Source organism: Bufo gargarizans, chromosome 4 (assembly GCF_014858855.1).
Source record: "Bufo gargarizans isolate SCDJY-AF-19 chromosome 4, ASM1485885v1, whole genome shotgun sequence".
In the NCBI taxonomy this organism is placed as follows: Eukaryota; Metazoa; Chordata; class Amphibia; order Anura; family Bufonidae; genus Bufo; species Bufo gargarizans.
In genome coordinates this window covers 500667730-500739818 of record NC_058083.1, presented here as the reverse complement: position 1 = coordinate 500739818, position 72089 = coordinate 500667730, and positions in this window count along the sequence as shown.

Genomic DNA, 72089 nt, shown 5'->3' with positions numbered 1-72089 from the left:
TTCCTCAGATACTGAGGTTAGGACTGTATCACTGATTGTATATTCTGCTCTTGGGTTTTTACGCCCCAGGTGCATTATCTTGCACTTATCAACATTAAATTTTCGTTGCCAGATTTTTGACCATTCCTCCTATTTTCCTAAATCCTTTTCCATTTGGTGTATCCCTCCAGGAACATCAACCCTGTTACAAATCTTTGTGTCATCAGCAAAAAGACACACCTTACCATCAAGACCATGGTCTGAATATACTCCATTGACTACAACCCTCTGTTGTCTGTCCCTCAACCACTGCCTAATCCATTCAACAATATGGGAGTCCATGCACAAAGACTGCAATTTATTGATAAGCCTTCTATGTAGGACAGTATCAAAAGCCTTACTAAAGTCTAGATAAGCGATGTCTACTGCACCTCCGCCATCTATTATTTTAGTCACCCAATCAAAAAAATCTATAAGATTAGTTTGACATGATCTCCCTGAATTAAACCCATGCTGTTTTTCATCTTTCAATCCATGGGATTTTAGATGTTCCACAATTCTCTCCTTAAGTATGGTTTCCATTAATTTCCCCACTATTGATGTCAGGCTTACTGGCCTATAGTTGCCCGATTCATCCCTACTACCTTTCTTGTGAATGGGCACAACATTTGCTAATTTCCAATCTTCTGGGATGACTCCTGTTGCCAGTGATTGGTTAAATAAATCTGTTAATGGTTTTGCTAGTTCACCACTGAGCTCTTTTAATAGCCCCTATGACTTATTTGTATTAATTTTAGACAGCTGACTTAGAACCTCTTCCTATGTAAAGACACATGCATCAAAAGATTCATTCGTCTTCTTTCCTAACTGAGGTCCTTTTCCTTGTGTCAAATGTGCTGTGACTGGCTGCACAGAACTCCAAATAAAATAAGTGTATGAGACAGCACATTCTGTTGTGTTACTTTATTCCAGATGCAATGGTTCGGGTGCTTGATAAAGACTATTTAACAATAACGTGGCACCTGGAATAAAGTGACACAACAGTATGTACTGTCTCCATCCACTCACTTTATTTGGAATATCCGTTTGTTGTGGAAGATTGAACCCCTGTGGAGATGAGTCTGGTCAATGAGTAATACTAGAGCTGCTGATTGTGAGATCCTGTTGGGTGGTAAAACGCTACCCTGTCATCTTTACTAGCACCAGGCTATGGCTTTGCTTGGAACTGCTGCATCTGAGAAGAGCCTTTAATCCGAGGTGTCCCTGTGGACTGAGGAAGATGCCAAAGTTAATAATGTTGTGGTAGACAAAGACTGAGAAAGAAGGTCAACCCAAGGTGCCCCGCTAAGTTCAGTTAATATATGCTGCTCTAGAAGCCTCTGTAGATGGCAACCAAATGCTGTGTTTCCTAATGGAGAGACTTTAACCAATACGCTGGAGACCCTGTTCTGTTGCTACTGGTAACCACCAAGCTCTGTGCCTTCAATAGACTTTGTAACCACCAAGCCCTGTACTTATTCTGACTGTAACCATCAGGCCTGTACCCCCTGTGAGAGTAACATTAAATACAAATTCATTGCCACGTGTCTACCTCTTTGCTGCATCTTCCACAGCATCAAAGTCTTTCTGCCATAAACATGCACAATACCTTGCTGTCTGAGTCCAATGTACGGCCTTGTGGGTTCTAGACCTAAGATGTCTAGTCTCTTTCCTTTAGGGGTACTTTAATAATGAAATTGCTTCTCTGTAAGATATAGACTCAGAGAGAGAGGTTCTCTGAGCATGGGCCTAGTCCATACAGATGTTCTTAGCACACAATTCTCTCCAGTAGCTTCCTCTCAGACTACTAAACTCCAAATTGGGGGTGGAACCAGTCCATCACGTGGCTACCTAAACAGAGTGTGTCAAATTGTTAACCATTAGTTTGCCAATACATTGCTATTTAGTTCACATCAGCACAATAAATCACAGCATTTAACTTAAGAACATTGCACTTAACTCTTCACAGTAGTCTTCTGGGGTACAGCACCTCTCTACACAAGGCTTCTCTGCACACTACTTTTCTGTGCACAACTCACACTTGCTCTTTCAAGAACAGTTCTGCTCTCATACTCACTGACTGGAATAACTCTACACAACCAATGTTTGTTTAGGCAGAATTTCATACTCCGCCAGTTCTAACCAAGAATATGATGCCCGTTGCTGGAGACAGATGTTATAGCAGTATCTCTGTGTGTTATGTTACAATACTAAACAAAGAAAAAAATAACTACCATACAGCGCAGCAAAAAAATACTACTATATAGTGCTTACATAATATCAATATACAATGACCAAGTAAGCTGTATACCTAAAGTAATCTAATAACAGTGCTGTACAATGGCTACATTTTACTGCTGTATAGTTTTAAGGGGTTTTCTGAGACCCAGCAGGTCCTGAAAAGCTACCTTAAGTCTGTAATATGCATACGGTTCTGTAGCTGCATGGGGCATAAAAATTGGCTTCTTCATGGTGCATGCACAGATGAGGTGGATTCAGAAGTTTGCAGATGTGCCAGTTCTGGCCCCATCCAAAGCGGAATTGATATCCAGTCAATAGACTAGGCAGGAAGCCAGGTAAAACAAAAGACTTGTTGGAAACAGGATTTCCAGAAGAGGAGCATCACCTGACTGGGTTCCCAAAAGGCCAATCCATGCAACCTCAGAACTGAAAGTATATTAAAGGATAACTGTCACATTTAGACCCTAATTTAAATTCTTCAATTTTCATATATGTAGTTACTAATAACATGATATTCCAGAATCAGTTACTATTAGACTGACTTACCCCATATTTAATAAGATTCAGCCCTTAGCAACCAGTCTGCATAAAACTGCAATTTCACTATTCAGTTAAGATGGCCGCCTCTGCCCTCACCCTGAGGCTAATCCCGCCTGCCCTCACTAGCCAGTAACAATAGCCCCCCAAAAGTGTCAGTAACCAGAGCCCTCCCCCCTAAAGGGTTAACCTCCTGCAGCACAAAGGGGTCCTCTTACCACATGTTGCTTTCATTTATACACTGAGCAGACGGCAGATCTCCCTTCCCTGCTCTGCGCTGATTCGGCTCTGCATTCTCCAGCTCTGCTGAGTGAGGGAGCGTCTGCCAAGCGCAGGGACAGGGAGAAGTGCACACAGCCCAGGCACTGTTATCAGCTGCTGGGGAGGACCTGGCTTTAATCATTTACTTACAGTCCCTGGCTGTCTGTAATCTGACCTTGCAGGCTGCTTCTCTGTCCTTCAACACATAGACGGACCATGCCTAGCAACCCTATTTTAAGCACAGGAAAAAGTAGGCATGTGGCGAAACCAACCTCGCCACTGGGTTTTGGAGGGGCCTGGTTGCCAGCCTATTGCCTCAGGATTATGGCCCATACTAACTTTGACGGAGAAGATAGTCCGGCCGCACAGCTTAAATCTGTGGAACTGTTTTGGGCAGGAAAGCCATGCTTGCGGCTGGCCAAATGTGACTTCCATGGAATTCGGGAACCCCTGCTCGGATCTGGGTGATTTTTGGATATGTTGTTCACCCAGATCAGAGCTATCCATGGATGTATACATTATGAGGATATGTGGGGTTTTGAGGTGTGTGACAGAACCAGAACCATCTGTCTTTGGAATTGTATTGTATGTTATGTGAGGGTACCCAGATAGCTATGCCATGGAGCCTGTTCGTGAAATTAAAGACTTTGGCTCCATGTCGATTTTATTGTATTCGTGTAGTCTGAGTGCCATTCACCTAATAATATGCACTCAGACTTGAGCTATCTGGGGATATGTTAAATGTCTGTTTTTACTGTAAGGGTTGTGACATTGTGTGTTTAAATGGTGATTTATGTCCTGTTGTCCCCACATGTGTATTGGCGATTTCCCTTTGTCCTGAGAGATAATTGAATTGCTCCTCGGGTGTCTCCAGGGCAGAGAGGAGGAAACCATGATGCATTGTGGGGATGTATTGTGTCTGTGTATCCTGAATTGCTGCATATCTGTCCTGTGTCACAGTCTTCCTTCTGGTCCCCTAGGGGCGTGTCCACCAGATGGGGACCTGCATAAATACGGGCGGGTAGCCCCCAATAAAGAGTTGCTGTTTTACATTCAACATAGAGCCTCGTCTCATGTGTGTAGGGATTGCTATACGTGTATACTCCCCTGGCTATTACTCCTAGTTCTTGTAAGAGCTGTTCCTGTTCCTGGTTCCTGTGGTGGTATCGGTGTCGAGCGGAGTGCTTGGAGTCCTCGGGAGGCACTGGGAGCATCCATTAACGGAGGTACGCAGTCGGGGTGTCAGGAGATCCGTTACAAGGCAGTACAGGGAACAAAACTGTGGAATTAAGGGGTAATTGAATACACAGTGAAAAGTTGAAATAGGGCCACCAAGGAGATATTAATCACCACAATCCAATACTCAAAAAAATAAATAAATACGGCAGTTATCCTTTAAAGATTTTCTTCTACAGGAGTCTTATGTGTAATTAAGGTGGGTTTGTAGGACCTTTTCAATATTAACAATTGTGGTAGATACAAGCCTCTGGTACCAGGCCATCTGAGGGTCTACATCAGCAGAGACGACAACCCACTGACGCACACTCCTAAGGCTGGTCCTGTTGGCAGCCATATTGGTTATCGTCTAATTTTACAGTATGAACAAAACATGTACAATTAAAGCAGTTTACTCAATATTGGAACTAGTTCCTAAACTCCTGGCACCAAATGAAGTTTGTGAAACAATACTAACTCGTATGATTTCCATTTTATTTTATTCTCCTAATGGGTGCACGCATTCACTCTCCTGATTTCAGTGTGGTTGGAAACAAGACACGTGCATGACAAAGAAACCGATACCTGGAGGTAGATAGCCAGTAGCAATGGAAGGAAAAAAAAAGTACCCTGGGCAAGAGGTAACACATGAAAGAAGCAATATAGACAGCTATACTGTGTTGAAGATGTAATAATTTGTGCAGTCTCCAACCATCAAACCAATGAGTTAGTGGGAAAACCCCTTTAGGATTTTGGATGGGTACCTTCACCTTCTGCGAGGCACTAAACTTAGTACTCACCATCTGGTCGTGGGTGGCCATCTTCAGAGGCATCAATACAGATGTTTTTCTAATTTAAAACATCATTCAAATCATTAAAAATGAATTAAAATATTATGTAACAATTCGTTATTGCGGTGGAGGCAGATTTCCTAACCGCACAATTGCCTGGGAGAACAAAAAAATTGCATTTCTAAGCATTTATCTTTAATAGCTGCTGCCTCTTTCTCGTGTAACAGTATGCGATGCCTCTGCCATCAATTAAGTATTCATGTGTTTGGTTAAAAAGACACAGAACTCATGGTATGTGGACCAGAGAGTGGAAACATTCACGTAATACCCAAAGCAGTCATTTAACACTTTTTGTAACTCTAATTAGAAAACCCTATCATGAGAAGAAAGCGGGCCAGTACACAGTGGACCCTCTGCACTCGTTTGTTCCTCTTCCAAAACTCCACATTTTTTACATGGTGCTTTACCACAAACCTAAAACCTAAATTAACATAAAAGCAGAACTCTCCTGCAAAATGTGCAGCATCTTCCTTCCAATTACAGTATTCGTTTTTAATTGAATTATACCATGAAACATATTCTATTCAATGCATACAGGATTGCAAATGTACATTTATGTGCATTTTCCTCTCTGGTAGTGCCCCCTGCTGTTTATTCTTCTGGTCCACCTTTTCCTGCATTTAGCGTGGACTATTATGGGCAGTAGATTTCCTGCACACTTTCTCCCATCAGTACTGGCGTAGCAATTTCATAGTAAATCAGTCTAGACACCTTTCATTCATTCATCCCTACTTCTAAATTCATAGAAATAAATATAGACATATATATATATTGATGACCTATCCTCTGGATAGGTCATCACAGTACCTGATCGGTGGGAGTCTGACAACTGGGACCCACAACGATCAGCTGTTTGAGAAGGCACTGGCACACACAGTAGTGCCATGGCCTTCTTAAATAGCTGATCGTGGGGGTCCTGGCTGTCTGAGGATAGGTCATCAGTTAAAATATCTCGGAAAACCCCTTTAAAGGGTTTATAAAGGGTTTACCCCATGATTATTGTAAAAAATTAAAACTAGACATCATATAGTACATGAAAATCTCTTTCTAACAAATGTAGAACCAGTCCTGTACCTCACATGGATCCAGAGATCTCCACATTCATTGCTCTTCTAGATTTATATCAAGCTGACAGCTCAAGGGGAGTGTCTTGCCTGCTACAGCTCAGGGGGCGTGTCCATGCTCTCCCTATCACAGCTCAGTAGTCAGTTGAAGGATGGAAATGAGCATGTGCGACCATCTCAGTGAGCAGGTCAAAGAAATAAGGAAAAGATGTAGCCGAGCTAAAATTGACTCTGATAACACATGTCACAGTGTAATCTCGGTTATCTTTGTGACAAAAGCCATTGAAATCTTTTGAAAAGTCAGTTAATATTTTCTAGCCAGTATTTACTTAATGCGTTAACAATCAAGTTTAACTCGGCTGCATCCTTATGTGTCCATTAGCCTGCTTAAAGAGAATGTGTCATCAGAAAATGGCCAGTTATTTAAATCAAGCTTTTATGTTAATCATAATTTTAAAGATTTTTTACATATCTTATGGTCTGTACAGTTCATGTAACTGCATGTAACTGCAGTCATCTGCTTATCATTACAGGCACAATAAGAATTACAAATATCACCTATATATAACACAGAATCCCCAGAATAGGTGATATAAGAGCTTATCTACTCCCTCCTGACCTCTGAACTGGCCACACAGCATGCCTAGAAAACCCTCCTCCAGACTGATATGTCTGTGGCCCATGATGTATCGCCTCTCAATGTTACCCTTTTCAAGGCTTATTGCATATGTGTCATTCTTGTGCAACATATGCCACATATACGTACCCTGGTGCAGATCTATTGAGAAATGCAGTGACCACAACATTAGAATACAGGCTAACGATCAGAAAAAAATGCAGCAATCTGGCTTAAACATACGTACATTAGGTAGGCTATCAAGAAGTAGGAAAATTATGGAGGAGAGTATGACTGTAGGATATGACTACAAATGGTTTGTAGTCTGTAACCATGGAGACACTGATCTGTATAGGAGATGTCGATACAGATTGGCATGGGATTTTAAATTGTAGACTATCTGAAAAGTGGGGACATGCTGTGCCCTAAATACAAGTTCAGATTTTACAAGAACACCATAGTATTGTTTGGTCTTAAGTGGAGTTGAGTGGACACCTGGATGTTCGGGTTCGACGAGTTCGGCCGAACTTGAGAAAAAAGTTTGAGTTCGGGGCCAGAACTTGACCCCGAACCCTATTGAAGACAATGGGGACACAAACTTTTGAGCACTAAAATGGCTGTAAAAATGTCATGGAAAGGGCTAGAGGGCTGCAAATGGCATCAAAATGTGGTTAAGAGCATGTCAAGTGCTCTGCAAACAAATGTGGATAGGGAAATGACTTTAAATAACATAAAATACGTAAAAAAAATCAAATAAATCTTGATCTAGGAGGACGAGGTCCATATGGAGTAGGAGGTTGAGGAGGCGGTGGATGTGGCGATGTAGGTGGAAACGACGGTGGAGGAGGAGGAGGTAGCCTACACTGCTTTTTGGTTTTAAATTTCATTAAAAAATTAGGGTACACCCCAAAACATTGGGAAATATAACCTGTGATAACCCCCTCCAGTCATGCTAAACACACGTTCAGACAATACACTGGCTGAAGGGCAGGCCAACACCTCCAAGGGGTAAAGGGCAAGCTCAGGCCATGTGCCCAATTTGGAGACCCAGAAGTTGCAGTGGCTGACCCCTGTCAGCCAGTTCGTGTAGGCGTGTGCACACCTACTGCCCCACCATGTCGCACGTTCCCGCGATGTTCACGATTCAATTTGATATCTGCTCTATCAACTTTCGATGTTCTTTTATGCGCCTACCATGGTGATCACGGGTGGCGGGGAATCAGGAATCTAGGCCAGAGAGGGAGGGTGAGAAAGAGAGACCACATCCAAGGGAGGATTATTTTTTTCTAATTTAAAATTATAGAGTTGAAATATAGGAGAAATTATTAAAGCATAAAAGTGTGACAACTTTTCCAAGTTTGCTATACCTGTCTACTAGGTATAGCAGTGGTACATCACACCCAAAAATTTGTGAATTTCACCAGAATATATAACTGACAATTTATTTTTATTTTTTTATGGTCTACTTGGTAAAGCAGTGGTACTATACACACCAAAATTGGTGAATTTCACCCGAAAATGTATGTGGCAATTATTTTTTTTTTTTTTATAACCGGCCTACTAGGTATAGCAGTGGTACTATACACCCAAAAATGTGTTAATTTCACCAGAAAATGTAACTGACATTTTTTTTTTGTTTAACTTGTCTGCTAGGTATAGCAGTGGTAACTATACACCCAAAAATTAGTTAATTTCACCAGAAAATGTAAAGGACAGTTTATTTATTTTTTAACCGGCCTACTAGGTATAGCAGTGGTACTATACACCCAAAAATTGGTGAATTTCACCCGAAAATGTAAATGACAATTTATTAATTTTTAACCGGCATACTAGGTATAGCAGTGGTACATACACCCAAAAATTGGTGAATTTCACCCGAAAATGTAAATGACAATTATATTTTTTTTAACCGGCCTACTAGGTATAGCAGTGGTACTATATACCGAGATATTGCTGAATTTCACCCGAAAATGGAACTGACAAAGTAGTGAAATGATATAAAATAAAATACGTACAAATAAAATAAAAAAATTGATTTATGAGGTGGAGTTCCATATGGAGTAGGAGTTTAAGGAGACGGTGGACGTAGCGGTGTAGGTGGAAGCGGCGGTGGAGGAGGACGAGGTAGCCAACACAGGTTTTTGGTTTTAATTATTTTAATGACTCTAAAAGAGTGTGAAATATCCAAAATACAAGAATGAGCAATTGCGCTGCAGTATAACAATGGCTTGTTAGTGCCGGTATACATGTCTATTCTGCACAAGGTATGGACATGTCTTGTGGGATCCATGTCTGGTTCATTTTAATGAACGTGAGCTTGTCCACATTGGCTGTGGACAGGCGGCTGCGCTAGTTGTCTGTGATGACGCCCCCTGACGTGCTAAACACACGTTCAGATAATACACTGGCTGCAGGGCAGGCCAGCACCTCCAAGACGTAAAGGGCAAGCTCAGGCAATGTGTCCAATTTGGAGACCCAGAAGTTGAAGGGGGCAGACCCATCATTCAGTGTGTGTAGGCGTGTGCACACATACTGCTCCACCTTGTTGGTGAAATGCTGCCTCCTGCCAAGACGTTCCATATCAGCTGGTGGTGCTGGTTGTTGTGGCGTGCTGACAAAGCTTTTCCACATTTCGGCCATGCTAACCCTGCCTTCTCAGGTGCTGGCGGTGCCCCAGCTGTGTTGGCGACCTCTTCCTCGTCCTCTGCCTTCGCCTTGTGCTTCCACTGTGCCCCCGCTGTCAGGTGGATATGCCACCAGCAGCGCGTCTACCAGCGTGCATCTTACGATCACGCTCCAGTGACGGAATTAAGGACAGTACGTTGTCCTTGTAACGGGGATCCAGCAGCGTGGCCACCCAGTAATCAGCACAAGTTAGAATGTGGGCAACTCGGCGGTCATTGCGGAGACACTGCAGCATGTAATCGCTCATGTGTGCCAGGCAGAGGCAACGAAAAGCTGTCCTCTGTGGGAGGTGCAAAAACGCATGTGCAAAATGCATTAAATCGCATTGCACCCGCACGATAAAAACTGAACAACTGAACGCGATCGCAGACAAAACTGAATGAACTTGCTTGCAAAATCACTGTTTTCACTGAACACATTTTGCAACACATCGGGCTCATCTGCAAGGGACCTAAGGACTCCTGCACACAAACTTATTTTCTTTCCGTGTCCATTCCATTTTTTGCGGAACCATTTATTTCAATAGGTCCATAAAACAAACGGAAGTTACTCCGTGTGCATTCCATTTCCGTACATCCGTATGTCCGTTCTGCGAAAAAAATAGAACATGTCCTATTATTGTCCGCATTACGGACAAGGATAGTACTGTTCTAATAGGGGCCAGCTGTTCCATTCAGCAAAATACGGAATGCACACAAATGTCATCTATATTATTTGCGGTTCCGTTTTTTGCGGACCGCCAAATACATACGGTCGTGTGCATGAGCCCTTGGGGGGCCTCTATTACTTGTTTTGTATTGGGCCTGGAAGTTTCAAGCTACGACTCTCACTCTAATAAAAATAGATTCATACTTGGCCACTTTTCCACCAAAAATGGATACCTGGACCCCCACGTCTAGTTGATATAAAGTGTGTGGTGAGAAATCCCTCAGAGAAATTCTGGAAATGTTTACTGTAGACCTTATGTAATGGAATATGCTTGGATTTATTAGCATCGTATGTAGACGTAAATATTTGTTCCCTGGATTTTCAGCACTGCCCATTCTTTCCAGTTTTGCATCTCATTTGTCAAGGGACATACACTTTGACACTATATATATATATATATATATATATATATATATACAAATATATATATATTATATATACATATTATTAGAGCAGATTAGGTTCACAGCCCTGAAATATCTAATTAGAGCTTTTTTGCTCTAATTTGTTTATTTTCATGCAAATCTTCTATGAAAAGAATATTCGTTCCAGCAAAACTGCAAATTTCCTCTGAGAATACACTATAAAGAGACAATCTGTGTCTTATTATGTGTAGACTGTGATGTAATAATGATCAGAACTCAAAGCAGCGGAGGGGAAGAATATAGGCATGTAAATATGTAATGCTCCCTGGGGTTCTTCATTCCAGAATTATATAAAATGTTTACATTTGGCACACTTCTTGAGTAATCAAATTTTCATTAGCCTTGACTTTTGGACATGCGATGGTTCCGTCACTCCCATGAACAATTACCCAAAATGAAGAATCATGAAATACATGCACATTATATTTTCCTCTGGGTGTTAAATAGTAAAGGATTTGTGCTTAGAGAAAAACCTCCAACAGTAAGACATATGCAGCAACCTGGAGGGGAGGCGAAGCTGGAAGGATTGATAGTGGTGATGATAGTGGTAGTAGTACTCACAGTTCACAGTAGCTTGCTCAACCCTGGCCGTGCATTGACTGGAGGGTGCACCCTTTCTTCCCACAGAACACACCCTGGCATTGGGGCTCCTGTCTGATGGTAGTTGGGGTGACTGGTGCCCGGTGGTTGGTGACAGGGTGCAAGTCAGGAGAGCAGAGACAGATAATAGATAGTAGAGTCAATAAATTGAAGATGGGAGTAGTAGTAAATGCGGCACTAAAAGGCACAGTTCCAAAGCATATGTATAACACAGTGTAATCCTTACCCAGTAGCAGCGGATAGGCAGCAGCAATGATGGTAGTTGTGGCACTTCCTTGCTCTCTCTTTAAAGAAGACTTTTCAGTCTCTCAGTAGAACCATGGGCATGACTGAGGGGCGCAGATTCTCATTAAAGAAGGGCCAGTCCGTCTCAAAGTATGGTAGGTGCCAGAGGTAATAATCTTTTTTTTATAGCAGTAAAGACTCTTATGCCATAAATGAGCAAATACCTTACTTGTCAGCATGGCCTGCATAAATTTCTGGACCTCCTAAGTTGTCAGATCTTTTTCTCTCAGGGTACTCTAATAGTAGAGTTGCTTTTTTGGCAGATGAAGTCCCAGAGACTAAGGGTCTCTGCACTGAGACCTTGATAGCAGGAACTTTCACACACACACACACACACACACAGACTGGACTCCTCAACTAACCAGGGGGCAGACCTTGTCCATAATCCTGGTAACCTAAAGAGTGTGCCAATATGTTAACCATTTGGTTGCCTATATATTGCTACTAAGTACTTGATGCTCATGTCTGTAAAGCACTGTGGAATATAGCAGCGATATATACAGTAAGTGCAGAAAATAAATAAACAAAGCTAATAGATCACAACAGCTCACTCAATAACATTGCATTAACTCTAGTAATAATAATAATTAACCCTTTGTGGTAGTCTTTCTTGGGTAGAACACAAAAATGTTGTTCAATACAAGGGGCACTGACATTTTCCTTCTATCTATGAAGAACATGTAAGGTTGTCTTCTGGACATCTAGAGCCCATTGTGGTGGACTATTCCACTGAAGACATTCATCTAGTGAATGTCGTTCACATTTCTTTCATAACTCAGCCACCCTATTGCAGTGCCACAGAGCCACTATACTAAATCCATACCAAACCAAAGAGTTCCTGTATACTGTAATAAGAGGGCCAGTCGTAGAGCTGCAAAGCTTTTACTGGTCTCCCCAGTTAACGTTGTGCACTCTGTAGAGAAAAGACTCAATAAGGTCAACAGGAGCAGCAATGGCTTTAACTGTCTATAGGATGTGAGGTTCTTAACTCTGTTTTTTCAGAAGTGCACTATCCGGAGGGAACCGTGGTCACCATGTCCACTGCCAACTTCAGTGCTTCCACTACCAACCACAGAACCCTCATTTCATCCACAGTGCCACATTTACTGCCACAGAATATACATTGCTAGCCACAATGGTGCCCATTGCCAGTTAGAGTACCCTCTTTGCCATTGACTTCTGCAAATTCTGCAAGGAAATGTATAAAATTGCTATTAGGCAACAAGTAGGTGTCTATATACAATTTGGGATTTATGGCATTTTATTTTCAGTTAAGCTGCCTTTACTTTTCTCTGTCGTCGGTGCAATGCCAGTCCTGATGTGACTCAATGGGGTCATGCCGGATAGTTTGGTTATGATCAATAAACTGCCTGATAACCAATCTTTTCAACAGGGTTGTCAATCAGCAAAATCCTACCAACCAATCTCAGATTATGCATGTCTTTCTCTCGTGGCAGAATTTTCTTTAGGCCTCTTGCACACGACCGTATGGCTTTTTCAGTATTTTGTGGTCTGTATTAAATGGATCTATTTAAAGTTTTTTTGTTTCAGTAGTATCCTGCTTGGAGGACATGTCTGAGCCCGAGCACCGCGCCAAGGTTTCTCAAATAGCTCGGGAACCTAACGCTAAACCTACCTGGGCCGTATGGGCAATACCAGGAGCCAGTGGGCGAATTACAGGCGCGCAAGGTCTGACTCAAAGCAATCTCCCAGTAACCTCCAGCATGTGACCATGCATACAATGGGAGGAGGCAGAGAGCTCTGAGCCCCACCCTAGACTGGCTGATATAGCCCGGGCCTCACATGTGCACCAGAATGCTGCCTGTGGATGGAAATTAAGGCACATTCAGACTAGGAGTTTCTACACCTCCAAAAATTCAAAATACAAACTACAAATTGGAGTGGTATTAAAGAGCAGGAAGTTCTCAACCCCATATGCAGTGGTGCATCTATACTGGGGGGGGGGGGGGCAGATCCTGCACTTGTGGTCCGCTGCTAATGGCAATCCCCAGCAAAAATGCATACAATGGAGGATGCCTGCAATTTGTAGCTTGTATTTTGAATTTTTGGAGGTGTAGAAACTCCTAGTTTGAATGTGCCTTAATTTCCATCCACAGGCAGCATTCTGGTGCACATGTGAGGCCCGGGCTATATCAGCCAGTCTTGGGTGGGGCTCAGAGCTCTCTGCCTCCTCCCATTGTATGCATGGTCACATGCTGGAGGTTACTGGGAGATTGCTGTGAGTCAGACCTTGCTCTCCTGTAATTCGCCCACTGGCTCCTGGTATTGCCCATACGGCCCAGGTAGGTTTAGCGTTAGGTTCTCGAGCTACTTGAGAAACCTTGGCGCGGTGCTCGGGCTGAGACATGTCCTCCAAGCAGGATATGTTGGCTAATTCTCAATTTTACACCAGTTTGAGGGTTAGTAAGACCGCATAGTGCACCTGTCTTTGTTTTTGTTTTATTATCTTTACTGCTTATCACATCCACACATTTGCTATCCTGTGTAGGATGTCCATTGTGGTACTTGTGGTCCGCTGCAGGCATCCTCCATTGTATGCATTTTTGCTGGGTACTGCAATTAGCAACGGGCCACAAGTGCAGGATCTGCCCCCCCAGTATAGATGCACCACTGCATATGGGGTTGAGCACTTCCTGCTTTTTAATACCACGCCAATTTGTAGTTTGTATTTTGTTTCAGTAGTGTTTCCGCTTCCGTTCCGTTTTGCTGTTCCGTTTTTCTGTTTGGTTTCCATTTGTGATCTGTTTTTTGAGGATCGCAAATGGAAATGGAAGCATACAATAATGTTTAAACAGTAAGTGCATTAAACAATTGGGCTGGGCATAAAATTTTCAATAGATGGTTCCGCAAAAACGGACCGGAAACAAAAAACATTTGTGTGTAAGAGGCCTTAAACTGAGTAGAGCCGAAAGATTTAGTACTGAGCCGCATATTCCCTGTGCAGCACCAGATAGGCCCCTTAGGATACATGTACGATGAAGCATCCGGAACCTTTCTGATAGATTAAGGCCTCATGCACACAACAGTATTTTTTCACGGTCCGCAAAAACGGGGTCCGTAGGTCCGTGATCTGTGACCGTTTTTTCTTCCGTGGGTCTTCCTTGATTTTTGAAGGATCCACAAGCATGAAAAAAAAGTCGTTTTGGTGTCCGCCTGGTCATGCGGAGCCAAACGGATCCGTCCTGAATTACAATGTAAGTCAATGGGGACGGATCCGTTTGACGTTGACACAATATGGTGCAATTGCAAACGGATCCGTCCCCCATTGACTTTTAATGTAAAGTCAGGAGTCCCTTTATACCATTGGATCGGAGTTTTCTCCAATCCGATGGTATATTTTAACTTGAAGCGTCCCCATCACCATGGGAACGCCTCTATGTTAGAATATACTGTCGGATATGAGTTACATCGTGGAACTCAGATCCGACAGTATATTCTAACACAGAGGCGTTCCCATGGTGATGGGGACGCTTCAGGTTAGAATATACTAAAAAACTGTGTACATGACTGCCCCCTGCTGCCTGGCAGGTGCTGCCAGGCAGCAGGGGGCAAACCCCCCTCTCCCTGTTTTTAACTCATTAGTGGCCAGTGCGGCTGCCCCCCCCTGTAGTTAACTCATTGGTGACCAGTGGGCCCCCCCTCCCTCCCCTGTAGTTAACTCGTTGGTAGCCAGCCCCCCGCTCCCTCCGCTGTAGTTGACTCATTTGTAGCCAGTGGGCCCCCCTCCCTCCCCTGTAGTTAAATCGTTGGTGGCCAGCCCCCCTCCCTCCCCTGTAGTTAACGCATTGGTGGCCAGTGGGCCCCCCCCCCTCCCTCCCCTGTAGTTAACTCGTTGGTGGCCAGTGGGCCCTCTCCCCTCCCTCCCCCTCCTAATTAAAATCTCCCCCCCTATCATTGGTGGCAGTGGAGAGTACCGATCGGAGTCCCAGTTTAATCGCTGGGGCTCCGATCGGTAACCATGGCAACCGGGACGCTACTGCAGTCCCGGTTGCCATGGTTACTTAGCAATTTGTAGAAGCATTATATTTACCTGCGAGCTGCGATGTCTGTGTCCGGCCGGGAGCTCCTCCTACTGGTAAGTGACAGATCATTAGGCAATGCACCGCACAGACCTGTCACTTACCAGTAGGAGGAGCTCCTGGCCGGTCACAGACATCGCAGCTCGCAGGTAATTCTATCAAAATAGTTTTTTTTTCTGTAGTTCTCCAACCACTTCTTTTACTTTTCTATATATATATTTATTTTTATTTTTAATGTAGGGATTACACAAGACAGACACGGGAGAGGAGCTTTGTTAGGTCTGGTTTTGGCCTTGAAAATTCCATCTTCTATGCCTCTGTGCTCACAGCTAGAGATGAGCCAAATTTCCTTGTGCTTCGTGGTAGCGAATTGATTTAACCCGTAAAAAACTAAATAAATCATACTTGCCTCTTCTTTTTGCTCGCGACGGGCCGGCTGCCACCATCTTGATTGAAGATCTCAGCCAAAATCCCGTGCGTGGTGGTGTATGACATCGCCACGCTGGCCAGCAGGATGATGTCATCTTGGGCCACGCAAGATTTCGCCCCAGATCTTAAAGCAAGATTGCGGCGGCCAGCCAATGGAGGCAGTATGTATGAGTTAATTTTTTTTTCTGTTAATTTTACACTGTATTATTACTCTCAGATACTGCTCAGCATCTGAGGGGTACAATGATGGGGAGCGGTGCTATCACAGCTCCCTGTCATCGCACCCGCTACTTACAAAGGATGCATTTCGTGGTGAAGTAATTCATCACACAGTGAAATTTTTTGTAAAATTCGGCGAAGCAGTCGAATCAAATTTTCTAAAACTTCACTCATCTCTACTCACAGCTGTCACGGAATGTGTACAGGTAACAAGGCAAAGCAACATGTATAAACGACTCGCTGGATCCAAAAACTAAGGAACCAAGGGAGACCCCTGCAGAAGACCTGGCACTTTCCCTGGCTGCTCAGCCTATGCAAAGATCCGAATGGTGGAGGTTTGCATATCCACGAACCTTGACTATAAAGCCCTGAGCACCCTACAATAGTGAGGGGACACGACCACCGGCTCCCTACACAAGACACGGAGGGAGTCAGGGTCACCTGGGATCCAGCAAACAGATATTAACAGATAATGGTACACTTAGCTTTGAAGCAAACAGGAGGACAGATCAGCGTGCACACACACTCCAGGAAGTAATATAAGCCGCCCAGAAAAGCATTCTGGGGAGGCATTTAAAGGGAAGCAATTAACACATGACAGCTGAGAGAGGCTGACGAGAGGAGGAGCTGAATACCACAACACAGAAATTCAAGGAGGAGGTTCTGAAAGGCCTCTGTCAGAGCTTCTCAGCTGTCTGGTTGTGACAGTACCCCTCCCTCTACGAGTGGACTCCGGACACTCAGAACCCACCTTCTCAGGATGGGACCTATGGAAAGCCCTGATGAGACGAGAGGCCTTAATGTCCGTCACTGGGACCCACATCCTCTCCTCAGGACCATACCCCTCCCACTGAACAAGGTACTGAAGAGAACCGCGGACAAGACGAGAATCCACAATCCTAGATACCTGAAATTCAAGATTCCCATCAACCATAATCGGAGGAGGAGGCAAAGGCGAGGGTACAATGGGTTGAACATAAGGTTTCAATAAGGACTTATGAAAAACATTATGGATCTTCCAAGTCTGAGGAAGATCAAGACGGTATGCAACAGGATTGATGACAGACAGGATTTTGTAAGGCCCAATAAACCTAGGACCCAACTTCCAGGAGGGAACCTTCAATTTGATATTCTTGGTAGACAACCACACCAGATCACCAACATTCAGGTCCGGACCAAGCACACGTCTCTTATCAGCCACACGCTTATATCTCTCACTCATGCTCTTTAGATTATCTTGAATCTTTTGCCAAATAGATGACAAAGACGAGGAGAATCTGTCCTCATCAGGTAAACCAGAAGACCCCTCTCCCGAGAAAGTCCCAAACTGTGGATGAAACCCATATGCACCAAAAAATGGTGACTTATCAGAGGACTCCTGACGACGGTTATTTGAAGCAAACTCAGCAAGGGACAAAAAAGAACACCAATCATCTTGATTCTCCGCCACAAAACAACGCAGATATGTCTCCAGATTCTGATTGACGCGCTCTGTCTGGCCATTCGACTGCGGGTGGAAAGCAGAAGAGAATGACAACCGAACCCCCAAGCGAGAACAGAAAGCCTTCCAGAATCTGGAAACAAACTGCGTGCCCCTATCAGAGACTATGTCTGAAGGAATACCGTGCAATTTGACAATGTGATCAACAAATGCCTGCGCCAGCGTCTTAGCATTGGGCAAACCAGGAAAAGGGATGAAATGCACCATTTTGCTAAAACGGTCCACCACCACCAGAATCACAGTCTTCCCCGAGGAACGAGGCAGGTCCGTGATAAAGTCCATGGACAGATGTGTCCAAGGACGGGAAGGAATGGGTAAGGGAAGGAGAGGACCTGATGGCCGTGAATGAGGGACTTTGGCACGAGCGCAAGTCTCGCAGGCTGCCACAAAACCCTCAACCGACTTACGAAGCGCAGGCCACCAGAATCTCCGAGCGATGAGATCCAGTGTGGCTCTTACCCCCGGGTGCCCAGCAAGGACCGTATCGTGGTGTTCTTTAAAAATCTTGTGTCTTAAAGTGAGAGGCACAAACAACCTCCCAGGAGGACAAAGATCAGGAGCCTCTGACTGGGCTGCCTGCACCTCTGCCTCCAATTCAGGAAAAAGAGCAGAGACCACCACACCTTCAGCCAAAATGGGACCCGGGTCTTCAAAATTCCCGCCTCCCGGAAAACAACGTGACAGGGCATCTGCCTTCACATTCTTAACTCCAGGGCGGAACGTGACAACAAAATTAAACCTAGAAAAGAACAACGACCATCTGGCCTGTCTCGGGTTCAGACGCTTGGCTGACTCCAAGTAGGCCAGATTTTTATGGTCAGTAAATACGGTAATAGGGTGTCTGGCTCCCTCTAGCCAATGGCGCCATTCCTCAAAAGCCAACTTGATGGCCAACAATTCCCTATCTCCCACATCGTAATTTCTCTCTGCGGAGGAGAGTTTTCTTGAGAAAAAGGCACACGGTCGCCAATTGGCAGGAGAGGAACCCTGAGACAAGACCGCCCCCACACCCACCTCAGAAGCATCAACCTCAACTATGAAGGGTAACGAAACATCAGGTTGCACCAAGATGGGAGCGGAAGCAAAACTCTCCTTGATATCAGAAAAAGCCTTACGCGCCTCTACTGACCAAGAAGAAAAATCTACCCCCTTTCTGGTCATATCAGTGAGTGGTTTAACAATAGAAGAATAATTCAAAATGAACTTCCTGTAATAATTGGCAAAGCCCAAAAAACGCATCAGCGCCTTTTGATTCTCAGGAAGCTCCCACTCAAGCACAGCGCGGACCTTCTCGGGGTCCATGCGAAAACCAGAAGCGGAGAGAAGAAACCCCAGAAATTGAATTTCTGGAACCGCAAACACACATTTTTCCAGTTTCGCATATAATTTATTCTCCCGCAGGATGAGCAAGACCTGACGTAAATGTTCCTTATGAGTTTTGAAATCGGGAGAAAAAATCAAAATGTCATCCAAATACACCAATACAAATTTTCCCATCAAATTATAAAAAATGCTGTTCACGAAATGCTGAAAAACGGCTGGGGCATTCATCAAACCAAAAGGCATAACCAAATTCTCAAAATGGCCCTCAGGGGTATTGAAGGCCGTCTTCCATTCGTCCCCTTCTCTGACCCTGACCAGGTTGTATGCCCCTCTTAAATCTAATTTGGAAAAGACTTTAGCCCCAACAACCTGGTTAAATAGGTCCGGGATCAGAGGAAGCGGATAAGGGTCACGAATTGTGATATTGTTCAGCTCCCTGAAATCCAGACAAGGTCTTAAAGAACCATCTTTTTTCTTAACAAAGAAAAAACCAGCGGCAACAGGTGACTTTGAGGGTCGTATGTGTCCCTTTCTCAGACTCTCAGAGATATAAGTACGCATAGCGATCCTCTCAGGTTGGGAAAGATTGTATAAACGAGATTTAGGCAGCTTGGCGTCTGGGATGAGATTAATAGGGCAATCGTACTCCCTGTGCGGGGGCAAATCCTGAACTCCACTCTCAGAGAAGACATCCGAAAATTCAGAGAGAAAAGATGGTACAGTCTTAGTAGCAACCTCAGAAACAGATGTCGTGAGGCAATTCTCTCTGCAAAAGTCACTCCAACCATTTATTTGCCTTGCTTGCCAATCAATGGTGGGGTTATGTTTAGTGAGCCAGGGTAGCCCCAACACTAGAGGAGTCGGCAAACCGCTAAGGACGAAACATGACACATCCTCAACATGAGCATCACTCACAATTAAACGGATATTGTGAACTATGCCCTTTAATGACTTCTGAGAAAGTGGAGCGGAATCGATAGCAAACACAGGAATATCCTTTCTCAAAGCGCACACCTGGAAACCATGAGTTATCGCAAAGTGATTATCAATGAGATTGACCGCTGCTCCACTATCCACAAAAATCTCACAAAAAATGTTCTTGCTCTCTAGCGCCACCCTAGCCGGCAGGACAAAACGGGAACTACAAGCAAACGGAAAATCTTCAATCTCCGCCTCAATCCTGCCAATAGTAACAGACGGAACATTTTTCAAAGATTTTTTCCTCTTTGTTTCTTTATTATACCCAGAGAACTGCCTGAATCTCCTAGAGGGACAAATATTTGCCAAATGATTAATACCTCCACAACAAAAACAAACCCTCCCATGCGGGCTGAATCTTCTATTGTCAGAAGCAATCAACCCCAGCTGCATGGACTCCTGCTCAGAAGGGGCTGACAGCGACTGAGACCCCTGCGCAGAGAATGGGACCGCTGCACAGTCCTGGGACCGAGTATGACAGGAAGGAGAGATCTCTCCTCTCTCTCTAAGACGCCTGTCAATACGAACGGCCTGAGACATAGCAGAGTCCAAAGAAATAGGCCTTTCATGAAAGGCAAATGCATCTTTCAATCCCTCTGAAAGACCATGGCAAAATTGACTTCGGAGTGCAGCATCATTCCAACCAGTATCAGCTGCCCAACTCCGAAATTCTGAGCAGTATATTTCTGCGGATTGTTTACCCTGGCATAGGAGACGTAGTCTAGACTCCGCCAGAGCAATACGATCCGGATCATCATATATCTGACCCAGGGCTAAAAAGAATTCATCCACTGAACGGAGGGGCCGTGCCCCCTCCGGCAGCGAAAAGGCCCAGGACTGAGCGTTACCCCTGAGCAGCGATATAATGATCCCCACCCTCCGTTCCTCATCACCAGAAGAATGGGGAAGAAGGCGAAAATGGAGTTTGCAAGCCTCTCTAAAACGCACAAAATTCTCACTACCCCCGGAGAACGTATCCGGGAGCGAGATCTTAGGCTCAGAACAAGCTCCATGAACGCAAGCTGAACCGGTCACTTGAAGCTGAGAAAAAGTCTTACGGAGGTCAGCTACCTCCAATGAAAGACCCTGGAAGCGTTCAGCCAAAAGTAAAACCGGATCCATGCTTAAGACGGTTTTGGCGGCTTATAATGTCACGGAATGTGTACAGGTAACAAGGCAAAGCAACATGTATAAACGACTCGCTGGATCCAAAAACTAAGGAACCAAGGGAGACCCCTGCAGAAGACCTGGCACTTTCCCTGGCTGCTCAGCCTATGCAAAGATCCGAATGGTGGAGGTTTGCATATCCACGAACCTTGACTATAAAGCCCTGAGCACCCTACAATAGTGAGGGGACACGACCACCGGCTCCCTACACAAGATACGGAGGGGGTCAGGGTCACCTGGGATCCAGCAAACAGATATTAACAGATAAAGGTACACTTAGCTTTGAAGCAAACAGGAGGACAGATCAGTGTGCACACACACTCCAGGAAGAAATATAAGCCGCCCAGAAAAGCATTCTGGGGAGGCATTTAAAGGGAAGCAATTAACACATGACAGCTGAGAGAGGCTGACGAGAGGAGGAGCTGAATACCACAACACAGAAATTCAAGGAGGAGGTTCTGAAAGGCCTCTGTCAGAGCTTCTCAGCTGTCTGGTTGTGACAACAGCATTGTAACTGTATGGTGCTAGGTTCAAACCTCAGCTTCTTATGCTGTATATTTACAGAGAATAGTGCTAAGGGGGAAAAGACCTCCCTGATGGTGGCCATATTGGATTCTCATACAATTCTTTTCTGAATTGTCTACATAGCTCCATGCATTCCCCATGAAATAACAATTCTGGAGCATCTGTTCTTATGACTCCCTGTTGTGCCGTTCCTTTATTATTTTTACTAGAAGTCATGAATGAATTACTCGCAGTCTGCAATAACAGTCTTCCTGGGTGTTATCAGTTGGGGGGTCCCTGCACAGTCTGACACCGGCAACAACTTATTGCATAATATTAAACTTTGCAGGGACATACCTGTAGAGTCATAAGAATCGATGCTTCAGAATTGTTACTACATGGGGAGTTTAAGTAGTTACTAAAACAGACACGTCAGGGGAGGGGACAGCTCGTCTTTAATATCTTACCTTATCTAGACTTCCAGCAGTAAAACAGAGTTGTCTTTAAATCTTATGCTCTCTACTGACTCTGTCCTAGTCTATACAGTAAAGCAGAAAAAGAACAGAAAACAGGAAGTGTTAGCCTGTTGTGTGCTCTAGTAGACAGCTGCAATATTTCAGGGTCACACAAACAAATCAAAATCAGCACCAGTAAAGAAAATGGGGGAAATGTATTAAAGACTGGTGTTTCATGTACCAGTCGACAAAACAGGGGCATGCAAAAAATGGGTACTGCCCATGTGAGCTCCGCATAGCGGGTACGGAACCATTGACTTCAATCTGCAACATAACGCAAAATATAAGACTTGTCCTATCTTTTGCGGAGCAGAGGCAGGGGCACAGGGAACCCCAGAACATGTCCTATCTTTTACCATATGTTGCGTATCATGGACCGATTCAAGTCAATGGGTCCACAACGCAATGTGGAATTCACACAGCCAATGCCCGTGTTTTGCAAACCCACTGTTAGCAATCCACAACATTGGCACGGCGGACATGCAGTCATGTTAATGGGGCCCAAGGCTGGCGAGTGAAACACCCGATCTTTAGTAAGTGACCCCCACTGATTCAAACCTTCTTCTCTAAATAAGGCAACCATTCCAGTTCAATTATTTCAATGCAGTTCCTATTACCATTGTACGCTGCCGTCCGTGTGTTACTGATTACAGCCCTGTTTGGTTTACAAATAACAGCCCCAATCATATAATTAAATGCCAGCATGTAATATATAATCTGTAATTTTCCAAATATTACTGACTAGTTACATTGATTAAATTCCAGTCTTATACTAATAATCTGCGGGAGTCGCTGATTACGCTGACGACTGTTATTCCAAGTCGGAGCAGAGCGCACTTTTCATTTGGTGATCTTATTTTAATTTTTTCTGCGCAGACTAAACTGTCCGGACGGTAAACACAACAGTAACGCATTCATGTGGGACATTATCAATGGACGGTCTAAGAGTGGTCTGATTTTTATGCATAAGTGGCTTTTGGAAGGCAAAGGCTAGACATTGCATAATAATGCTTACTTTACCTAAAGTGAGTTCAGCCAACAGATGAGAGAAGGTATACAGCCCAGCAGGAAACCCACATCTCTGCAGAGAAGAAAGACAGAATTATCTCCAACTTGTTTACCTAAGCGGCTACAGCACAGCACTTTTCTCTACCAGAAGACCCAGGCTCAGTGCAAGTAAGGAAGCAAATGAGAAAGGGGGCAAAATATTGACCTTTGTAGAAATAGTAGATGTGTCTGCCCGCTTGGTTAAATCAGTGCGGCCTAAAAATATTCACTGGTAGGAAAATAAATCCTGATTTCTCAGTGTATGCACTCCAATGAAAGAGTTGTTTCGAAGCCTGCTACTTGTATAGTAGCGTGAGAAAATAGAACATATTGCTCAGTTATTCCTATGGGGATGATTCATCAAGAGCGCTGGAGTTTTTGTACGTATGTATATCAACCTTGGGTCAACTTTCTCAGGACTCTTCAAGGCTTTGGTCTTGGCGGAACAATGGGTCTAATCTAGAATAATAATTTGTAACACTACGTGGCCAAAAGAGGGAGCAGATCATCACATCCATGCAGTATGCACTTGATGAACATCTCCTTCCAAAGTGATGACCATTAATATGGAGTTCTTTACAGATTATAACAGCCTGCGGTCTTTCAAAAAGGCCTCTTAGTGGAGTTTGCCGCAGAGTTGCTGGGGTTTGCATCCACACCATCATTAGTGAGGATAGGAACTAATTTCTGAGCACAAGTCTTACAGTAGCTTGCAGCCAGGGTCAGATGAAGCTTAGTGGAGGCCCCTGGCAAAAACTGATGAGGGCCCCATATGATAAATTTTTTACTTAGCTCTTGGGTGGGGGGGGGGGGGTAGTGTCCCTGGGCTAAGTGACTGTCATAGTCTAGTGTAAATGCTACGATCAGTCCTTAGTCTAATGTAGATGCTGTGGTCACTCAGTCTTTAGTCTAGTGTAAATACTGCGGCCAGTCAGTGCATAGTCTAGTGTAACTGCTGCAGTCAGTCGATATAGTCTAGTGTAAATGCTGTTGTCAGTCAGTCTATAGTCTAGTGTAAATGCTGTGGTCATTCCTTAGTCTTGTGTTAATGCTGCGGTCAGTCAGTCCTTAGTCTAGTGTAACTGCTGCGGTCAGTCAGTCTATAGTCTAGGGTAACTGCTGAAGTCAGTCCATATAGTCTAGTGTAATGCTGTGGTCAGTCAGTCCTTAGTCTAGTGTAACTGCTGTAGTCAGTCCATATAGTCTAGTGCAAATGCTGTGGTCAGTCAGTCCTTAGTCTAGTGTAACTGCTGCAGTCACTCCTTATAGTCTAATGTAAACGCTATAGTTAGTCAGCCTGTAGTCTAGTGTAAATGCTGCGGTCAGTAAGTCCGCAGTCTAATGTAGACACTATGGTCTGTCAGTCCTTAGTCTAGTGTAAATGTTGCGGTCAGTCAGTCCTTAGTCTAGTGCAAATGCTGCAGTCAGTCCTTAGTCTAGTGTTAATGCTTCAGTCAGTCCATAGGCTAATGAAAATGCTGCGGTCAGTCAATCCATAGTCTAGTGTTGACACTGTAGTTTGTCAGTCCTTAGTCTAGTGTAAATGCTGCGGTCAGTAAGTCCGCAGTCTAATGTAGACACTATGGTCTGTCAGTCCTTAGTCTAGTGTAAATGTTGCGGTCAGTCAGTCCTTAGTCTAGTGCAAATGCTGCGGTCAGTCAGTCCTTAGTCTAGTGCAAATGCTGCGGTCAGTCAGTCCTTAGTCTAGTGTTAATGCTTCAGTCAGTCCATAGTCTAGTGAAAATGCTGCGGTCAGTCAATCCATAGTCTAGTGTTGACACTGTAGTTTGTCAGTCCTTAGTCTAGTGTAAATGTTGCGGTCAGTCAGTCCTTAGTCTAGTGCAAATGCTGCGGTCAGTCAGTCCTTAGTCTAGTGCAAATGCTGCGGTTAGTCAGTCCTTAGTCTAGTGCAAATGTTGCGGTCAGTCAGTCCTTAGTCTAGTGTTAATGCTTCAGTCAGTCCATAGTCTAATGAAAATGCTGCGGTCAGTCAATCCATAGTCTAGTGTTGACACTGTAGTTTGTCAGTCCTTAGTCTAGTGTAAATGCTGCGGTCAGTAAGTCCGCAGTCTAATGTAGACACTATGGTCTGTCAGTCCTTAGTCTAGTGTAAATGTTGCGGTCAGTCAGTCCTTAGTCTAGTGCAAATGCTGCGGTCAGTCAGTCCTTAGTCTAGTGCAAATGCTGCGGTCAGTCAGTCCTTAGTCTAGTGCAAATGCTGTGGTCAGTCAGTCCTTAGTCTAGTGTTAATGCTTCAGTCAGTCCATAGTCTAGTGAAAATGCTGCGGTCAGTCAATCCATAGTCTAGTGTTGACACTGTAGTTTGTCAGTCCTTAGTCTAGTGTAAATGTTGCGGTCAGTCAGTCCTTAGTCTAGTGTAAATGCTGCGTTCCGTCACTCCATGTTCTAGTGTAACTGCTGCAGTCCTTCCATATAGTCTAGTGTAAATGTTATAGTCAGTCCATAGTCTAGTGTAAATGCTGTAGTCAGTCAGTCCGTAGTCTAGTGTAAACGGTGAAGTCAATTAGTTATAGTCATGTGTAAATGCTGCAGTCAATCCAGTACTTTTTTTCCCCAGGGAGAATTTTCATATGCAAGGAGAATCCATACCTTCCAAAAGGAGTTATCTCAGAAGGAGAATCCCTATTAGAACACATGGACAACATAGAAGAATGCTGTTGCTCAGAAATACCTTCTTTCAGCCAGTATGGGAAGCGAATAACAAAAAGGGGTTCTCACACTTTCCGGGTTCTTTGCTGGTCTCTTTACTTTCTGACCCCTCTCAACACAGACATATGACACTGCAACCAATCAGTAGTCACAGTGGGGACTCACTACAGCCAGTGATTAGCTGCAATGGTCACATGTGAGCCCCACTGCTAGGAATGCCTCAACCCACCAGGAACCTATAGAACCTATACATGAGCCACACATACAGCCCAAATTTGCCAGGACTGTCTCTGAAAATGAGGTATAGTCCCTACACATTCTGGACTGTTATCAACTGCGGGAGTGGTGGGGGATCAGTAAGGTGAGTATTACTTTGTTACTTTAAAGCATTCTCTGCAGTATTTAAAAACAATTTTAAATTGTAGGACAACGTCTTCAAAAGGTTACATTTTGGAATTCATTTTTTAAAGTTTCTTAATTTTTCCTTTTTTTTTTTTTTTTTACTTTATTTTTACTTTTATTTACTTTATTTTTAACTTATATAATGTATATATTTGTTACTTAGAAATTTTACTGAAATCTCTTCAATTTCTAAATGCATGTTACCAGAAGTCACATCTTTCCAGAAACTTTTCCCTGACAAAAAGCTTCTTTCACATCAGTGAATCGGTCACAGACGACTTCACAGTTTGTACCTTTATCCACCTAAATATAGACTTTTATCTTTTATAAATAGCCAAATCTTGCTATTTTCAGGCCACGTCTTGGGAAACGTCTAAATTGTCAAAAACAATCTCCCCAGTCATGGTTCATGTACACAGTATACACTATGTATCATGTTTGTGAATGACTTAAGGGTCTGTAATCATTGCCTGTAAAAAAAACTAAAAGTTTTCATGAATTACATATAAAAGCTTAGCTTACAGGCAGCCACCAGGCCTATTAGAGCTAACTATGTCTTTACTTATAAGTAAATGACTCAGCAATCACATGATGTTTCGGTGCCAGAAGCTTGAAGCAAACTCATTGAGCGTATGTCATGAAACCTTGAGGAAGAATGTATGATTCATGGCCATTTCCTGTGACTTTTTGAGATTCAGGGAGAGAGAAAAAAGTAAGAGAAAATAAAAAAAACATTAGGCGAAATAAAAGAAAGATTTAGCAGCATGCGTCCAGCACTGTTGAGTAAAAAAAATATTTGAACAGGTCATTTGAGATGAGTTTCATATCCTGTGCATAGAAAAACATCAAGCAGATGGCTTGCAAACTTCATGGAACGTTCATTGCTTCGAGTGTATCCGATGCTAACGAGGGATACGTTCTATCAGGTTATGCTATAAATGCCATAAAACAAGCTACTACTAAAATAATTCTAAAACTAATTGTATTAATATAAGGATAGAATCAACAATACAACATTGAAGGGCTTGTTTCATGAAGACAACCCGTTTTGGAACCATGCCAACTAGTGTAAGCTGACTGTCACAAGCTTGTCTCCTTTTTAGGCTGAAAAAAACCAGACATGACATTTGAATGGCTGCAATGTAATGCACAGGCAGGCCACGTCCACTGAATCGGTAGCCTTCTGGCTCACAGAACAGAAATCCGAGTAGGGACCCCTTCTATGATGTCTATGTGCCCCAATAGGCCATTAGCACAGTGACTGTCTTTATGAGACATTTTTATATTTTACTATATGATCTGACCAAAAAAGCACAAAAAAACACCAAAAGGGCTAAAAATGTCAAACCAGTCTTAAAAGTCTATGCCACATTTTACAGTAGAGCTATCTTTCCTTTATACTCCTCTAATTAGGATTGACTTCCAGTTTTTGATTAAAAAAAGACAAAGAAGAAAAATTGCACATAAACCTAAAAGACTGTAAGGCCCCTTTCACACGGGCGAGATTTCCGCGCGGGTGCGATGCGTGAGTTGAACGCATTGCACCCGCACTGAATCCTGACCCATTCATTTCTATGGGGCTGTTCACATGAGCGGTGATTTTCACGCATCACTTATGCGTTGCGTGAAAATTGCAGCATGCTCCTCTTTGTGCGTTGCGGTGCGATAATCCACGCAATGCATAGAAGTGAATGGGGTTGCGTGAGAATCGCAAGCATCCGCAAGCAAGTGCGGATGCGGTGCGATTTTCACGCATGGGTTCTAGGTGACAGTCTATTCACTGTATTATTTTTCCTTATAACATGGTTATAAGGGAAAATAATAGCATTCTGAATACAGAATGCATAGTATAATAGTGCTGGAGGGGTTAAAAATAATAAAAAAGTTAACTCACCTTCTCCTCTTAATCGCGTAGTTCCCGGTCTGTTCTTTAGCTGTGGGCTAAAGGACCTGTGGTGATGTCAGATCACATGCTCCATCACCATGGTGATGGACCATGTGATTGGAGCATGTGATCTGACATCACCACAGGTCATTCAGCCCACAGCTAAAGAACAGACCGGGATCTACGCGATCAAGAGGAGAAGGTGAGTTAACTTTTTTATTATTTTTAACCCCTCCAGCACTATTATACTGTGCATTCTGTATTCAGAATGCTATTATTTTCCCTTATAACCATGTTATAAGGGAAAATAATACAATCTTCAGAACATCAATCCCAAGCCCGAACTTCTGTGAAGAAGTTCGGGTTTGGGTACCAAACATGCGCGATTTTTCTCACGCGAGTGCAAAACGCATGACAATGTTTTGCACTCGCGCAGAAAAATCGCGCATTTTCCCGCAACGCACACGCCTCTTATCCGGGCCAAAAATATGACGCCCGTGTGAAAGAGGCCTTAGGCCCCTTTCACACGGGCGTGAGGTGAACGCATTGCACCCGCACTAAATCCGGACCCATTCACTTTAATGGGGCTGTTCAGATGAGCGGTGATTTTCACGCATCACTTGTGCGTTGCGTGAAAATCGCAGCGTGTTCTATATTCTGCATTTTTCTCGCAACGCAGGCCCCATAGAAATGAATAGGGATGCGTGAAAATCGCAAACATCCGCAAGCAAGTGCAGATACAATGCGATTTTCACGCATAGTTGCTAAGGAGACGAGGGATAAGTTACCCGGGACCCCATTTACTTTATTATTTTCCATTATAACATAGTTATAATGGAAAATAATAGCATTCTTTAATTTAAAATGCTAAGTAAAAGGTCCATTGTAGGGTTAAAAAAAAAAGTAACTCACCTTATCCACTTGATCGCGCAGTCGGGCTCATCTTCTTTCTTCTTCTTCTTGCAGGACCTGGCTGGAAAAGGACCTTCTGTGTGAGCGCGGTGACGTCAGCGCAGGTCCTGCTGAATGAAGATCGTCACCAAAGGTCCTTTTGCAGGTCCTGAAAGAAGAAGCAAGAAGAGGATGCCGTCTGCGCGATCAATTGGAACAAGTAAGTTATATATATATATTTTTTTAACACCTCAATCTATATTTTACTAAGCATTCTGTATTCAGAAAGCTATTATTTTCCCTTATAACCATGTTATAAGGGAAAATGATAAAATATACAGAACCCAAACCTGAACTTCAGTGAAGAAGTCCGGGAACGGGTCTAGGTAACACAGTCAGTTTCTTTTATCATGCGCGTGCAAGACGCTTTGGACCCACGCAATAAAAATTAAACATCGGAACGCAATTGCAGTCAAAACTGACTGTAATTGCGTACCTACTCGCACGATTTTCCCTAATCGCAGATGCAATGCATCTGGACCTAATCCGGACACGCTCGTCTGCAAGGGGCCTTAGGCCCCTTTCACACGAGCGAGTTTTCCGCGCGGGTGCAATACGTGACGTGAATGACCCATTCATTTCCATGGGTCTGTGTACATGAGCCTTTTTTTTACGCATCAGTTCTGCATTGTGTGAAAAACGCAGCATGTTCTATATTCTGTGTTTTTCACGCAGCCCTGGCCCCATAGAAGTGCGGATGCGATGCGTTTTTCACTGATGGTTGCTAAGAGATGTTGTTTGTAAACCTTCAGTTTTTTATCACGCACGTGAAAAACGCATCAAAACACATTGCACCCGCGTGATAAAAACTGAACAACTGAATGCAATCGCAGACAAAACTGACTGAACTTGCTTGCAAAATGGTGCGAGTTTCACTGAACGCACCCTGAACGCATCCGGACCTAATCCATTACGCTCATGTGAAAGGGGCCTTAGGTATTAAAATTAATAAAACTAAACTTACCATATGTACCACATATATTCTGGACATTTTCATGTAATTTTTGCTTAGAAACTGTACACAGAGACACTACGTCTATATCACATAGGCTATACACCGTATGGATATAAAACATTTTCTACACTCTATAAACAGGAAGGACGTCTGACATGTCTTAAGGATCCCATAAATTCTGGGAAGCAAGGGACACAAGATCTCCAGTTATAGAGCATTTGGACAAGGGTTCTTCAGTTATTATGCAGTGGCCAGGTTTGCGATGGCCCCAACTCTACGCTGGGTCCCTCGGACAATGTTGAGGTGCTCCATGTGTTGTTGATCTCTGGAGGGGGATGGTAAGATGTAGTGCACCCCAATGGGAAATAAGTCAAGGTCTGAAAATGAGTGTGCTTCTTTACTGGAGGAAGTTAATTGCAAAACAATACAGGCAAGGCACTGAGTTGACTTATATAATCTCCTCCCGTGCAGAAGGTTCTATGCTGAGGAAAGGTCTGAGCCAGCTGTCCCACAGAAGGCTGATACTCTGGTCAAAGGCTGGTAGCCTAGGGTCTGTGGCCTAGTTGTCTGACTTAAGTTCTGGTCAATAGTCTGGTAAACTGGGTCCATGGGTCAGCATCACCATCTCAGCCGTCTGGCAGAGTCTCTCCTACTAAGCAATGGTCCCTATCTGCAGACTGGCAGAGTCTCTCTAAACACTGAAACCTATCTGCAGACAACTAGGAGCTCTGACTGCTCTCCCTGTTTACAGTTACTAGCTGAACTAGAACCTTCTAGTGGGAGGGGTGGAGTGGAGAATCACAGCCTAAACAGAAACATTGTTACAATTTATGTCTATCATATACCTTTATAGAGCTTCAATTCATGTCTATGGGAATGAATAAGCAGTTTTTCCCAGACATAAACAACAAAGCTAAACCATTTAGAAGGTCAGTGTGTCTGTTTTTTTTTGCTGAAATTTTTTTTATTGGTAGAAAGTAATAAAGTCTCACACTATTAGCTGGCTGTGCACTAATCTCTTCCACAGTGCAGTGCAGTGCAGCTACAGTGTAATAACAGTGCAAATAGGGTATCTTACAATACACATATAAAATGCAGTTCAACAATATGGAAGGTGCACACAACTTCATAAATCACACTGAAAGTTAACCCTTTAAAGTGCAATACAGTAGGGAGTTGATGGCTTTGCATAGTAGCATTAGGGGCAAATGTCCACACATATCCCAAAGTATCTTTGCTCTAGGGCACTACAATTTCCTCTACTTTAACTATAGCATTCCTGACTAGTGATGGAAGAACATCTGCCGGGACGGTTCGCAAACGCGATCGTGCGAACACGATCAAATGTTCGCGAACCGCAAGTTCGCGGTGGGTCCCAATCATTTTAATGGCAGGCGAACATGAAAAACCTTCAGCTCATATTTGCAGCTAAAAAATAAGTACTAGAAGTACACAAATAGTCCCACAACATGGACAGTGACATACCAGATGTATTATTCGAATTTGTGATCTCCATTCATTTTTTTTTTATGCGAAATATCGGCAATTCAATTTTCGCGTACACGCATGCGCAAATGCACTATAAAGAAAGTATATTAGTATATAACACCCCGCTTCAATCAGTTTTATGGGGGGGGGGGACTGTTATATCACACCAGTAGAAATTATTTGTTCCAATAACGCTTGTCCCTCTATATACCTGCAGTATCGCAGCAGAACCGCACACAACTGCCGCACAATACAAATGCACTATAATATACTTTCTATGTTAGAAAGTATATTATAACATTGTACAAGGAAGGCAATCCATTAGAATATACATGAAGATAAAACGTAACCTTTAATAATTTTACTATGAGGGTCCATTCACATGTCCGTAACTGTTTTGCGGACCCGCAAAACACGGACACCGGCAATGTGCATTCCGCAATTTGTGGACTGCACAACGCCGGCACTATAATAGAATGCGGACAAGAATAGGACATGTTCTATTTTTTGGCGGAAACGGAAGCACAGATGCGGAAGTGCAGATCCACAAATGCGGACAGCACATTCCGGCGCCATTGAAAATGAATGGGTCTGCAGCAAAATTGCGGAACGGACCCATTTTGCGGACGTGTGAATGGAAAATATATCCCTCAAAATGAAAATATATAAAATTATTAAAGTTAAGCAAAAAGCATAGATGTGGTAGGCAATAACAAGTGCTCGCGGCACTAAATCAGGTGCTCGGTGGCACCAAATCAGAAACCATATGTCCTACCACAATCCGGGGGGTTCCAGTGCACATCGATAAATCCAGGAGGGAAAGCAAAAAAACATCCATCCCTGGGCTAGATGATGGTGTGGTATTGAAGGACAGGTTGGGCAAAGAACTGTCCCTGATATTGCCCTACAGGGGGGTGCTATTCTGGCCCTAATAGCCTAATCACAGACCACCCGCCCTGATAAGAGCGACCCCGTCTGGAACCTTACCCTATATAAAAATGGCCCTAGTAAGCCCCTAGCCCCTAGCCCCCTGACTTCCAGGTGATCACTATATAGATCTATGTGTTTTTGACTCATTATAAAAGTACAAACCGGATTCCAAAAAAGTTGGGACACTATACAAATCATGAATAAAAACTGAATGCAATGATGTGGAGGTGCCAACTTCTCATATTTTATTCAGAATAGAACATAAATCACAGGACAAAAGTTTAAACTGAGAAAATGTACCATTTTAAGGGAAAAATATGTTGAATCAGAATTTCATGGTGTCAGGTCATGTGATATGTTTATAGACCCGGTCGATACGGAGGCGGCGACACTTATCATGTATACTTTTTTTTCCCTCCTTTTTTACCAATTTTTTTAACTTTATTTGGGGAAAATTACGTTTTTGTTTATTTTTACTTGAAACCTTTGATTTTTGGGGGGAAAACTTTATTTTTTAAACTTTTTTTTCACTTTATTTTTTGTCTTACTTTGGGACTTCAAATTTTGGGGGTCTAATCCCTTTACAATGCATTCCAATACTTCTTTAGGGGGTTGGATCTCACAGGCTCGTCACCGGAAAGCAGCGCAGATGCCTTCCATGCCATCGGGTCCCCCCTACAGCCGCATGGGGACCTGATGGTACGCCCGATCACCGCCGCAACCACATGTAAAAGCCGCAAACCACAGGTCTGAATTAACCTGCGGTTTGCGGCACAGGGTGGGTCACGGGACTCCCCCCGCACATTTAGCCAAGGTGCCTGCTCAATGATTTCATCATAGTTTTAAAAAATTTTATGGCGTTCACCGTGTGGGAAAAGTAACATGACCCTTTCAGACATCAGGTCATTACAGACGCGGTGAAATAAAACATGTGTAGTGTATTTAATTTTTTTAATTTTTAATTAGTGATAAATGTGCGGCTATAAGAAGAAATGCATTATTTATTTATTTTTGACCCAGAACCACTTGGTTCTTGTAGATCCAGTGGGTCTGATGCCTATATCATACCCTACAGTACACTATATAGTGTACTGTAGTGTATTGTGACTTTACACTAGCCTGATCAGGCTGCTGCCTTTAGCAGAAGCCTGGTCCGGCTTAGCTACCCCATGGCAAGTCGGAAGCCTGTGAAGGCGTCCGGTTGACATGGTAACCATCAGATGCTGCCACAACAGAGCAGCGGCTGATGAGGGAGGGATCCCAGTATCGGGTGGCTGCAATGGCACAGCAGCACCCAATGAGAGAGGAAGGGAGCTCCCTCCCTGTTAACCCCTTCCATACAGAGGTTCCTAAGGACCGCAGCATGGAAAGGGTTCAACGGATGATGTATGCTGACACTCTGCGAACCACTCTGCCACCCTGAAAATGGGGGAAGTGTGGGGGGGGGGGATTGCATGCCTGGCCATCCATATAGTGAGGAGGGTGCACATGGAGGGCTGCAGGGGGGAGGGGATATTATATATACTGTACATTGTAGAAGGTTCTGATTTCCGCGGTCACAGACTGCGGGATCAGAACCTGTCAGCCTGCATTAGGATCATCTTATTGGTAGGGGGGCAAGGGATAATCTAGGGGGGGCAATTGCCCCCCCTGTAGCGATGACTATGCCCCTGTGACATGCACATGCATAGCGATCGCTATGCTGTCACTCCTGCACAACGCTTACATCGTGCTGTGCAGAAGTCAGTACAAGCTTCACATAGAAGCCTGTACAATACAGAGAGCGGCCTAGTGCGCTGTGAAGACGGCCGCACTGAGCTTTTTTCAGCAGGAGGCGGTGACGTCTCCTGCTGGAGAAAGGAAGAGAAGACAGGAAGATAAGAAGACGGACTTCAGCCGAAAGCAAAGAAAAGCCATCTGCAGGAACCACGTGACCGGGAGGCAGATCTCAAAGAACGGCTACTATCTGGAAGGTAAGTATGTGACCAATAATCTTTCCTCCACGGGTTAGCATGTAATAGCAAAAAAAAGGTTAAGCCAGGAGAACCCCTTTAATCTCTTTTTCCAGATGTGCCTTTGTTTCAGCAATAGATGTTTTCTATCTTCTGAAAATCCAGTTTATTTGGTGTGCAAATGAGCCACTAAGGTGCCCAGAGGGGCGTCATTCTTCCAGGAAAGAACCCAGGCACGCCTCCTGCCACAATGTGTCCACCCACCTTTCCTACATCACATTCAAGCCATAACTCTGGGCACCTTACTGGCTCATTTGCATACTGTTGTGCCTTTTCAGAAGTGTAAAGTTCGGGTTCGTACCGAACTTTAGGATTTTTGGACCCCGTACCCGAACCCGAACATTTCCGTAATAGTTCGGGTTCGGTGTTCGGGTCTTTCTTGGCGCTTTTTAAAATGCTGCAGAGCAGCCAATCAACAAGCAGTTAACTGTTTGACCTTAGAAGCCATCACATGCCTACTAATGTCATGGCTGTGATTGGCCAGAGCAGCATGTGACCCAGCCTCTATATAAGCTTGAGTCACGTAGCGCTGCACGTCACTCTGCTGTTACAAGTGTATGGAGAGGATGCTGCTGGACTTGTGATTTCAGGGAGAGAATAGGAGATAATCTAACTCAGCGATCTGCATAGAAATAGTTGTGTGGGTGCAGGGCACAATCGTTTTACCCTGCCCTGAGCCCATTGACCAAAGAAAAATATACTTTTGTAATTCTGTTAGTTAGGTGGGCGGTGGCAGCGGTCATTTTATGCAAGCTCAGTGCACCAGCGCTGCATCTGTGCTTTTGGGACATTGCAAATCACAATTCTTTTGGCAAACTACAACATCTGGATTAGTCAGTGTGCAATTTAAGGTAGAAATACACCCATCATTTTCTGGGGTTTTAAAAACACATTTTTTGCCAAAAAACAGTATTTTCCTGATTTGCAAGTGTTAAATTCAAGTTTAATATATACAGCTTTTATATTCTGTTACCAAAAAAAACACTTTTTTGGCAATCTACAACATCTTGATTAGTCAGTGTGCAATTTAAGCTAGAAATACACACATCATTTTCTGGGGATTTAAAAACACACTTTTTTGACAAAAAACACTATTTTCAGGCCTTTGAAGCAGATGTCATTGTGAGATACACCCTTAATACATTTAGGTTACATTCAGAGATTTTAAATACATCCATTTGGTGCACCAATATTAAATTCAGGCCTGCACTGGTTCATGCCCTGTGAGATACCCCCTCTACATACAGGGGTTTGATTCAGGCATTTGAAATACAGCCATTTTGGGCAAAGAAATATCTAATTTAGGCCTACACTGGTTCATTCCCTGTGAGATACACCCTCTACATACAGGGGTTTGATTCAGGCATTTGAAATACAGCCATTTGAAATACAGCCATTTTGGGCAAAAAAATATTTCATTCAGGCCTACACTTGTTCAGACCGTGTGAGATACACCCTTTACATACAGGGGTTTGATTCAGGCATTTTAAATACAGCCTTGTTGGGCAAATAAATATTTAATTTAGGCCTACACTGGTTCGGGCCCTGTGAGATACCCCCTCTACATACAGGGGTTTGATTCAGGCATTTGAAATACAGCCATTTTGGGCAAAGAAATATTTAATTTAGGCCTACACTGGTTCATGCCCTGTGAGATACCCCCTCTACATACAGGGGTTTGATTCAGGCATTTGAAATACAGCCATTTGAAATACAGCCATTTTGGGCAAAGAAATATTTAATTTAGGCCTACACTGGTTCATGCCCTGTGAGATACCCCCTCTACATACAGGGGTTTGATTCAGGCATTTGAAATACAGCCATTTTGTGCACAGAAATATTTAATTTAGGCCTACATTGGTTCATGCCCTGTGAGATACTGTCACAACCAGACAGCTGAGAAGCTCTGACAGAGGCCTTTCAGAACCTCCTCTTTGAGTTTCTGTGTTGTGGCATTCAGCTCCTCCTCTCCTTAGCCTCTCTCAGCTGTCATGTGTTGGACTAATTGCTTCCCTTTAAATTCTTCCCCAGAAGGCTTTTCTGGGCGGCTTATATTTCTTCCTGGAGTATGTGTGCATGCCCATCTGGTTCTCCTCTCCTCTACAAAGTTAAGTGTTAACTGTTATCTGTTATTTTCTGTTTGCTGGATCCCAGGTGACCCTGACTCCCTCCGTGTCTGGTGTAGGGAGCCGGTGGTCGTGTCCCCTCACTATTGTAGGGTGCTCAGGGGTTATATAGTCAAGGTACGTGGATATGCATACCTCCACCATTCGGATCTATGCATAGGCTAAGCAGCCAGGGAAAGTGCCAGGTCTTCTACAGGGGTCTCCCTTTTGTTCCTTAGCTGTTGGATCCAGCGAGTCATTTATGCATGTTGTTTTGCCTTGTTACCTGTACACATTCCGTGACATTATAAGCCGCCAAAACCGTCTTAAGCATGGATCCGGTTTCACTTTTGGCTGAACGCTTCCAGGGTCTTTCATTGGAGGTAGCTGACCTCCGTAAGACTTTTTCTCAGCTTCAAGTGACCGGTTCAGCTTGCGTTCATGGAGCTTGTTCTGAGCCTAAGATCTCGCTCCCGGATACGTTCTCCGGGGGTAGTGAGAATTTTGTGCGTTTTAGAGAGGCTTGCAAACTCCATTTTCGCCTTCTTCCCCTTTCCTCTGGAGATGAGGAACGGAGGGTGGGGATCATTATATCGCTGCTCAGAGGTAACGCTCAGTCCTGGGCCTTTTCGCTGCCGGAGGGGGCACGGCCTCTCCGTTCAGTGGATGAATTCTTTTTAGCCCTGGGTCAGATATATGATGATCCGGATCGTATTGCTCTGGCGGAGTCTAGACTACGTCTCTTATGCCAGGGTAAACAATCCGCAGAAATATACTGCTCAGAATTTCGGAGATGGGCAGCTGATACTGGTTGGAATGATGCTGCACTCCGAAGTCAATTTTGCCATGGTCTTTCAGAGGGATTGAAAGATGCATTTGCCTTTCATGAAAGGCCTATTTCTTTGGACTCTGCTATGTCTCAGGCCGTTCGTATTGACAGGCGTCTTAGAGAGAGAGGAGAGATCTCTCCTTCATGTCATACTCGGTCCCAGGACTGTGCAGCGGTCCCATTCTGTGCGCAGGGGTCTCAGTCGCTGTCAGCCCCTTCTGAGCAGGAGCCCATGCAGCTGGGGTTGATTGCTTCTGACAATAGAAGATTCAGCCCGCATGGGACGGTTTGTTTTTGTTGTGGAGGTATTAATCATTTGGCAAATATTTGTCCCTCTAGGAGATTCAGGCAGTTCTCTGGGTATAATAAAGAAACAAAGAGGAAAAAATCTTTGAAAAATGTTCCGTCTGTTACTATTGGCAGGGTTGAGGCGGAAATTGAAGGTTTTCCGTTTGCTTGTAGTTCCCGTTTTGTCCTGCCGGCTAGGGTGGCGCTAGAGAGCAAGAACATTTTTTGTGAGATTTTTGTGGATAGTGGAGCAGCGGTCAATCTCATTGATAATCAATTTGCGATAACTCATGGTTTCCAGGTGTGCGCTTTGAGAAAGGATATTCCTGTTTTTGCTATCGATTCCGCTCCACTTTCTCAGAAATCATTAAAGGGCATAGTTCACAATATCCGTTTGATTGTGAGTGATGCTCATGTTGAGGATGTGTCATGTTTCGTCCTTAGCGGTTTGCCCACCCCTCTGGTGTTGGGGCTGCCCTGGCTCACTAAGCATAACCCCACCATTGATTGGCAAGCGAAGCAAATAAATGGTTGGAGTGACTTTTGCAGAGAGAATTGCCTCATGACATCTGTTTCTGAGGTTGCTACTAAGACTATACCATCTTTTCTCTCTGAATTTTCGGATGTCTTCTCTGAGAGTGGAGTTCAGGATTTGCCCCCGCACAGGGAGTACGATTGCCCTATTAATCTCATCCCAGATGCCAAGCTGCCTAAATCTCGTTTATACAATCTTTCCCAACCTGAGAGGATCGCTATGCGTGCTTATATCTCTGAGAGTCTGAGAAAGGGACACATACGACCCTCGAAGTCACCTGTTGCCGCTGGTTTTTTCTTTGTTAAGAAAAAAGATGGTTCTTTAAGACCTTGTCTGGATTTCAGGGAGCTGAACAATATCACAATTCGTGACCCTTATCCGCTTCCTCTGATCCCGGACCTATTTAACCAGGTTGTTGGGGCTAAAGTCTTTTCCAAATTAGATTTAAGAGGGGCATACAACCTGGTCAGGGTCAGAGAAGGGGACGAATGGAAGACGGCCTTCAATACCCCTGAGGGCCATTTTGAAAACTTGGTTATGCCTTTTGGTTTGATGAATGCCCCAGCCGTTTTTCAGCATTTCGTGAACAGCATTTTTTATCATTTGATGGGAAAATTTGTATTGGTGTATTTGGATGACATTTTGATTTTTTCTCCCGATTTCAAAACTCATAAGGAACATTTACGTCAGGTCTTGCTCATTCTGCGGGAGAATAAATTATATGCGAAACTGGAAAAATGTGTGTTTGCGGTTCCAGAAATTCAATTTCTGGGGTTTCTTCTCTCCGCTTCTGGTTTTCGCATGGACCCCGAGAAGGTCCGCGCTGTGCTTGAGTGGGAGCTTCCTGAGAATCAAAAGGCGCTGATGCGTTTTTTGGGCTTTGCCAATTATTACAGGAAGTTCATTTTGAATTATTCTTCTATTGTTAAACCACTCACTGATATGACCAGAAAGGGGGTAGATTTTTCTTCTTGGTCAGTAGAGGCGCGTAAGGCTTTTTCTGATATCAAGGAGAGTTTTGCTTCCGCTCCCATCTTGGTGCAACCTGATGTTTCGTTACCCTTCATAGTTGAGGTTGATGCTTCTGAGGTGGGTGTGGGGGCGGTCTTGTCTCAGGGTTCCTCTCCTGCCAATTGGCGACCGTGTGCCTTTTTCTCAAGAAAACTCTCCTCCGCAGAGAGAAATTACGATGTGGGAGATAGGGAATTGTTGGCCATCAAGTTGGCTTTTGAGGAATGGCGCCATTGGCTAGAGGGAGCCAGACACCCTATTACCGTATTTACTGACCATAAAAATCTGGCCTACTTGGAGTCAGCCAAGCGTCTGAACCCGAGACAGGCCAGATGGTCGTTGTTCTTTTCTAGGTTTAATTTTGTTGTCACGTTCCGCCCTGGAGTTAAGAATGTGAAGGCAGATGCCCTGTCACGTTGTTTTCCGGGAGGCGGGAATTTTGAAGACCCGGGTCCCATTTTGGCTGAAGGTGTGGTGGTCTCTGCTCTTTTTCCTGAATTGGAGGCAGAGGTGCAGGCAGCCCAGTCAGAGGCTCCTGATCTTTGTCCTCCTGGGAGGTTGTTTGTGCCTCTCGCTTTAAGACACAAGATTTTTAAAGAACACCACGATACGGTCCTTGCTGGGCACCCGGGGGTAAGAGCCACACTGGATCTCATCGCTCGGAGATTCTGGTGGCCTGCGCTTCGTAAGTCGGTTGAGGGTTTTGTGGCAGCCTGCGAGACTTGCGCTCGTGCCAAAGTCCCTCATTCACGGCCATCAGGTCCTCTCCTTCCCTTACCCATTCCTTCCCGTCCTTGGACACATCTGTCCATGGACTTCATAACGGACCTGCCTCGTTCCTCGGGGAAGACTGTGATTCTGGTGGTGGTGGACCGTTTTAGCAAAATGGTGCATTTCATCCCTTTTCCTGGTTTGCCCAATGCTAAGACGCTGGCGCAGGCATTTGTTGATCACATTGTCAAATTGCACGGTATTCCTTCAGACATAGTCTCTGATAGGGGCACGCAGTTTGTTTCCAGATTCTGGAAGGCTTTCTGTTCTCGCTTGGGGGTTCGGTTGTCATTCTCTTCTGCTTTCCACCCGCAGTCGAATGGTCAGACAGAGCGCGTCAATCAGAATCTGGAGACATATCTGCGTTGTTTTGTGGCGGAGAATCAAGAGGATTGGTGTTCTTTTTTGTCCCTTGCTGAGTTTGCTTTAAATAACCGTCGTCAGGAGTCCTCTGATAAGTCACCATTTTTTGGTGCATATGGGTTTCATCCACAGTTTGGAACTTTCTCGGGAGAGGGGTCTTCTGGTTTACCTGATGAGGACAGATTCTCCTCGTCTTTGTCATCTATTTGGCAAAAGATTCAAGATAATCTAAAGAGCATGAGTGAGAGATATAAGCGTGTGGCTGATAAGAGACGTGTGCTTGGTCCGGACCTGAATGTTGGTGATCTGGTGTGGTTGTCTACCAAGAATATCAAATTGAAGGTTCCCTCCTGGAAGTTGGGTCCTAGGTTTATTGGGCCTTACAAAATCCTGTCTGTCATCAATCCTGTTGCATACCGTCTTGATCTTCCTCAGACTTGGAAGATCCATAATGTTTTTCATAAGTCCTTATTGAAACCTTATGTTCAACCCATTGTACCCTCGCCTTTGCCTCCTCCTCCGATTATGGTTGATGGGAATCTTGAATTTCAGGTCTCTGGGATTGTGGATTCTCGTCTTGTCCGCGGTTCTCTTCAGTACCTTGTTCACTGGGAGGGGTATGGTCCTGAGGAGAGGATGTGGGTCCCAGTGACGGACATTAAAGCCTCTCGTCTCATCAGGGCTTTCCATAGGTCCCATCCTGAGAAGGTGGGTTCTGAGTGTCCGGAGTCCACTCGTAGAGGGAGGGGTACTGTCACAACCAGACAGCTGAGAAGCTCTGACAGAGGCCTTTCAGAACCTCCTCTTTGAGTTTCTGTGTTGTGGTATTCAGCTCCTCCTCTCCTTAGCCTCTCTCAGCTGTCATGTGTTGGACTAATTGCTTCCCTTTAAATTCTTCCCCAGAAGGCTTTTCTGGGCGGCTTATATTTCTTCCTGGAGTATGTGTGCATGCCCATCTGGTTCTCCTCTCCTCTACAAAGTTAAGTGTTAACTGTTATCTGTTATTTTCTGTTTGCTGGATCCCAGGTGACCCTGACTCCCTCCGTGTCTGGTGTAGGGAGCCGGTGGTCGTGTCCCCTCACTATTGTAGGGTGCTCAGGGGTTATATAGTCAAGGTACGTGGATATGCATACCTCCACCATTCGGATCTATGCATAGGCTAAGCAGCCAGGGAAAGTGCCAGGTCTTCTACAGGGGTCTCCCTTTTGTTCCTTAGCTGTTGGATCCAGCGAGTCATTTATGCATGTTGTTTTGCCTTGTTACCTGTACACATTCCGTGACAGATACCCTCTCTACATACAGGGGTTTGATTCAGGCATTTGAAATACAGCCATTTGAAATACATCCATTTTGTGCAAAGAAATATTTCATTCAGGCCTATAATGGTTCAGACCGTGTGAGATACACCCTCTACATACAGGGGTTTGATTCAGGCTTTTGAAATACATCCATTTGGTGCACCAATATTAAATTCAGGCCTGCATTGGTTCATGCCCTGTGAGATACCCCCTCTACATACAGGGGTTTGATTCAGGCATTTGAAATATAGCCATTTTGGGCAAAGAAATATTTAATTTAGGCCTACACTGGTTCATGCCCTATGAGATACCCCCTCTACATTCAGGGGTTTGATTCAGGCATTTGAAATACAGCCATTTGAAATACAGCCATTTTGGGCAAAGAAATATTTCATTCAGGCCTACACTTGTTCAGACCATGTGAGATACACCCTCTACATACAGGGGTTTGATTCAGGCATTTGAAATACAGCCTTGTTGGGCAAATAAAAATTTAATTTAGGCCTACACTGGTTCAGGACTTGTGAGATACCCCCTCTACATACAGGGGTTTGATTCAGGCATTTGAAATACAGCCATTTGAAATACATCCATTTTGTGCAAAGAAATATTTAATTTAGGCCTACACTGGTTCGGGCCCTGTGAGATACCCCCTCTACATACAGGGGTTTGATTCAGGCATTTGAAATACAGCCATTTTGGGCAAAGAAATATTTAATTTAGGCCTACATTGGTTCATGCCCTGTGAGATACGCCCTCTACATACAGGGGTTTGATTCAGGCATTTGAAATACAGCCATTTGAAATACAGCCATTTTGTGCAAAAAAATATTTCATTCAGGCCTACACTGGTTCAGACCGTTTGAGATACCCCCTCTACATACAGGGGTTTGATTCAGGCTTTTGAAATACAGCCATTTGGGGCAAATTAAACATATCATTCAGGCCTACACTGGTTCAGACCGTGTGAGATACCCCCTCTACATACAGGGGTTTGATTCAGGCATTTGAAATACAGCCATTTTGGGCAAATAAATATTTCATTCAGGCCTACACTGGTTCATGCCCTGTGAGATACCCCCCCTACATACAGGGGTTTGATTCAGACATTAGAAATACAACCGTTTGAAATACAGCCATTTTGTGCAAAGACATATTTCGTTCAGGCCTACACTGGTTCAGACCGTGTGAGATACTCCCTCTACATACAGGGGTTTGATTCAGGCATTTGAAATACAGCCATTTTGGGCAAAGAAATATTTCATTCAGGCCTACACTAGTTCAGGCCCTGTGACATACTTCCTCTACATACAGGGGTTTGATTCAGGCATTTGAAATACAGCCATTTGAAATACATTTATTTTGTGCAAATAAATATTTAATTTAGGCCTACACTGGTTCAGGCCCTGTGAGATACCCCCTCTACATACAGGGCTTTGATTCAGGCATTTGAAATACAGCCATTTAAAATACAGCAATTTTGTGAAAATAAATATTTAATTTAGACCTACACTGGTTCATGCCCTGGGAGATACCCCCTCTACATAGAGGGGTTTGATTCAGGCATTTGAAATACATCCATTTGAAATACATCCATGTTGTGCAAAAAAATATTTAATTTAGGCCTACACTGGTTCATGCCCTGGGAGATACCCCCTCTACATACAGGGGTTTGATTCAGGCATTTGAAATACAGCCATTTTGGGCAAAGAAATATTTAATTTAGGCCTTCACTGGTTGAAACCCTGTGAGATACCCCCTCTACATACAGGGGTTTGATTCAGGCATTTCAAATACAGCCATTTGAAATACAGCCATTTTGGGCAAAGAAATATTTAATTTAGGCCTACACTGGTTCATGCCTTGTGAGATATCCCCTCTACATACAGGGGTTTGATTCAGGCATTTGAAATACAGCCATTTGAAATACAGCCATTATGTGCAAAGAAATATTTAATTTAGGCCTACACTGATTTATGCCCTGTGAAATACCTCCTCTACATACAGAGGTTTGATTCAGGCATTTAAAATATAGCCATTTGAAATACAGCCATTTTGGGCCAAGAAATATTTCATTCAGGCCTACACTGTTTCAGACCGTGTGAGATACACCCTCTACATACAGGGGTTTGATTCAGGCATTTGAAATACAGCCATTTTGGGCAAATAAATATTTAATTTAGGCCTACACTGTTTCAGACCGTGCGAGATAAACCCTCTACATAGAGGGGTTTGATTCAGGCATTGAAATACAGCCATTTTGGGGAAATAAATCTTTAATTCAGGCCTACACTGGGTCAGGCCGTGTGAGATACATCCTTTACATACAGGGGTTTGATTCAGGCATTTGAAATATAGCCATTTGGTGCACCAACATTGAATTCAGGCCTACACTGGTTCAGGCCGTGTGAGATACACCCTTTACATACAGGGGTTTGATTTTGTCATTCGAAATAAAGCCATTTTGGGCAAAAAAATCTTTAATTGAGGCCTAGTCTGGTTCAGGCCGTGTGAGATACACCCTTTACATACTGTCGTTCTATTCTACTATTAATTAAACACCTATTTAAGGCAAGATCCTGAATTTGAAAAATATGAGGAGAGCGTCAAATAAGAAACGTGGCCCAGGTCGTGGTGCTGCTGGTGGAGCTCCTGTGTCATGGAGAGGAGGTGGTCGATTTGTGCCAGCTACACGCACAAGTGAAACCCCTTCCTCAGGTGTGAGTAGGCGACAAAACCTGCAGCGGTATTTGGTCGGGCCTAATGCTGCTCTACGAATAGTTAGGCCTGAACAAGTCCAGGCGATAGTAGATTGGGTTGCTGACAGTGGATCCAGTTCCTTCACATTGTCTCCCACCCAGTCTGCTGCTGAAAGACCACAGTTGGCACCTGCAGCCCATGTCCATCAGTCTTTCACCTCACCCCTTTGCAAATCAGCCAAGCAGTCTGAGCCCCAAGTCATGCAGCAGTCTCTTCTGCTTTTTGATCTCTCTGTTAGCAGGGTTTCTCAGGGCCATCCACCTAGCCCTGCCCCAGAAGTGGAAGAGATTGCACCGATGCCCAACCACTTATCTTTCAAGATAAGTACATGGGAGTACCATCGCAGCACGTCTCGGATGATGATGAAACACAGGGGCCAACTGCTGGGGCTTTCGAAAGTGTGCAGACCGACATGGAAGGCAGTGGTGAAGACTGGGTGGAAGATAATGTGGAGGACGATGAGGTCCTCGACACCACATGGAATCAAGGTCATGCGAGTTAACTATGTAATTCGGAGGAAGAGCCACCAGCACAGCAGAAGAGGAAGCAGGTTGCAAAAGCGGAGCGGCTGTCCTCTAGACAGTACGCCTTCTACTGCCCACCGCAGCAAGGGACCAAGCACACCAAAGCCAGCTCCAAGGAGTTCTTCAGACAATGTGCTGACGACAAGACACAAGTGGTTTGCACGCTGTGCAATCAGAGCCTGAAGCGAGGCATAAACGTTCTCAACCTGAACACAACTTGCATGAACAGGCATTTAAGTGCCAAGCACGAGCTGCAGTGGAGTAGACACCTCAAAAACCAAAAAAGGTCTCTGGCTCCTCCTGCTTTCTCTTCTGCTGCAGTCTCGGCCTCTTCATCCACCTCTGGAGTGACAGTGCCACCTGCCACCCTGAAAACAGAGGATCTGCCATCAACACCAAAACCTGAGTCACCAAGCATCTCCACAATGTCCCATGGAAGCGTTCAGCTCTCCATCTCCCAAATGCTGGAGAGGAAGAGGAAGTACCCCCCCTACCCAACCGCGATCCCTAGCCCTGAATGCCAGCATTTCTAAATTACTGGCCATTGAAATGCTGTCATTCCGTCTGGTGGAGACCGATAGTTTTAAAGGCCTAATGGCGGTGGCTGTCCCACAGTACGTCGTGCCCAGCCGCCACTACTTTTCAAGGTGAGCCATCCCTTCCCTGCACAACCAAGTAGGGGACAAAATCAGGTGTGCACTGTGCAACGCCATCTGTGGCAAGGTGCACCTGACTACGGATACGTGGACCAGTAAGCACGGTCAGAGACGTTATATCTCCATAACAGCACACTGGGTAAATGCAGTGGCAGCTGGGCCTGAGGCGGATAGCAGTTTGGCGCATGTCCTTCCACCACCGAGGATTGCAGGGCGCTTTAGTTTGCCTCCTGTTGCTTCCTCCTCCTACTCTCCTTCCTCATCCTCTACTAGCTCCTCATCCGGTCAGCGTACCACCTTCACCACCAACTTCAGCACAGCCAGGGGTTTAAACGACAGCAGGCAGTTTTAAAACGTATCTGTTTGGGGGACAAACCCCACACCGTGCAGGAGCTGTGGACGGGCCTTGAACAACAGACCAATGAGTGGTTTGTGCCAGTCAGCCTCAAGCCCGGCCTGGTGGTGTGCGATAATGGGCGATATCTCGTAGCAGCTCTGGGACCAGCCGGTTTGACGCACATCACTTGCCTGGCGCATGTGCTGAATTTGGTGGTGCAGAGATTCCTTAAAAATTACCCCGATATGTCAGAGCTGCTGCATAAAGTGCGGGCCGTCTGTGCGCGCTTTCGGCGTTCTCACCCCGCTGCTGCTTGCCTGTCAGCGCTGCAGCGTAACTTCGGCCTTCCCGCTTACCGCCTCATATGCGACGTGCCCACAAGGTGGAACTCCACCTTGCACATGCTGGCCAGAATGTGCGAGCATTAGCAGGCGATAGTGGAGTTTCAGCTGCAGCACGCACGGGTGAGTCGCTCGGCGGAACAGCACCACTTCACCACCAATGACTGGGCCTTCATGCGAGACCTGTGTTCCTTGTTGCGCTGTTTCGAGTACTCCACCAACATGGCCAGTGCTGATAATGCAGTTCTCAGCGTTACTATCCCACTTCTATGCCTCCTTGAAAAAACGCTCCTGGCGATGATGGAAGAGGATGTGGCACAGGAGGAGGAGGAGGAGGAAGAGGGATCATTTTGTAGGGTTTCTGGACAGTCATTCCCAAGTGGCTCCGAGGGTGGGTTCCTGCACCTACAAACCCAAGGTACACAATTGTCCAGCGAGGGCACAGTTCTGGAGGATGAGGAGGAGGAGGAACCATGTTCACAGCAGGGTGGCACCCAGACCAGCTCATGGCCATCACTGGTGCGTGGATGGGGGATACAGAGGACACAGACGATACACCTTCCACAGAGGACAGCTCTTCGTTGCCTCTGGGCAGCCTGGCACACATGAGCGATTACATGCTGCAGTGTCTCCGCAACGACCACCGAGTTGCCCACATTCTAAGGCTACTTTCACACTTGCGTTCAGAGCGGATCCGTCTGCATTATATTGTTAAAAAATTTCTAAGTGTCAAAGTAGCCTCAGACGGATCCGTCCAGACTTTACATTGAAAGTCAATGGGGGGCGGATCCGTTTGAAAATTGAGCCATAGTGTGTCATATTCAAACGGATCCGTCCCCATTGACTTACATTGTAAGTCTGGACGGATCCGCACGCCTCCGCACGGCCAGGCGGACACCCGAACGCTACAAGCAGCGTTCAGGTGTCCGCCTGCTGAGCAGAGCGGAGGCTGAACGCCGCCAGACTGATGCATTCTGAGCGGATCCGCGTCCACTCAGAATGCATTAGGGCTGGACGGATGCGTTCGGGGCCACTTGTGAGCCCCTTCAAACGGAGCTCACAAGCGGACACCCGAACGCTAGTGTGAAAGTAGCCTAACTTGTGCTGATTAATGGGTGGCCACGCTGCTGGATCCCCGTTACAAGGACAAGGTACCGTCCTTAATTCCCTCACTGGAGCGTGATCGTGAGATTCGCGAGTACAAGCGCACGCTGGTAGACGCACTGCTGGTGGCATTCCCACCTGACAGCGGGGCAGAAGAAGAAACTGAACCTTTTGGATGGCGCTGTCAGCATGAATCGGATAACAGGTAGGTATTGATAACACAATACTTTTTATTCTCAGTCTACGCGTTTCAGGGGCATTCAAATGAAGCGATTATTTAAACACAAAAATGGCACGTAAGAGACAACAGAGGTGGAGAATGGGGAGGGGGCGGGGGGTAGGCGTGAGTACCAGACAATGGAGAACACATCATCTGGTGTTTAATTCCTTACAGACCTATTTAGTAGTAAAATGTGTTACTTTTTTCTGTACAACAAATGTGTGGTTATATTCTAGTATACATTGGAATATGACGGGGCTAGAGTGGTCAGAATGACCGTATTGTCGGATGTTTGCGGGTGGATGGATCTCATACTACTGCTTTATTGCCAGGGACCGGCAGCGGGTAGTGTAAAGCATGGTGGTTTATTTTATTTTGTATTCAGAATAGTACAAGAGATTGAAAAGAGGAATATTAAATGATTAACAACTAGTATATAAGGGATAATAGATGATCAAAACAACTACTAAAATAGGGATAAAAATAATAATAATAATGATAATAATAGATAAGACTAAAAAATAGGGGGTAGGAGTGTATACATTTATACAGTGTAAAATTACTGTGTAGTATTTATATTAGGTGCGTTCCTTGCCTCATTGCACATCTGTGGGGTACACCAAAGTGACGGGTGCAGTGGGAGTTTGCAGATGTTATTTTATTCTATGTCATTTTATTTTATTTTATAGTTTCTCATATTGATAAGGGTTGAGGGTAGAGGAAAAACCAGGACAAATTTCCTCCTGAGATCCAAAGGTCGTGAATATCCATATAATGTGATGGTGTATTGTTAATTTATTGAAACTGTATCCATTATTATCATGGACACAGTTTCATGTGTGTAAACTGACAGAGATATTTGAGCAGTGTTGTCGACCTGCCAACATATGTTACATGAAGATAGTATTAGTACTTGCACAGTAGGACAAGGAGCAAGACAAAAAATATATATATATGAGTTGAATTTTCAAAGAAATTGTTCTAAATTATTATAAGATATTCCTATGTATAGGGTCATTGTGTGGAAAAAAGTTAAAAATTATTATTGATAAAATCCAATTTTGGTGAATGAATTAATTGCGTAAAAATTAAGTTATTGGTAGAATCCCATCTTTGTGGGGTATTTTTCAGTGTTGGTTGTTTTGGTAAAATCTTCCTTGGAAAGATATATTTTTGGGGGACAAAAGTTTCTCAAGAAAAAAAACAAAAAAAACAACAAAGGGGTTTAGCTAAAAATTGGTCTCATTTATTTCATTTAATCCTTGTGGCGCAAGGGTATCTAATTGGTACATCCAGTAGACTTCTCGTCGCTGCAGGGTACTAAACCGATTGTATGGGTTTTCTGGTATGTAGTCGATTGGTGTAATCTTGATTGGATGGGTTTTTTTTTTCACCTGACAGCGGGGGCACAGTGAAAGCACAGGGCGAAGGCAGAGGACGAGGAAGAGGTCGCCAAATCAGCTGGGGCACTGACAGCACCTCAGAAGGCAGGGTTAGCATGGCCGAAATGGGGAAAAGCTTTGTCAGCACGCCACAACAACCAGCACCACCAGCTGATATGGAACGTCTTGGCAGGAGGCAGCATTTCACCAACATGGTGGAGCAGTATATGTGCACACGCCTACACACACTGAATGACGGGTCTGCCCCCTTCAACTTCTGGGTCTCCAAATTGGGCACATGGCCTGAGCTTGACCTTTACGCCTTGGAGGTGCTGGCCTGCCCTGCAGCCAGTATATTATCTGAACGTGTGTTTAGCACGGCAGGGGGCGTCATAATAGACAAATGAATCCGCCTGTCCACAGCCAATGTGGACAAGCTCACGTTTATTAAAATGAACCAGGCATGGATCCCTCGGGACTTGTCCGTACCTTGTGCAGAATAGACATGTATACCGGCACTAAGCAGCCATTGTTATACTGCAGCGCAATTGCTCATATTTGTATTTTGGATATTTCACACTCTTTTGGAGTGTACCTTAATAAAAATAAAAATAAATGAAAACCAAAAACTTGTGTTGGCTATCTCGTCCCCCTCCACTGCCGCTTCCACCTACTCCGCTACGTCCATCGCCTCTTCAAACTCCTACTCCATATGGAACTCCAACTCATAAATCAAATTTTTTTTTTGTTTGTGTTTTATTTTATATCATCTCACTACTTTGTCATTTAAATTTTCGCGTGAAATTAACCAATTTTTTGGTGTTTAGTACCACTGCTATACATAGTAGGCCTTTAAAAAAAAAAGTGAAAAATTAAAATTTTCTGGTGAAATTAATCAATTTTTGGGTGTATAGTACCATTGCTATACTTAGTATGCCGGTTAAAAAAAAAAATTGTCTAACATTTTCTAGTGAAATTAACCAATTTTTGGGTGTATAGTACCACTGCTATACCTAGTAGGCCGGTTAAAAAATAAAAATAAAATTGTCATTACATTTTTAGGTGAAATTAACCAATTTTTGGGTGTATAGTACCACTGCTATACCTAGTAGGCTGGTTAACAAAAATAAAAAATAAATTTGTCAGTTACATTTTCTGTTAAAATTCAACAATTTTTGGGTGTGATGTACCACTGCTATACCTAGTAGACAGGTTAAACAATAAAACTATTTGTCTGTTACAATTTATGGGGAAATTCACCAATTTTTGGGTGTGATGTACCACTGCTATACCTAGTAGGCCGGTTAAAAAATAAAAATTGTCAGTTACATTTTCGGGTGAAATTCAGCAATTTTTGGGTGTGATGTACCACTGCTATACCTAGTAGACAGGTTAAACAATAAAACAATTTGTCTGTTACATTTTCTGGTACAATTCTGCAATTTTTTGGTGTGAAGTACCACTGCTATACCTAGTAGACCATTAAAAAAAAAAAAAAAAAAAAAATTGGCAGTTACATTTTCTGGTGAAATTCAGCAATTTTTTGGTGTGATGTACCACTGCTATACCTATTAGACCGGTAAAAAAAAAAAAAAAAAAACATTTGTCAGTTACATTTTATAGTTAAATTCACCAATTTTTAGGTGTAATATACCCCTTCTCTACCTAATTGACAGGTTAATTAATTTGTGTCATTTTTCTGTTACATTCTTGAGTTGACATTATACAATTTTAGACGTGAATAAACCCCTGCTCTGCATAGGTGACAGGTAATAATATTTCTGAAATGCTTCTTTAATTGATGCGTGCCACCTCCTTTGATTCAATGCTTAAACTTAAACAAGTTGTACCACATTCAAGCTTCAATACTTTGTCCCGCATTTCCGCTATACTCATTTGGCCAACATTTGCGCCTCAATAGCTTTTCCCACAATTCTGCTTGACTCTTTTGTCCCACATTTGGGCTTCTGGAATTTGTCCCACATTTGCGCCTCAATAGCTTTTCCCACATTTCTTCTCGATCCCAATTTTTTAAAATAAATTTATCTCCCTTAAAGGGAACCTGTCATGTGGATATTTGATTATAATCTAACTAATTATATACAATCATTAACTACTAAAAAGTACCTTAGATGTATTCACTTACTGGTGTGACAGATGGTTACCTCATAATATACACACAAAGATGCCGCATGCTAATGAGCTGATTGGAGTCCAGCGTGATGTCATTGAGTCCATCGTATATTTAATTCACAGCTATAGCCACTCCCCTGCCCACCTGCTGCTGATCCATATGGAAACAAACTGTCATTCAGCAGCAGGTGGGCGGGGAGAGTCAGGAGCTCATGAATATTCATGACTCATCATTTTCAGCTGGAGCTTTTCAATACAAGATGTTGGCAGATTGACTGGGTCAATTAAAGAAAGTGACCCAGCATTGTGCTAAGCGAATCAGTGACTTATTTATGTTGCCCTTAGTTAGGACACCATAAAACCGGTGACAGGTTCCCTTTAAATTTGGTCTCTTTTTCTCACGCTCCCTCTCCGGCCTGGAACCTTGATTCCCCGCCACCTGTAATCACCATGGTAGGCGCATAAAAGAACATCGAAAGTTGATAGAGCAGATATCAAATTGGATCGTGAACATCACAGGGACGTGCGACATGGTGGGGCAGTAAGTATGCACACGCCTACACGAACTAACTGACAGGGGTCAGCCTCTGCAACTTCTGGGTCTCCAAATTAGGCACATAAGCTGAGCTTGCACTTTACGCCTTGGAGGTGCTGGCCTGCCCTGCAGCCGGTGTATTGTCTGAACGTGTGTTTAGCACGACTGGAGGGTTATATTTCCCAATGTTTTGGGGTGTACCCTAATAAAAAAAAGAAAAAATTTAAAACAAAAAGCAGTGTAGGCTACCTCCTCCTCCTCCACCACTTACTTCCACCTACACCGCCACATCCACCGCCTCCTCAACCTCCTACTCCATATGGACCTGGTCCTCCTAGATCAAGATTATAATTTTTTATTTTTATGTATTTTATGTTATTTAAAGTCATTTCCCTATCCACATTTGTTTGCAGAGCACTTGCCATGCTCTTAACCACATTTTGACAACATTTGCAGCCCTCTAGCCCTTTCCATGACATTTTTACAGTCATTTTAGTGCTCAAAAGTTCGGGTCCCCATTGACTTCAATAAAGTTCGGGTTCGGGGTCAAGTTCGGGTCCCTAACTCGAACTTTTTTCCGAAGTTCGGCCGAACCCGAACATCCAGGTGTCCGCTCAACTCTAGTAAACAGTTATATCTACTTATTCTAGTTATGATGAAAAGTGTAAACAGTTATATCTTCCTATTCTAGTTATGATGAATAGTTTATAGTCACTAATTGTGGATGGACTTTTAGGAATGCGACTTTGTTCAGAGTTGTGTTTTTGTAACCAATAGTCAATCGTCATTTAGACCGTTAGAAGATACATGCCACCTGTGGTAGTAGAGGCTTCATTGTATTTATTACCTGAACATAAATTTCACAATGTGAGAAGTGTCAAGATGTTCCTCCAAGTCTATATTATAGTTGGTTCATGTATCAAAGTTTGCCCCACAGCTCTGAGGTAAGGCTTCTAGGTGTCAGGTATGTGTAGTGTTGAAGATGTCAGGCATGTATGAGTTAACCCTTAATGGTATAATGCTTATAGCTTATACAACAGTGCCACCTAGGTATTAGCAGGTAACACTACACCAGTAGCAAAAGTGCATTCTGGGTATTGTTATGACGTCACATTCCTTATCAATGTACACGCTTATCAGATAATGATTGGAGAGTTCCAAACTTGGAAATTGTGTTCATCTGATACGTTTTTGGTTAAGAAACCACATACCAAAAAAAAGAAAAAAGGAGGAAGAAAAAAGTAAGAAGAAGAGGAACAAAGAAAGAGAGCGGGAGAAGGATCTTGATTATCAGAAAAACTCTTGAGAGCTGACTTCCCCTAGACTCTGCCTATCACCTACCTTCTCAGGTAATGTATGATTTTATGTTGTGTAGTATTGATAAATTGATTTGCTTGATATGTAGCCAAAATCCCCATTTTGTGTGGATATAGTGTTAGTGCTACACCAGTATTGGCGGTGTTCAGTGAAGATGCATATCACTAAATACAATTTCTTATATTGATATCAAGAAAACATTTGTTGTTGGGAATATTTATATTCCCTAGTTTGATATCAAGCCGATATATTTAAAAGCTTTATTGCAATACTACTAATACAATCCGAGATTGGTCATAGTTTTGGCAGAGCAAGGGCTCGTATCTGTCATTTTCTTGATTGAATTTCTGTGCATAATCAGATGATAATATAACTCTCATAATTGTAAGCAGTATTGCATAAATTCTTGTGTTAGTTAAGAGAGCTGATAAATTTGTGTTCTGTACCCTCTGTTGGCACCATCTAGTGGCAAATTCTAGGTACTGCATATCACTGTGTATCATTGAACTTTACGTTGATTAATCTTTGTATTTTAAATTATTATATAATAAATCATTTATATTTTTGCATAGACGCTTGTACCCTGTTCTTACTGATTGCACAAAATAATTAGGTTCTCAATCTAACTCTTTTTGAGGTGTTTATATGTCCACCTTGTGAATCAATATAATTTAAATAATGTTTCTTTTGATCCATTCGTTTTTTTTTTTAATATATATAAAGCATTTGCTTTATATCCCCAGTAATACCAAATAAACTGGATTTTCAGAAGATAGAAAACATCTATTGCTGAAACAAGGGCACATCTAGAAATAAAGTACTAAGTCCTATTAGGCTATGGCTTTACTTCAATAGCAATTATCCTGGTGATAGATTTCCTTTAACCTTACTACACTTCATTTGAGGACCCTAAAATGGTCATAAATTAAGGTCTTAATATAACCCCTCACCGCATTCTTCTGTGTAGAGTCAGCATATCGTGTACACAAGATTCACTGACAGCAGCCTTTAATAAATTGCTCTGCATTGTAATGTCAAAGGTAAATCTTCTGGTTCTAGGTTTCCATTTACATATTTGCCATAAATCTGCCTCATATCAATTCCACGTGTTTCCTTTCTAATTATATTGTGTCCTATAAAACATTTTTAACATCTGACTAATCACTGACTCCTTCGCCCTGCAGAGGCTCTTCTTATTTATTGCCTGCTTCCTGAGCTCGTTGTGCCAAGCTGTGGTGGGCCAGAATCCAAGGGCTTAGATCTTTTCTCTAACCATGATAGACCCAAAGTCTATCATATATATTTCCATTCATTCTCTACCAAGCCCATGTTTATCTAGCAATATGTGTTCTTCAACATAATTCTCTTAGATTTAAGGGGTTTTACAGTACCAGCAAACCCACCTTACTTACACATAACTCACCTATAGAAGTACATTTGTAATATACATGTTCCAAAGTTGTGTCAATCTGCCAGTTGGAAAACTGATCATGTGATATTCCTCTTTTTGGCCTCATGCACACGACCGTTGTTTTGGTCGGCATACGAGCCACAGTTTTTGCAGCTTGGATGCGGACCTATTCACTTCAATGGGGGCTGCAAAAGATGCGGACAGCACTCCGTGTGCTGTCCGCATCCATTGCTCCGTTCTGTGGTCCGCAAAAAAAATATAACCTGTCCTATTCTTGTCCGACAAGAATAGGCAGTTGAATCAATGGCTGTCTCTGCCGTTCCACAAATTGCGGAACGCATACAAACGCCATCCGTGTTTTGCGGATCCACAATTTGCAGACTGCAAAACACAACAGTCGTGTGCATGAGGTCTTTCTCCTTCTTCTTTCCTTACCGGGTTTCCAGTCTGGGCTATGGATAGGATGTCACTTTCACAGTATGGCATCTGAGAGTGTTAAAAAACGGAAGCGCGGGCTTCCTTCTCAGACGTGCCTTCCCCCAGCGGAGATCAGGGAAAGCACCTTGTTCTTAAAATGAGCCGCAGCCTGTACTAGGCTTCCAGGCTCATTGTTAGTATATCCCAGTTCAGGGCACTAGGTGGCAGCACTAAACTGTGATATAGTGATTTCTATAGAGAATTAAGTTTCAATCTGATAAAAAGTAATTTAAAAAAGCAAAAAAACGTTTAAAAAAAAAAATGTAAAAAAATTAAAACATAAATCACCCCACTTTCCCCCAAAATTAACAAAAAAAGAATAAAATGAAGGGCATTGTCGCATGCGAAAACACCCATACTATTAAAATATTTTTAATAAAAAAGCCCATATGGTGAAGGATGTAACAGAAAAAAAATAAAAAAGGCTTATTTGCTGTTTTTTCATAACTTTATCTCCCAAGAAAATTGAATAAAAAGTGATCAAATCATGGTATTGTAAAAAAAAAGACAGATTCCCCTCAAATGAGCCCCTATACATCTCTGTAGACATAACTATAAAAAAAAGTTATGGGGGTCACCGGGGAGCAGGGGTTCTGTTAGGGTTGTCACCTTTCCCAACAAAAAATACTAGTTGCACAAATTAAAAAGGTTAGTGTTTCTATTTAGCCTCTATTTTTGAAATGATTATGCTGTGATTCAAACTTACAGCCTTCTACATTAAAGTCAAGAAGCTTAACCACTGAACTATAGAGCTTCATGTTAACCTGCTGTACATATATTATGGCTAAAAACCTTAGTAGTAGTTTCCCACATATTACGCATTCATATATATCAAAAGTATAAATATATATATATATATATATATATATATATATATTTGTAATAAAACATTTATTTTGTGCCATACATTTTTTTACAATTACAGAAAAAAAATTATAAACTTATACTTCTGCTGTATAGGAATATCTAATACATGAGAAACTACTATGAGGTAGCAGTTTAGCATTGAGCTTCATAGCTCAGTGGTTAAAGTTCTTGCCTCTAATGTTAAGGTTGTGAGTTCAAATCCCAGCAGAAACATTTCAGAAATAGAGACAAAATTGATGATGCTTGAGGATACCCCCTTCATGTTCATAGCACTGACTCCATATAAGCACAATAGCCATTTATGGAGTCAGAGCAGGGACTCCTAAGTAGGGAACTAGAGTCCTGACTGTTCAGTAGCAGTGGTGGATTTAGTATAGACCTGAGTGGCTCCGACGTTTGCCAGGTGCTGACGCCTGCCCTGAGTGTGAGATGGGGAAACAGCTCTCATTGTCTGAATACTGTTTGTATAAATTAAGTTAAATATCTGGACTGACATTCTGCTGTTTGGCCGCACGATGCTGCTGTTTCCTAAATACAGACTGCATCTTGTTCCATATTCATGAGAGGTGCAGTTACAACAGCCTGGAGAGGAAGAAAGGGAGCATCCATCTTAGAGGAAGCTGAGACTGAGGAACTGTGTGAGCAGAGGATTCATCGACATCCAGGTGTGGGGGCATCTCTCAGTGACCAGAGCTGCAGTTAAGTGAAGCTGATCCTGTCCAGAGGAACGAGGATTGCTTCCAGGAACCCTGATGAGAGCTGAGGAGCAAAGCAACATACACTGCGGTACCGCATGCTTGTTGGAGAGGCATTTGTTCGGTTCACAGTCACCAGCGGATGCAGAGCAGAACCGGGTCAATGCACACACCTCAGTTGGCCCCTAGAATCCTAGAGACTGAGACCAGGCCTGTAGTTAGTTAGAGAGGGTTACTGTTTGTGTCAGGCCACAAGTGTTGCTGGCTGTTCATTGCAAGGACTCCACAATTTAAAGTGACATTTCACACCAGAGAGCTGATAGACTTTCCCACAAACTCAAGCCAGGAAGGAATACTAAGGCACGAACAGATATGGGAGGGGGAATACTGTAGAGCATTGTGCTGCACCGCAGGCTAGCCCGTACCACACACGCATACAATTGTTCTTGATTTTTTTAGGGTAATAACAGGTAAGGCGTGGCTGTTTAGTTTTCCCTGCCAGTAGTTAAATTACCAGACTTTCCTCCTGCATCCATAAGAGGGCACCACGCTGTGCAGCACAAGGGTTTCAGCCTTCGGACTGGGTGTATGTAAACTTATTGTATGTTCCCAGCATTTGTGGTTTTGCTCATTAACATGTTTAAGAAAAATACTGTTTTGGCAAAAGCTGGTGTTTGAGTTGCTTTCCTCGTTCGTGACTTCACTGTATCCTGGGGAGCCCACCCCGGTACACGGCTTACACGAGAACTACCCAGAACATCTGTGTGGACCAGAGAGGAGAAAAGGGATGAGTTTACAAGTGTGTAAACTGTAGTCCAAGTATTTGTCAGTGTACCCTCTTCCTGTAAGCCTAGAAGGTAAATGCATAGTTTCCAACTGTCCTGAATTTTCAGAAAATGTCCTTGAAGTAAGGCCCATCCATTAGATGCCCTAAATTTAACAAGTAAAGTGTTGATAAGTATGTAAAAGTGATACCACGTAGACTTATATGACAAAGGTTGAGTTGTGAAAACACAATAGGGGAGCTTTTCTAGCATTGGCTTTACATACACCAGTCATAGTAAAAAGATTGCCGGAATAAGATTTGCTGAATTTGTTAAGAGGCACAATCATCCAGCAGCTTGTGGCATAAATTATAGTGAATCTAATTATAGTGAACCCTGCCCTCTCAGGTTAAGCCTCACCTGCAGCGGACCACTCTTAGGCGTCTGGGGGATCCCTTGCCCCTTAGGAGATTTCTATGAAATACACTGCCTGTCCCAAAAAAAGGTCGCCACCAAAAAAGCCTTTAGCTTTGATTACGGCACGCATTCCCTGTGGCATAGTTTCGATAAGCTTCTGCAATGTCACAAGGGTTATTTCCATCCAGTGCTGCATTAATTTTTCACCAAGATCTTGCATTGATGATGGTAGAGTCTGAATGCTGTGCAAAGCCTTCTCCAGCACATCCCAAAGATTCTCAATGGGGTTAAGGTCTGGACTCTTTTTTTTTTTGTTAACAAATCTCTTTTTATTGAGAAAGTATGACAGTTTGACAAGCAATATATAACAATATATTGAATATATTTTGTTATCAAACATATATTAAAATAATGAGATCGGATGAAGAGAAATAATAATAACAAATAAAGGGGGGGGGGAGTAGGGGGAGGAAGGGGAATGGGAGGGGGGGGGAATAGGGGGGGAGGGGGAGAACAGGGAAAAGAATACACATCATCTTAACAACATATATTCATATAAGTTACGTACAAAGATAATACAAATCAGCTGACATTATTATTTATAGATATAAAGAGGTTATGGATAGTTCTGGTACTAACCAAAATGATTTCAGGATAAAATCATAAGAGGCTTACATACATATAGATACAGTATACCTGCGATAAATTTCAAACTATGTCTCTACATGGTGCAAAGGTCTGGACTCTGTGGTGGCCAATCCTTGTGTGAAAATGATGTCTCATGCTCCCTGAACCACTCTTTCACAATTTGAGCCCAATGAATCCTGGCATTGTCATCTTAGAATATGCCCGTGCCATCAGGGAAGAAAAAATCCATTGATGGAATAACCTGGTCATTCAGTATGTTCAGGTAGTCAGCTGACCTCATTCTTAGAGCACATACTGTTGCTGAACCTAGACCTGACCAACTGCAGCAACCCCAGATCATAGCACTGCCCCCACAGGCTTGTAGAGTAGGCACTAGGCATGATGGGTGCATCACTTCATCTGCCTCTCTTCCTACCCTGATGCGCCCATCACTCTGGAACAGGGTAAATCTGGACTCATCAGACCACATGACCTTCTTCCATTGCTCCAGAGTCCAATCTTCATGCTCCCTAACAAATTAAAGCCTTTTTTTCTGGTTTGCCTCACTGATTAGTGATTTTCTTACGGCTACACAGCTGTTCAGTCCCAATCTCTTAAGTTCCCTTCGCATTGTGCGTGTGGAAGTGCTCTTACTTTCACTATTAAACATAACCCTGAGTTATACTGTTATTTTTCTTTGATTTGATTTCACCAAAGGTTTAAGTAATCGCTGATCACTAGGGATGAGCGAACCCGAACTGTATAGTTCGGGTTCGTACCGAATTTTGGGGTGTCCGTGACACGGACCCGAACCCGGACATTTTCGTAAAAGTCCGGGTTCGGGTTCGGTGTTCGTCGCTTTCTTGGCGCTTTTTGAAAGGCTGCAAAGCAGCCAATCAACAAGCGTCATACTACTTGCCCCAAGAGGCCATCACAGCCATGCCTACTATTGGCCACTATTTAAGCTGGAGTCACGTAGCACCGCACGTCACTCTGCTCTGATCAGCATAGGGAGAGGTTGCAGCCGCGACGTTACGGCGAGATTAGGCAGTGATTAACTCCTCCAAAGGACTTCATTCAGTGATCGATCTGCAGCTGTGGATGATTGAACTGCTGCTATTGAATTGCTCACTGTTTTTAGGCTGCCCAGAGCGTTTTTCAGTCACTTTTTTCTGGGGTGATCGGCGGCCATTTTGTGTCTTGTGGTGTGCCAGCACAAGCTGCCACCAAGTGCATTTAACCCTCAATGGTGTGGTTGTTTTTTGGCTAAATCCTACATCAGGGTGAAGCTGTCACACCAAGTGCATTTAACCAGCAATAGTCTGTTTATTTTTTGGCCATATACTACATCAGGGGCAAGCTGTCACCAAGTGCATTTAACCCTCAATGGTGTGGTTGTTTTTTGGCTAAATCCTACATCAGGGTGAAGCTGTCACACCAAGTGCATTTAACCAGCAATAGTCTGTTTATTTTTTGGCCATATACTACATCAGGGGCAATCTGCGCCTGTCACCAAGTGCATTTAACCACCTAGTGTGGTTGGTCAAGCTGTCATACCAAGTGCATTTAACCATCAATAGTGTGGTTATTTTTTGGCCATATCCCAGTCTAATTCTGTCAGTAAATGTATACCTGTCACCCAGCGCCTAAATACTAGGCCTCAAGTTTATATCCAGCTAAATCTGTCGTTACTGGTGTGGCTGGTCAAGTCATTTAGTGTCCGTCAAAGCACAGTTTTTGTTCTGGGTTGAAATACAATTCCCAATTTAGCAATTTCCTAATTTAGTGGTTTCTGCTGTATCAGGCCTACTTTAAATTTATCCCTAAAAGGGTATATCAGATTCAAGGTGCACATAGGGTCATTCTGAGTAACTTCACACACACGCTACTGTGCATTTCCAAGTCTAATTCTGTCAGTAAACCTATACCTGTCACCCAGCGCCTAAAGAATAGGCCTCAAATTTATAGTCAGCTAAATCTGTCGTTACTGGTGTGGCTGGTCAAGTTATTTAGTGTCTGTCAAAGCACATTTTTTGTTCTGGGTTGAAATACAATTCCCAATTTAGCAATTTCCTAATTTAGTGGTTTCTGCTGTATCAGAGCTATTTTAAATCTATCCCTAAAAGGGTATATAAGATTCAAGGTGCACATAGGGTCATTCTGAATAACTTCACACACGCTACTGTGCATTTCCAAGTCTAATTCTGTCAGTAAACCTATACCTGTCACCCAGCGCCTAAATACTAGGCCTCAAGTTTATATCCAGCTAAATCTGTCGTTACTGGTGTGGCTGGTCAAGTTATTTAGTGTCCGTCAAAGCACAGTTTTTGTTCTGGGTTGAAATACAATTCCCAATTTAGCAATTTCTTAATTTAGTGGTTTCTGCTGTATCAGGCCTACTTTAAATTTATCCCTAAAAGGGTATATCAGATTCAAGGTGCACATAGGGTCATTCTGAATAACTTCACACACACGCTACTGTGCATTTCCATGTCTAATTCTGTCAGTAAACCTATACCTGTCACCCAGCGCCTAAATACTAGGCCTCAAATTTATATCCAGCTAAATCTGTCGTTACTGGTGTGGCTGGTCAAGTTATTTAGTGTCCGTCAAAGCACATTTTTTGTTCTGGGTTGAAATACAATTCCAAATTTAGCAATTTCTTAATTTAGTGGTTTCTGAGGTATCAGGCCTACTTAAAATTTATCCCTAAAAGGGTATATCAGATTCAAGGTGCACATAGGGTCATTCTGAATAACTTCACACACACGCTACTGTGCATTTCCAAGTCTAATTCTGTCAGTAAACCTATACCTGTCACCCAGCGCCTAAATACTAGGCCTCAAATTTATATCCAGCTAAATCTGTCGTTACTGGTGTGGCTGGTCAAGTTATTTAGTGTCCGTCAAAGCACATTTTTTGTTCTGGGTTGAAATACAATTCCAAATTTAGCAATTTCTTAATTTAGTGGTTTCTGCTGTATCAGGCCTACTTTAAATTTATCCCTAAAAGGGTATATCAGATTCAAGGTGCACATAGGGTCATTCTGAATAACTTCACACACACGCTACTGTGCATTTCCAAGTCTAATTCTGTCAGTAAACCTATACCTGTCACCCAGCGCCTAAATACTAGGCCTCAAATTTATATCCAGCTAAATCTGTCGTTACTGCTGTACTGGTGTGGCTGGTCAAGTTATTTAGTGTCCGTCAGAGCACAGTTTTTGTTCTGGGTTGAAATACAATTCCCAATTTAGCAATTTCCTAATTTAGTGGTTTTTGCTGTATCAGGCCTACTTTAAATTTATCCCTAAAAGGGTATATCAGATTCAAGGTGCACATAGGGTCATTCTGAATAACTTCACACACACGCTACTGTGCATTTCCAAGTCTAATTCTGTCAGTAAACCTATACCTGTCACCCAGCGCCTAAATACTAGGCCTCAAATTTATATCCAGCTAAATCTGTTGTTACTGGTGTGGCTGGTCAAGTTATTTAGTGTCCGTCAAAGCACAGTTTTTGTTCTGGGTTGAAATACAATTCCCAATTTAGCAATTTCTTAATTTAGTGGTTTCTGCTGTATCAGGCCTACTTTAAATTTATCCCTAAAAGGGTATATCAGATTCAAGGTGCACATAGGGTCATTCTGAGTAACTTCACACACACGCTACTGTGCATTTCCAAGTCTAATTCTGTCAGTAAACCTATACCTGTCACCCAACGCCTAAATACTAGGCCTCAAGTTTATATCCAGCTAAATCTGTCGTTACTGGTGTGGCTGGTCAAGTTATTTAGTGTCCGTCAAAGCACATTTTTTGTTCTGGGTTGAAATACAATTCCCAATTTAGCAATTTCCTAATTTAGTGGTTTCTGCTGTATCAGAGCTATGTTAAATCTATCCCTAAAAGGGTATATCAGATTCAAGGTGCACATAGGGTCATTCTGAATAACTTCACACACACGCTACTGTGCATTTCCAAGTCTAGTTCTGTCAGTAAACCTAAACCTGTCACCCAGCGCCTAAATAATAGGCCTCAAATTTATAGTCAGCTAAATCTGTGGTTACTGCTATGCCTGTATTAGTGTAATACGGTACCCAGATAGTGTTAGTTGTCTTTAAAAAAAAAGGCCTGAATTTGAATTCAATACATTGGGTCAAATAATATTTTTGTTGTTGTGGTGAACGATAACAATGAGGAAAACATCTAGTAAAGGACGCGGACGCGGACATGGTCGTGGTGGTGTTAGTGGACCCTCTGGTGCTGGGAGAGGACGTGGCCGTTCTGCCACAGCCACACGTCCTAGTGTACCAACTACCTCAGGTCCCAGTAGCCGCCATAATTAACAGCGATATTTGGTGGGGCCCAATGTCGTTCTAAGGATGGTAAGGCCTGAGCAGGTACAGGCATTAGTCAATTGGGTGGCCGACAGTGGATCCAGCACGTTCACATTATCTCCCACCCAGTCTTCTGCAGAAAGCGCACAGATGGCGCCTGAAAACCAAGCCCATCAGTCGTTCACATCACCCCCATGCATACCAGGGAAACTGTCTGAGCCTCAAGTTATGCAGCAGTCTCTTATGCTGTTTGAAGACTCCGCTGGCAGGGTTTCCCAAGGGCATCCACCCAGCCCTTCCCCAGCGGTGGAAGACATAGAATGCACTGACGCACAACCACTTATGTTTCCTGATGATGAGGACATGGGAATACCACCTCAGCATGTCTCTGATGATGACGAAACACAGGTGCCAACTGCTGCGTCTTTCTGCAGTGTGCAGACTGAACAGGAGGTCAGGGATCAAGACTGGGTGGAAGACGATGCAGGGGACGATGAGGTCCTAGACCCCACATGGAATGAAGGTCGTGCCACTGACTTTCACAGTTCGGAGGAAGAGGCAGTGGTGAGACCGAGCCAACAGCGTAGCAAAAGAGGGAGCAGTGGGCAAAAGCAGAACACCCGCCGCCAAGAGACTCCGCCTGCTACTGACCGCCGCCATCTGGGACCGAGCACCCCAAATGCAGCTTCAAGGAGTTCCCTGACATGGCACTTCTTCAAACAATGTGCTGACGACAAGACCCGAGTGGTTTGCACGCTGTGCCATCAGAGCCTGAAGCGAGGCATTAACGTTCTGAACCTTAGCACAACCTGCATGACCAGGCACCTGCATGCAAAGCATGAACTGCAGTGGAGTAAACACCTTAAAAACAAGGAAGTCAGTCAGGCTCCCCCTGCTACCTATTCTGCTGCTGCTGCCTCGGCCTCTTCTGCTGCTGCCGCCGCCTCGGCCTCTTCTGCTGCTGCCGCCTCGGCCTCTTCTGCTGCTGCCGCCTCGGCCTCTTCCTCCGCCTCTGGAGGAACGTTGGCACCTGCCGCCCAGCAAAAAGGGGATGTACCACCAACACCACCACCTCTGTCACCAAGCATCTCAACCATGTCACACGGCAGCGTTCAGCTCTCCATCTCACAAACATTTGAGAGAAAGCGTAAATTCCCACCTAGCCACCCTCGATCCCTGGCCCTGAATGCCAGCATTTCTAAACTACTGGCCTATGAAATGCTGTCATTTAGGCTGGTGGACACAGACAGCTTCAAACAGCTCATGTCGCTTGCTGTCCTACAGTATGTTGTACCTAGCCGGCACTCTTTCTCCAAGAGAGCCGTGCCTTCCCTGCACAACCAAGTATCCGATAAAATCAAGTGTGCACTGCGCAACGCCATCTGTGGCAAGGTCCACCTAACCACAGATACGTGGACCAGTAAGCACGGCCAGGGACGCTATATCTCCCTAACTGCACACTGGGTAAATGTAGTGGCAGCTGGGCCCCAGGCGGAGAGCTGTTTGGCGCACGTCCTTCCGCCGCCAAGGATCGCAGGGCAACATTCTTTGCCTCCTGTTGCCACCTCCTCCTTCTCGGCTTCCTCCTCCTCTTCTTCCACCTGCTCATCCAGTCAGCCACACACCTTCACCACCAACTTCAGCACAGCCCGGGGTAAACGTCAGCAGGCCATTCTGAAACTCATATGTTTGGGGGACAGGCCCCACACCGCACAGGAGTTGTGGCGGGGTATAGAACAACAGACCGACGAGTGGTTGCTGCCGGTGAGCCTCAAGCCTGGCCTGGTGGTGTGCGATAATGGGCGAAATCTCGTTGCAGCTCTGGGACTAGCCGGTTTGACGCACATCCCTTGCTTGGCGCATGTGCTGAATTTGGTGGTGCAGAAGTTCATTCACAACTACCCCGACATTTCAGAGCTGCTGCATAAAGTGCGGGCCGTCTGTTCGCGCTTCCGGCGTTCACATCCTGCCGCTGCTCGCCTGTCTGCGCTACAGCGTAACTTCGGCCTTCCCGCTCACCGCCTCATATGCGACGTGCCCACCAGGTGGAACTCCACCTTGCACATGCTGGACAGACTGTGCGAGCAGCAGCAGGCCATAGTGGAGTTTCAGCTGCAGCACGCACGGGTCAGTCGCACTACGGAACAGCACCACTTCACCACCAATGACTGGGCCTCCATGCGAGACCTGTGTGCCCTGTTGCGCTGTTTCGAGTACTCCACCAACATGGCCAGTGGCGATGACGCTGTTATCAGCGTTACAATACCACTTCTATGTCTCCTTGAGAAAACACTTAGGGCGATGATGGAAGAGGAGGTGGCCCAGGAGGAGGAGGAGGAGGAAGAGGGGTCATTTTTAGCACTTTCAGGCCAGTCTCTTCGAAGTGACTCAGAGGGAGGTTTTTTGCAACAGCAGAGGCCAGGTACAAATGTGGCCAGCCAGGGCCCACTACTGGAGGACGAGGAGGACGAGGATGAGGAGGAGGTGGAGGAGGATGAGGATGAAGCATGGTCACAGCGGGGTGGCACCCAACGCAGCTCGGGCCCATCACTGGTGCGTGGCTGGGGGGAAAGGCAGGACGATGACGATACGCCTCCCACAGAGGACAGCTTGTCCTTACCTCTGGGCAGCCTGGCACACATGAGCGACTATATGCTGCAGTGCCTGCGCAACGACAGCAGAGTTGCCCACATTTTAACGTGTGCGGACTACTGGGTTGCCACCCTGGTGGATACACGGTACAAAGACAATGTGCCCACCTTACTTCCTGCACTGGAGCGTGATAGGAAGATGCGCGAGTACAAGCGCACGTTGGTAGACGCGCTACTGAGAGCATTCCCAAATGTCACAGGGGAACAAGTGGAAGCCCAAGGCCAAGGCAGAGGAGGAGCAAGAGGTCGCCAAGGCAGCTGTGTCACGGCCAGCTCCTCTGAGGGCAGGGTTAGCATGGCAGAGATGTGGAAAAGTTTTGTCAACACGCCACAGCTAACTGCACCACCACCTGATACGCAACGTGTTAGCAGGAGGCAACATTTCACTAACATGGTGGAACAGTACGTGTGCACACCCCTCCACGTACTGACTGATGGTTCGGCCCCATTCAACTTCTGGGTCTCTAAATTGTCCACGTGGCCAGAGCTAGCCTTTTATGCCTTGGAGGTGCTGGCCTGCCCGGCGGCCAGCGTTTTGTCTGAACGTGTATTCAGCACGGCAGGGGGCGTCATTACAGACAAACGCAGCCGCCTGTCTACAGCCAATGTGGACAAGCTGACGTTCATAAAAATGAACCAGGCATGGATCCCACAGGACCTGTCCATCCCTTGTGCAGATTAGACATTAACTACCTCCCCTTAACCATATATTATTGTACTCCAGGGCACTTCCTCATTCAATCCTATTTTTATTTTCATTTTACCATTATATTGCGAGGCTACCCAAAGTTGAATGAACCTCTCCTCTGTCTGGGTGCCGGGGCCTAAATATATGCCAATGGACTGTTCCAATGTTGGGTGACGTGAAGCCTGATTCTCTGCTATGACATGCAGACTGATTCTCTGCTGACATGAAGCCAGATTCTCTGTTACGGGACCTCTCTCCTCTGCCTGGGTGCTGGGCTTTAATATATGACAATGGACTGTTGCACTGGTGGATGACGTGAAGCCTGATTCTCTGCTATGACATGCAGACTGATTCTCTGCTGACATGAAGCCAGATTCTCTGTTACGGGACCTCTCTCCTCTGCCTGGGTGCTGGGCCTAAATATCTGACAATGGACTGTTGCAGTGGTGGCTGACGTGAAGCCTGATTCTCTGCTATGACATGCAGACTGATTGTCTGCTGACATGAAGCCAGATTCTCTGTTACGGGACCTCTCTCCTCTGCCTGGGTGCCGGGGCCTAAATATCTGAGAATGGACTGTTCCAGTGGTGGGTGACGTGAAGCCAGATTCTCTGCTATGGGACCTCTCTCCAATTGATATTGGTTAATTTTTATTTATTTTATTTTTATTTTTATTCATTTCCCTATCCACATTTGTTTGCAGGGGATTTACATACATGTTGCTGCCTTTTGCAGCCCTCTAGCCCTTTCCTGGGCTGTTTTACAGCCTTTTTAGTGCCGAAAAGTTCGGGTCCCCATTGACTTCAATGGGGTTCGGGTTCGGGACAAAGTTCGGATCGGGTTCGGATCCCGAACCCGAACATTTCCGGGAAGTTCGGCCGAACTTCTCGAACCCGAACATCCAGGTGTCCGCTCAACTCTACTGATCACGATCATTCAGGAATTTTTTCCCGCCACATTTTTCCTCGAATACAATGGGTCCCCACTATCCTTCCAGTTTTAAATAATGCGTTGTACAGTTCTTAACCCAATTTTAGTAGTTTCTGCAATCTCTTTAGATGTTTTCTCTGCTTGATGCATTACAATGATTTGACCCTTCTCAAACAGACTAACATCTTTTCTACGACCACGAGTTGTGTCTTTCGACATGGTTGTTTAAGAAATAAGAAGCAACTCATTGCACCATTTGGGGTTAAATAACTTATTGCCAGCTGAAAGATAATCGCCCATGCAGTAATTATCCAATAGGAGGCTCATAACTATTTGCTTAGTTAAATCCAGGTGGCGACTTTTATTTTTGGGACAGGCAGTGTATATCCCTCTTATAGAGAAAGTAGTCGTGATGCCAGTTGCAGTGAAGAAACGAGGACATGGAGTCCCCTTTGTAGATGGTAGTGTTGGTACCCAGGTGTAGGATTGCCAGAGTGGTGTAGAGTGGCCTACAATCTCTCTGAAGGTGTTGTATGTCTGGATATCCTACCTGGATATCCTTGGTCCGAAGCAGTGCAAAAAGAGGTGTTGAACTTGGGTAGTGAATAAGTAGAATAAATGGAGTTCAGACTTTGTATTAACGTTGAACACAGCTTTACTTAAATAAACTGTAATCCAAACTGTTTCCAGACTTTATCTTGGTCATCAGCAGGTATTGGCTTAAGTTCTGGCAGGCAAACACTTCTGCAACAATCTCAGCTCTGCTATGCTCTAGCCTTCTCAGCTCTGCTATGCTGGCTGAACTAAATAGGAACTTTTCCTCTTCTGCTGAAACTTAGCTGTGTGTAGTCTATATCTTACTTTATCTTTAGTCCTAGGAACTTCTTCCTGGCTTAAAGCTGACTTAGCTTGGATATAGGCAATGCAAGCCCAGGAAGGGACATACAACCATGTAGAACTCACAGGCAGTGCTCTGCTGGCTGACACACAACCTCCCCTTAGGAAGGGTAAGCTAGACTGACATCTAACTAACTAACTAACTAACTAACTAACTCCTCCCTCTCTAGAGAGGGGAATAGAATGGAAGAAGGGTTCCATTCTATCTAACACAGCTCTGCACAGGTTACCGCAACCTGCTGGTGAACCAGGCACATTACACTTTAACAGTAGTTAAATCAGGAAATACATACACATTATGCAGGAAATGGCATTAAATACATATGATGTACCAACAAAGATAGTGGGGGGTATAAAAGAGGTGGTAATGCCACTCTGGGGTATTACACACCCTTTTTGTGTACACTTCTTGCATACACTTATGCATGTGAGGGCAGTGAGTAGGTGATTTTATGAAAGGTACTGTATCAGCTTAACTTTAAGAAATTGCTACCATGAAAGAAGCATTAAACCCTGGTAGGCTATGGCAGAGTGTGTCCTCTCAGTGACTCACCACACCACAGATGGTACAGGTGAAATCTAACAGACATCTTTAGTACAACATGTCCTTCTGGAGGACCAATGGTGTTGTTCACATCCTCTAGGCCCTGGTAAGAGACCGATATATCTAAAGTTAAATTTGTGTTATGCTACTGTTCAAGATTAATAACTAGTGTTGAGCGAATCGAAGTTGACAAAGTGGAATTCAATTCGAATTTCAGGAAAAATTTGATTCGTCATGAATGTTACAAAGTGAAAGTAAGAAGCCTGGGAATGAGGGATCACCCATAATGCTGTGCAGCCAGTCAATCAGCAGATAGCCAGCCCCTGTGATATCACAGCCCTATAAAAAGCCTCATCTTGCCCGGTTTCCACCATTTTACTGTGAACTTAGTGCAGGGAGAGATGTGACAGGAGCTAGGGACAGTGATTAAGAAAGCCTTTATTTGCAAAATTTTAGCTTGGAACAGTTCAGGGACAGGACAGGGAAAGTGTTAGGAGATAATAGGGAAATCATAGGGAGACTTTATCCACACTATAGGGAGAGCATAGGAAGAGTTCAGGGGTTCATAGAACAGTGTACCGCTTGGTTATGTCACGGACGGTGTACAGGAAACAAGACAATGCAACATGCATATATGACTCACTGGATCCAAAGCTAAGGAACCAAAAAGGAGACCCCTGCACAAGAGCTGACACTTTCCCTGGCTGCTCAGCCTATGCAAAAATCCCAAAGGTGGATGGTTGCATATCCACGTACCTCGACTATATAACACCTGAACACCCTACAATAGTGAGGGGACACGACCACCGGCTCCCTACACCAGACACGGAGGGAGTCAGGGTCACCTGGGATCCAGCAAACAGAAAATAACAGATAAATGTACAGCACTTAACTTATTAGCAGACTAGGAAATAGGATCAGCATGCACACACACTCCAGGAAGAAGTATAAGCTGCCCAGTAAAGCATTATGGGGAGGAATTTAAAGGGAAGCAATCAGTCCAACTACATGACGGCTGAGAGAGGCTAACGAGATGAGGAACTGAATACCACAACAAAGAAAACTCAAGGAGGAGGTTCTGAAAGGCCTCTGTCAGAGCTTCTCAGCTGTCTGGTTGTGACAGGTTAATAGATAAGCAATTCTATTACATCTTGATGTACTAATTGGGGTGAAAAAGCTGTCTAATACTACTGCTATTGTGGTGTCCACATTGTTTATACATACATAATGCTACAGCGCTTTGATTCTGTAATTGGGGTGAAATAACACTCTATTTTTTCACGTATTTGGTTTTACACCTTGTGTTATAAATAAGTAATTCCATTAGGCCTTAAGGCCTCCTGCACACAACCGTATAGCTTTTTCAGTGTTTTGCAGTCAGTTTTTTACGGATCCGTTGTTCCGTCTTTTGTTTCCGTTGTGTTTCCGTTTCCATTCTGTTTTTCTTTTCCGTTTTTCCATATGGCATATACAGTATACACTAATAAAGAGAATACTCCAACACTGTGCATCAAGGCTTGTTTATTTGGAATGCGGCGTCATATCAACGTGACGTTTCGGCCAGAACGGCCTTTATCAAAAAAATTCCGCTGTAAGGAAAAACGCCAATGGATGCTGCGCTGTAAAGTAGGTAGCGTGTATCCACACGTTGGATGAAGAAGCGCTTCTTCATCCAGCGTGTGGATACACGCTACCTATTTTACAGCGCAGCATCCATTGGCGTTTTTCCTTACAGCGGCATTTTTTTGATAAAGGCCGTTCTGTCCGAAACGTCACGTTGTTACGACGCCGCATTCCAAATAAACAAGCCTTGACACACAGTGCTGGAGTATTCTTTTTATTATATATGGGGTGGGAACCCGACTCCAAGCAGCATTTTCCAGAGTGCCAGGAGGTTTACATCTCTATATACAGTATACAGTAATTACATAGAAAAAATTGGGCTCGGCATAACATTTTCTATAGATGGTTCCGCAAAAATGGAACGGATAGGAATATGGATGCACTTCCATATGTGTTCCTTTTTTAGCGGACCCATTGACTTGAATGGAGCCACGGAACGTGATTCGCGGGCAATAATAGGACATGTTCTATATTTCAACGGAACGGAAAAACGGAAATACGGAAATTGAATGCATACGGAGTACATTCGTTTTTTTTGCAGAACTATTGAAATGAATGGTTCCGTATACAGACCATTGACGGAACGCAAAAAACGGTCTGTAAACGGAAAAAAAAAGGTTGTGTGAAAGAGGCCTAATTCTCTAATTGGGGTGAAATAGCTCTCTACTTTCTCTTAGTCTATGACTACCGGTTTTAGGTTGTTCACATTGTTTTATACGTAAGTAATTCCACCAGGCCTTGTTTCTGTAATTGGGGTGAAATAGCTCTCTACTTTTTCTGGTTTTACACCTTGTTTTTTACATAAGTAATTACACTAGGATCCGTTTTTGTGGGGTTTCTTCTTCTGACGGATCAGAAGAAGGGAGACACTACTTGTACTAGAGTGTAACAGAACAGGTTCTGTAGAAATCTGAGTGGAATCAGCTGACGACGGTGTAAAAGGAGTGCACTCTTTCACTGTATAGTAGAATCTTGGGCCACTGTACGGTTAAGTACATTATACCTGAGTCTAACACTGATCTGTAAGGCTAAGTTCGCACTTCAGTTATTTGGTCAGTTTTTGACCTGTAACTGACCTAATAAGTGAAGTGTGAACTGAGTCTAACAGTGACGCCAGTCAAATTCCTGTTATACTGACACATAGTAACTGTTTCACTACTTCAGTAGACTAGCTATGCATGCTTCTGCAATGCACAGTGATGTACACCGAGATAAACTCTCCCTGCAGCCGGGAAATAGCTTATATATAACGCGCTTCATCACAAATTAATTCGGATTGAATAAAAAGTTTTGGGAAAAATTCTGCGAAGCGTCCGAATCGAATTTTTGAAAACTTCGCTCATCTTTAGTAATAACCAACCACATGGCATTAGCATTAGCTGGCTTGAGACAAGAACATAGGACTAGAGGGTCACACACACAAGTGACTCCACTCAGGAAGCTATCTTCGTATTGAAGAGCGGTTTGAACCTAGCGGCACTAACACTTATACCTGAATAGTGGTATATTGAAACCTACTCAATACACCACATGTATTATAGAACAAGTCAATTATAATAGAGGTATATTTCTCCCAGAAAGGAATGGCACAAAATATTGATTTCTGTTATTGCACAGGTTCTATTATATGCCCCTGGATGTCGAGCTCATTATAAAACAGTTACTATAATTTTTTGGAGGTTTAATTTCATAGAAAATATCTAGGCTTGCACCAACCGCAATGCTTGAACTTCCAGTTCAAATATGGATTGGTTAATTAATTATAAAGGATTGACAAATTTGCTGATATTGCATTAATTCTTTGTTTGCTTGCACCACCGGGGGAATTAAATGGATACATCAGGATATTTCTATATCTACTAGTTATATTTAGACTGTTCATCCCATTTCGTATATTTAGGAAATACATGGGTCATTTATTAAGACCGCGTTTTAGACTCTTGTGTTGGCGGTGGATCCGTCGAAGTTATGTATCAGAGACACCAGCCACTACATAACTATGGAGCATCCAACACCAGTCTCAATCTACGCCAGCTTCCTTGCTTGCGTAGATTTCGAACATTTTCTATGCCTGATAAATGAGATGGGCCTGGTGGTCTGCCCCCTTTACCTGGTGTGAGCAGCGAAAAGT